The sequence below is a fragment of the Triticum urartu genome, chromosome 6 (assembly GCF_003073215.2).
Source record: "Triticum urartu cultivar G1812 chromosome 6, Tu2.1, whole genome shotgun sequence".
NCBI lineage: Eukaryota > Viridiplantae > Streptophyta > Magnoliopsida > Poales > Poaceae > Triticum > Triticum urartu.
The window spans coordinates 437,468,525-437,540,613 of NC_053027.1; the positions used below are offsets into that span (position 1 = coordinate 437,468,525).

Genomic DNA, 72,089 nt, shown 5'->3' on the forward strand with positions numbered 1-72,089 from the left:
GCGTGTTGGCAACTTGGATGGCGGCCAGCTTCTCCTCCCGCGCCTCCTTGCAATGGACGCGGACCAGAGACAGAGCCACGTCGGCACCACACCGAGCTGAAGACTTCTTCCACTCTTGCACTCGGTCAGGGATTCCGTTGAGTCGAGTCATCAGAGACTCGAGATCGTTCTGGAGCGTGGACTCTGGCCAAAGCGTCGGGTCGATCCACGTCATGGCGACCTTCAGTCGAGCCAAATAATCCACGACGCCGTCAACGCGGGATTCCAGTCGGAGCAGGTTCATGGCAGCTTCGTCTTGCACCGGAGAGTTGATTGGATCCAAACCTGTCTCGATCCGCCCGGTCTCCTCTTCGAAGTTCTGGCAAAGTTCTGCATGCACGGCCCAAGGATAAGTCAAATTTCATAAAACTGAGTCGACACAAAAAGAACCAGTCGGAACTGATTGTGCACCTTCGAGCTTGATGTACAGCTTCTTGGCAAAGCTCCTCAAGTAGCTCTCCAGGTCGTCTCTCCTGCGAGCGACGCTTTCCATCTTCTCGCTCAGGGTGAAGTGCTCCTTCTTCCAACGCGAACACTCCCTGTTGGCTTCCTTCAGAGCGGTCTTCAACTTGGTGTTCTCCCCTTCTAATTGGTCGACCGAAGCCAGCTTCTGCGCGGCCAGAGCGGTCTTGTCATCAGCCTCCTTACGGGCAGCAGCCAAGTCCTGATCCTTCTTCGCCAGAGCTTCTTTCAGTTTTTCTGCAAAAAATGACGATTGAGTCGGAGAAAGCGAAAAGATACTCAAGCCTAAAAACCAACCAGTCGACAAAGGTGTCTTACCTGCGGCGCCGTCTCTGACATTCTGCAGCTCTGTCCTGGCCAGTTCCAGATCAAGGTTCATTTGAATTTGCTGCTTCTCCAAGTCAGCCAAGCGGGTTCCAAGATCACAAGATTTCTGAAGTCAAAGAGGAGGAGTTACAATTTCAGTAAAAAGGAAAAAGCAACAAAGGCAGTAAATACTAAGACTACGGTCGACTGCCAGCAGTCCACCATAGTCTCGGGGACTACACCCAGTGGGTGCACTTAGCGTGCCCCCACCGGTTCCTATCCCACTCGACCGTTCCCTGAAGTCGAGTCCAAGACAAGCTGCTTCCGAGCAGTTAAGAGACAATAACAGAGTTTCTAAGACTACAACCGAAGCAAAACATTCGACAGTAGCCTCGGGGGCTACACCCAGTGGGTGCGCTCAGCGTGCCCCCACAGTAAAAAAAAGAAGAAGAGAAAAGACGTCGACTGCCCGCAGTCGACGAGGTTCCATTCGGCACGACCCGATCAGACAGAGCGAAGAAACTCAACTACGACTCAATTTAAAAAGACTACAGTCGACTGCCAGCAGTCGACCGCAGTCTCGGGGACTACACCCAGTGGGTGCACTTAGCGTGCCCCCACTCGTCCAAGAATTGGCAAAAACACCCAGTGGGTGTACAAACTTAAAGATCTTCGGAAAAGAGATTCTTCAAAGAACATACCAAAACAGACCAAGTGTTGAAGTCGACTGACCTAGACATTGCTCTGAAGAGCCGAGCTTGCGTCGTAAGCCGCCTGGCAAGCCTCCCGAGCCACTTTTACCTGCTCCATCATGACTCCAGCCTGGCGTACAGCCTCCTTCGCAGCAGCCGCTTGGTCCTCAGGGACGGGGTACGCAGCAAAAAGCGAAGACGGATCTGCAGTCGACGCTGAAGGCTGCACACTCGTCAAAGGAACAGCGAAAGTCACGGAAGCCCGAGTGGGTTCGCCATCATCCCGAACTGCAGCCTCAGGCGCGGGAGTGGATTGCGGAGCCTTGCCAGCCAACACCTTCTTCTTCCTCTTCACCCTCAGTGGTGTGTCGTCGTCGTCGTCCGGGAGATCGATAACATGAGGAGGAGCTGCAAGGAAAACATTCAATCGACCAACGCTTCAGTCGACTCGTAAGCAGGACGGCAGTGATCGTACCAGGGTTGGAGGTGACAGCGTCCTCCATATCTTGGTCGTCGTTCCTGGCAGAGACCTCAGAAGTTGCACCACTGCAAATCTCAAAAGTTAGTCAGTTGGCCCAGTGAATCGACCAAGGTTCCGTCCACAGTCGACAAAGGAAAGCAAGTGTTGTTGTTACCCCGAAATGGTGGGAACAACTATCTTCATTTTGGGCAAAGCCTTGGGCGGCTTAGATGGCGCCGTTCGTGGGTGCTTGGGAGCCTTCCCGGTCGGCGGAGGAGAAGAAGTCCGAGGGCGTTTTGACGACTGCCCAACAGGAGCGGCCGCCTTGCCACGTTCCTGCGCTGGATCGTGGGCGAGTTTGGACCGTCCCTCCGGGCGGGAGGGTTCAGCCTCCTCCTCCTCCTCACTGGAGAAGATGTCGTCTCCCTCCTCTCCCTCACCGTCGGACTCCCACTCGACCTGGTCGTCCCCGCTCTCGCCTCCGCTCCCCTCACCTTCCTCGGTCGGCCCTTGTGCCTCGTTGGGCGTCGAGTACATCTCAGTGGTAGCCTGGAGGACAACAGACAGGACAAAAGTCAGTCGACTCACACAAAGAAGACTAATACAGAAGGCCAGATATCCGACACAAAAACATACCTGATCCACTTCATATGAGTTGTCGAGTGGAATCACCCTTCTGGCTCCTCGGGGGTTGTCTTTGTTCCCCGTGATGCTTGACAGCCACCCCTCCAGCATCTCATCGGTGACCTCCTCCGGGTGGATCCGAGTGGTGTCGTCAAGGCCAGAATACAGCCACATCGGATGGTCTCGCGCCTGGAGCGGTTGGATGCGCCTCTGGAGAAAGACCTCTAACAGGTCCATCCCAGTCACCCCCTCACGGACAAGTTCAACCACTCGACCCGCCAATACCTTGACTTGGGCACTTTCCTCCGGCGTGACCTTCAGAGAGATAGCCTTCTCGGCTCGGTCGAGTGAAAAAGGAGGAAGACCGGTCGACTGCCCGGGGGTCGCCTGGTCCTGGCAGTAGAACCAGGTCGACTGCCAGCCGCGGACCGACTCCGGAAAGGTGATAGAGGGGAAACAGCTCTTCCCCCTCGTCTGGATCGCCAGACCCCCGCACAACTGGATGACTTGCGTCTTCTCGTCACTCGACTTGGCCTTCTTCACCGACTGGGAGCGGCAAGTAAAGATATGCTTGAAAAGCCCCCAATGCGGACGACAACCCAGGAAGGCCTCGCACATGGAAATGAACGCGGCAAGGTAGACTATGGAATTGGGGGTAAAGTGATGGAGCTGCGCTCCGAAGAAATTCAAGAAGCTCCGGAAGAATGGATGGGGAGGCAGAGAAAACCCTCGGTCGATGTGGGTGGCGAGGAGCACGCACTCACCGTCGCGGGGTTGCGGCTCGATCTCCCTCCCCGGGAGACGCGCGGCCTCGTGGGGAATGGCTCCTCCCTCGACCATGTCGTCGAGATCTTCCTGCCGGAGCACCGATGGCATCCAATCGCCCTGAATCCAACCCTTGGGCAGGGTGGTCCGGGAGGAAGATCCACCTCACGAAGACTTCTTTCCTTTCCCCACCGCCGCCGCCTTCTTCGCGCGCTCCAAAGCAGTGGTCTTGCCCTTCACCATCGTCGCCGGCGAGGTCTCGCACGGGCTAATGGCGCTAGGGTACGGCCGAGGGTCGCAGAGAGAGCTGGCGAAGGGAGAGAGGAAGAAAGAAAGAAGGAAGCAGAAGAGAAGCGCGCGGCTTGGAAACCCCGAGCCGGCAACTTATAAGGGGCTGCTCCCGAGTGACTGACCGGTAGGCCCAGGCAGCCCAGTCAAATCCCGCAACAGACGCGCACGCAGTACGTGGCGAAAAAGGCGATGCGAGGATCGAGGAGTTTCCGCTTTTTCACTTCCGATTACTGCGGCTACTCCCGTCCCGCGCGCTTCCCAAAATCCAAACCCCGCGAGATCCGCGGGCCGCAGAACCGCTTGCCAAAAACAGAGTATCCCGCTCGTACCAACACTCGGCATGTCTCAAGCAAGGATTTTCACTCGACGAAGGGCCTGGAATGGATCAAGGCGACTGAAAGAGGTTGGTGACATCGTCCGCGACAACTGACCCTAAGCAAGGCACTCTTACAACCTCGAAGAACCGGTCGGAAAGGATCCCCAACTCTTCCTCCACTCTAACCTCGATCCATTCGGGGGCTAATGATGAAGCTATGTACCTGGGGTAGGAACACGGACCCGTCCCAAAGAGTCCTACCCAAGGACGTCCCTAGAAGAAATCACCCATCAATCGACTTGAAGGTACTTCACTCGACGGGTTCAAGAAGCTACCACTCGACCAAGAAGCTACCACTCAACCATGAAGCTATTCACTCGACTGCCAGGAGGTCTACAGTCACTCCGTAGGCAAACGGTCAGCTGTTAAGTAGTCTTCATGGTCATTACAGCACTTTATTAGAGGCGTTACCAGTAACGCCCCATCTTAAATATACTTTAAAACCCTGCATTACTGAGGGCAGGAGGGGGCCGGCGAACTCTATATAAGCCACCCCCCTCCTCAGTATGGAGGGTTCGCACCCCTGTAATCCATACACGCATAATCCAGTCGACCGCCTCCGGGCTCCGAGACGTAGGGCTATTACTTCCTCCGAGAAGGGCCTGAACTCGTAAATCTCGCGTGTAACAACTTCCCAATAGCTAGGATCTCGCCTCTCCATACTCACCCCCCTACATCACTGTCAGAGTTAGAACCACGACAACCCCCAAACTTGTCGGGCAACCACACAGTCAAAGAACAAATGTTGTATATTTTCAAGCTCATTGCGGACAACACAGGTCATATCCTCAACATGTTGACGTTTTGACAAATTATCCCTAGTTAAACTTTTGTTGTGCACCATTAACCAAAGAAACACATGGATATTTGGGGGAACTTTGATTTTCCAAATGCAATCCTTCCAAACAAAAGCCACTCCCCCAAAATTAATCATTTTATAAATAGATTTCATAGAGTATAAACCCTTGCTTTATAAGGACCAAACAGGTTTATCAGCAACATTAGAAGGGGGAAAACCTCTAACCAGATCTAGCATTTCTTACCAAATGCATAAGGTACACTCATCCACACATCTGCTAAAAGGCAACTACAAGTTCACCCCCATCCCAGACTTGGGCAACAGAAGCATCTTGTTGCTGACAAATAGTGTATAAATCCCAGAACCTGGTCTTAAGCGAATAGTCACCAATCCAAGTGTCATGCCAAAGTGACACATTCCTACCATTCCCAGGAATCCATTTATAAAAAAAATTGCAGACAAAAAATCCCAGGTGATGCTCTTCCAAAAAGGAGAGCCCACCCCAGTTCTGGACCAAAGAATGTTTGGTTTATCCACATTATATTTAAAACTAAGAAGCTTTTTCCAGTCACTGTCTCTATCATCAAAAAACGTTTACTCCACGCAGCTAGCAGTGACATATTGAATTCCCTAAGATTAGGGACACCCATACCACCCCATTCTTTCTTCTGAGAAATCATCCCCCAATGGGCCAAATGGTATTTATGATTATCACCCACATTACCCCAAAAGAAGTGAGACATTTGAGATGTAATAGCATCAATTGCCAACTTAGGAAATTTCATCATGGACATCAAGTAGGTAGGGATGCTAGCAATGCAAGTAGTAAGAAGAATAAGCTTCCCTCTATAAGATAAGTTTCTCCCCAGCCACCCAGCAATGTTTCAAATGATTCTATAAATAATAGGTTGGATGTCCTCCCTTATGAGTTTCTTATAATGCAAAGGAACACCTAAATACTTAAAGGGGAAATCCCCAATTTGACAGCAAAAAAATTGGGCAAACTCCTTAGAAGTCTCCTCATCTATATGGATAGTATGAAGATCACTTTTGTGGAAGTTAATACACAAACTAGAAAGTTTTTCAAAGCATGCCAGGATCCATTTAAGATTCCTAGCATGTTCAGCAGAGGCTTCTAAGAAAAGCAGGGTATCATCAGCATATTGCAAGCTGACCACACCACTTGGTATTACATGAGGCAAAAGCCCCCTGACCAAATCATGACTAGCAGCTTTCTTAAGCATTTTGGAGAAAACATCAGCCACCAAATTAAAGAGCAAAGGGGATGAAGGGTATCCTTGTTTAATCCCTTTCCCACCCACAAAATGTGTTTAATCCTAACAGAAAAGGTCCCTTGATGTAAGCAACTACACGCCCACCCAATCCATTTATTACCAAAACCTCTAGATCTAAGCATTTCCACAAGGAAATCTCAATTCACCTTATCATAGGCTCTTTCGTAGTCAAGCTTCAAAACCAACCCACTAGTCCCCATTCTATGGATCTCATGGATCACCTCATGAGCCATAACCACACTTTCTAGGATAAATCTCCCTTTTATGGAAGCAGTTTGGTTTTGAGAAATAATCTTGTCACAAATGGGAGAAGCCCTAGTATTCATGGCTTTGGAAAAGATCTTAACAGAGCAGTTACCAAGACTAATAGGCCTGAAATTCTTCAAATCTTTAGCATTACTGACTTTAGGAATAAGGGTAATAATAGCAAAACTCAATCTAGAAACATCAAGATCACCATTTTCAAAATCTTTAACCATCCACATAAAGTCACATTTAATCAACTATCAGAATTTTTGATAGAAAATAAAGGAGAGGCCATCAGGACCAGGGCCCCCCAGCATAAGCACTCATGATAGCATCTCTAATTTCCTCTTCCGAAAAGGGTCTCTCCAAGATCATTCTATCTTCTTTCGTAATCAAATCACATTCATCTCAGAAATTTGAGTCTAGATGAATGCCAGCTTTAGGTTCAAAAGAAATAACTTCTTATAAAAGGTAGTACCAACAGACAACATGTCTGTAGTAGAGGTGACGGGGCCATCGGAGCCGTTCAACTCCATTAAATGATTTTTGCGATGCCTATGATTAGCCAGAGCCATAAAATAAGCATTATTACGATCCCCTTCTAGGACTTTCCTATCTCTGGATCTCTGCCATAAGGCAGTTTCTTCCTTCTTCCAAATTTCCTCCAGCTCAGTCTTAATCTGATTCATTCTCTCATGATCAGTGGTTGAAAGAGGATTTTTTTCAGAAAGCACATCTAATATATCAAACTCCATAAGGAGGGACCTTTTCTATTTCTTAATAGCAGCCTCAATATTAATGCTCCACCCCTTAATGATTTTTCTAAGGGCCCTGGTTTTGCACATCCAATTTTCAATAGAGGATCTAGGATCCCCATTGCCTAACGACACATCATGGACAAGCTGGGAGAACCCAAGTTGAGATAACCACGATTTTTCAAACCTGAAGTTTTTTGGACTAGTAACTTTCCTAGCCCCAGTATCCAAGACCAAGGGGGTATGATCACTCCCCACCCTAGGAAGAGCAAGCAAGGAAGATAAAGGAAAATGATTGTTCCAATCCATAGAAGTGAAAATTCTATCAAGGACAGCAAATATTGGGTTGCTCTGGTTGTTAGACCAAGTAAAAGACCTGTTGGAGATAGGAATCTCCAGCAGGCCCAATCTATTTACCCAATCATTGAAAAGGAAAGTGATGTGAGGATTAATATTCCCACTGCTTTTCTCAATTTGTTGTCTAACTAGATTAAAATCATCACATACCAAGACAGGGTAGGAGACAACCCCCAAAATGTCATGTAATTCAGCAATGAAATCCAACTTAAACTCAGGGTATGAAGAACCATAAACCACAACTAACTGCCAAACAAGGTTATCAGTTTTGGACCTAATGGTAGAAACCACACCAAACTCTTTGTTAATATTGATCGTTTTGGAATATACATGATGATAATTGGTAAACATGATGTGTTTTCGAAACAATCGTTGTTGTTCATGCATTCACGAGAAGCTTAGGTGCCCAAAACAATCGTGATTCCCTTCCTTTCGGTCTGCAGCGATGCATGCGCACGCATTGATCCCAGCCAGACGGGCCCATACACTCACAATCTCATGGAATCGAGGCCTTTCCATTTTAATTGCGGCACCCAGTAATTTCAGGAGGGATTATAGAAAAACCATCAATTAAGGAAAATCCGAACAAGAAGTGGGCTTGTGTTGGAAAAATCGGTGTTGGGGGCTGGAGACGTGGATTGATCGATGTGGGAGGGAGGCTAACGATATGAACAACAACGGATCCCCTTTAATAATAGTAAAGATTCTTATGCCCGGTGCCTGAATAGTTTGGAGAACAGTATAACATGTTTGGTACTAACTTGTGCCTAGATAATATTTGGCAATCGTATGCTTGGTGCGTTGCTTTTTTTTCCTAGTGGTGAAGTTATTTACACTGTTGGCTTAAGTGTTTTATGTTGGGTGATCTGGACATGTCGCAATTGGGGAACGTTTGAATTTAAACCTTTCAAAACTCCTTTTGGGGTTGTTTCTCTGTTTGTGTTTTTTTGTCACACTGGGCAGGTCTAATGAAGCAAGGTGATGCGGCTAACCTGAGGACGGGGGTCAAGATGCTGAAGGATAACACGTCGAGGATGATGCGCATTTGCGCTGCTGTTTAAGACGAAGGGGCGCTTTAACAGTCTTTACCCGCCTGCTGCTGCTCGCTCTCGAGTTACATTCCCTCTGCGTGGGTGTTCATTCTGGTGCTCTTGCGTGAGCGTGCCTCTCTTGAATTTGGCCGATGCAGTTGTGACTATTTTGTTGGTGTCGTCGGGTTTTCGTTCTACAGTGGGTATCTCGATGGCGAGTACTGGCAGTAGGTTTTACCGATGATGCTTGAACTCGCTCTTCCCTTTTTCGTCTCCTTTTTTGAACTGATGTATTTTCATTATGTCAAAGTAATGGAAAGGGTTTATGCCCGGTTCAAAAATAGTAGAGATTCTTAATCACTGAAACCAAGCCGCTGCACGATTTCGTTAAGAATATTGCCATGAGAGTTGTCATTATGGGTGATGGAGGATCTTTGGTTGCTACAAGATCAAGGCAGTATGATTTGAACCAAAATACTCACCGCCGAAACCTTTGTTTGCCGTGACAAGATCAAGGCAGTATGATTTGAACGCTCATGTCTTCAAGCATATCGTAGTCCAGCCTACGAGGGGTTGTTCTGATTTCTGAATTTGAAATTTTCATGTAAGAAAGAGGTGCAAACAAAGCAACTCATATATGACTGCAAAACCAGTGACCTCTGTCTATCTGGACCTCACCTGGTCCCGTACATGAATCACGGTTGTAATCTTGCAGGTTAATCAATGTAAGCTCGACGACCGAGGAAAAGAACCAATGCCTCATCGGCTACTCTCGACGCGACATCAAATCATATCAGCATTCAGCAATGTTGAGCATATTTGTGCATGTATCTGTTAAAATAATCTCCTACCGGTCCCGTCTCTAATTTTCTTGTATAGATGAGGCTGAGGGCTGGCCCTGTACCTATATATACATGCACCGTGTACTCGATCAATACATTAAGAGTTGCATTGCCTCTAATATGATATCAGTTTTTTTCCGATCCAACTCTAGCTTCCGCTCCTAGCCGCCGCCGCCGCCGCAGCTCCTAGCTGCCGCTGCCGCCATCTCCTGCGTTGCCGCCGCCGCACCCTCAACCCGCCGCCGCGCGCGCATCACCCCTCCTTATCCCTCTCTCCTCCTATGCCGCCTCCCTTCCCCCCACCGGATCGCCCCGAGCCGCCTCCCTCCCACCCGCTCCCACCCGATCGCATCTCCCTGCCAGCCGCGCCGCTCCTCCTCCCCTCGGTCGCCGCTACACCCATGGCGTCTCCCCACTCCGCCGCCTTCCTCCCCTCCAATCCCTTCGACGGTCCGGCCCCTCCCCCGGTGGAGGTCGTTCGCGATCTCGACATCTTCGTCCGCATGCCCGTCGTTCTTGACTACGCCTCCTCCACCTACTATGCCTGGAAAACCTACTTCTCTCTCGTCTTCCGCGAGTACCACCTCATCGATCACGTTGATGGCTCCGTCGACTCCGGCCTCATGTTCGCGGACGACGACTGGCTGACCATCGACGCCACCATCACGCGCTGGCTGTACCAAACCATCTCCAAGGACATCTTCCACACCATTGTTTGCGACACCGATGACGCGCAAACGGTGTGGGTAAAGCTGAACGGGCTCTTCCTCGACAACGTCCTCCGGCGCCGCGTGTTTCTTCAGCAGGAATTTTTTGGCTGCCAGCAGCTTGACTTGTCCATCGACGATTATTGCATGCGCCTTAAGAAACTTGCTGACGACCTTCGCGACCTCGGGGAGCGAGTCTCCGACGACCTCCTCCTCAGCACGCTCACCGCTGATCTGAACGAGGAGTTCGGCAACGCGGCCTCCAACCTCACGTTCCTCCCGGACCCGACCTTTCCTCGGGTCGTGGCCTACCTTCGGTTGGAAGAGAGGAGGATGAAGATGGTGAAGTCTCGGGCCACGCACACGGCTCTTGCGACGGCCACCTCCCGCGCCGCCCCTCCCACGGTGCCGCAGCCGCAGCGGCCTCCGCCGCCGCCGCCGGCGTCATACTTCCAGGCGCCACCGGCGCCCGTCTACCAGCCCCCGCCCCCTGCCCTTGATCGTCGCCGCGGGGGGCGCCGCGGCAAGAAGCAGCAGCCGCACGACGCGGGGGTGGGAGGGGGGCGCCAGCCGCACGACGCGGGGGTGGGAGGGGGGCGCCAGCCGCCGCGGCAGCAGCTGCCCCCGGCCCCCTGGGCCGCCGCGACCTACCCTTGGATGGGGGTGGTCCATGCGTACACGATGCCTGTGCTACGGGGCCCCGTCCCGGCTGGGATTCTCGGCCCCCGCCCCGGCGCGCATCAGGCGCTCGTCGCCACCCCGAGTGGCTACCCCGTCGCGTCCCCTCCGTACGCCGCCCCGGGTGGCTACACCGTGGCCATGCCTGGCTACGCTGCTCCTGGTGGCTACCCCGCCGCCCCTCCAGCCACGGCTGCCGCACTCCCGCTGGCCCCTTGGATCCGGCTCTCCTTGCGGCGCTTCACTCCACCCCTACACCCAACACGTACACCGGAGGCGGCGACTGGTATATGGATTCCGGGGCTACCACCCATATGACTTCCAACCCTGGGAACCTCAACTCCGTATTTCCAGTTTCTACCGCATGTCGTATCACTGTTGGGGACGGGTCTTCCCTTCCCATTACTCATGTCGGTCATGGTTCCTTTCCGTCTAAGTCTACCCCTATTCACATGTCTAATGTCTTAGTTTCACCTGAGTTAGTCACTAATCTTGTTTCCGTTCGTTCTCTTACACGTGAAAATCCTATAACTGTTGAATTTGACGAAGTGGGTTTTTCTGTCAAGGACGCTCGTACCCGGATGGTGCTCCACCGATGTGACAGCCCGGACGGCCTCTACCCGGTGACCTCCACCGCCACTTCCACATCCGCACCGGTCGCTCTCTCCGCCATAGTGGACATTTGGCATGCTCGGCTGGGACATCCAAACCCGGCCACCCTTCGTCATATTCTTAGGACTTTTTCTTTCACGTGTAATAAAACCAATGATCACACTTGTCATGCTTGTCGTCTCGGCAAGCATGTCCGTCTTCCGTTTAGTGCATCCTCATCGGTGGCCTCGTATCCATTTGAGTTTCTTCATAGTGATTTGTGGACATCTCCTGTTGCCAGTAATACGGGTTTTTATACTATCTTGTCCTACTTGATGATTTTTCGCACTATGTGTGGACCTTCCCGTTGCGGAGAAAATCTGATGCACTCTCCGTTCTTACTACCTTTTACTCCTATGTCGCTACACAGTTTGGGCGTCCCATCCATGCCTTGTAGACCGACAACGGGAAGGAGTTCGACAACGTCGGAGTTCGCACCCTCCTTGCCACACACGGCATGATTTTTGTCTCACCTGTCCGTATACCTCGCAACAAAATGGTCGCGCCCAACGGATCCTTCGCACCCTCAATGATTGTGTCCGCACTCTTCTTTTCCATGCCAATCTCCCTCCCCGGTTTTGGCCGGACGCTCTCTCCACCGCCTCTCTCCTCATCAATGTTCGTCCGACTCGTGCTCATGGGAACTTTGCACCACATCATCTCATCTTCGGTAGCCCACCCTCATATGATGATCTTCGTGTTTTTGGGTGTCTCTGTTATCCTAGCATCGCCTCCACTACTCCTCATAAACTCGCACCTCGCTCCGTGGCATGCATCTTTCTCGGATACCCACCAAACACCAAAGGCTATCGTTGCTATGATCTGGTTTCTCACCGAGTTTTCACTTCTCGGCACATTTACTTTGACGAGAGGTCTTTTCCTTTTCACCAGGTACCGTCGCCGGCCGACTCGCCATCGTCATCCACGCCTCCCGGTGCCCCTAGCGGAGGCCGCTCACTCGCGCTCAGGCCCCCTCCCGGCTTCGGCCCCCCTGCAGCGCGTGGCCCTCCCCTGGCTTCGGCACCCCCACCGCGCCTGGGCCCCGCTTTGGGTCCACGGCGCCGGACCCGGACCCCGCTGGCTCGCCGGCCCGCTCCCCGGTGGCCATGTCACCTCCGACTCCCATTGAGTCCGTAGCCCGGTCAGCGAGTGCATCCCATGCGCCTGACCCGGGCTCCTCGACGGCTTCTGCCGGCCCGGCTGCATCCTCGCCGGAGGCCATGGCGCCCCCGACTCCCGTTGAGTCCGCAGCCCGGGCAGTGAGCGGGTCTCCCGCTCCTGACCCCGGCTCCTCGACGGCTTCTTCGCCTGCCTCATCGCCGACCCCGCCGGCCTCGTCGATCCAGCCGGTCCCGCCGGCCGCCCCGAACACCCGCATGGTCACTCGTGCTCGCGCTGGCATTCACTGGCCCAGCAAGCGCTATTCTGCGGATGAGTACCTCCTCGCTGCCACGGCGGCTGCTCCGTCACCTCTCCTGTCATCCGCTCGAGCCGCACTTCGCGATCCACATTGGCTCGCGGCGATGCAGGAGGAGTTCGACGTGTTGGTGCGTAACCGCACCTGGCAGCTTGTCCCGCGGCCACCCAATGCCAACGTTATCTCTGGCAAGTGGGTATTCCGACATAAGACTCGCCCTGACGTGTCTCTCGAGCGCTATAAGGCTCGGTGGGTGGTCCGCGGGTTTCGACAACGCGCTGGAGTCGACTTCACCGACACGTTCGCCCCGGTTGTCAAACCGGGCACGATTCGCGCAGTCCTTCAGCTCGCGGTCTCTCGCGCCTGGCCGGTGCATCAGATGGATGTGTCGAATGCGTTCTTGCATGGCCATCTCTCGGAGCAGGTTTTCTGTCAGCAGTCAACCGGCTTCGTCGACGCGCCTGTTGGGGAACGTAGTAATTTTAAAAAATTTCCTACGCACACGCAAGATCATGATGATGCACAGCAACGAGAGGGGAGAGTGTTGTCTACGTACCCACGCAGACCGACTGCGGAAGCATTGACGCAACGTAGAGGAAGTAGTCGTACGTCTTCCCGATCCGACCGATCCAAGCACCGTTACTCCGGCACCTCCGAGTTCTTAGCACACGTACAGCTCGATGACGATCCCCGAGCTCCGATCCAGCAAAGCGTCGGGGAGGAGTTCCGTCAGCACGACGGCGTGGTGACGATCTTGATGTTCTACCGTCGCAGGGCTTCGCCTAAGCACCGCTACAATATGATCGAGGTGGAATATGGTGGCAGGGGCACCGCACACGGCTAAGGAACGATCTCAAGAATCAACTTGTGTGTTCTAGGGTGCCCCCTGCCTCCGTATATAAAGGAGCCAAGGGGGAGGAGGCGGCCGGCCAAGGAGGGCGCGCCAAGGGAGTCCTACTCCCTCTGGGAGTAGGATTCCCCCCCAATCCTAGTTGGAATAGGATTCCTCGAGGGGGGGAAAGAGAGGGAGGGGGCCGGCCACCTCTCCTTGTCCTAATAGGACTAGGGGAGGGGGGAGGCGCGCGGCCCACCTTGGGCTGCCCCTTTCTCCTTTCCACTAAAGCCCACTAAGGCCCATATAGCTCCCGGGGGGTTCCGATAACCTCCCGGTACTCTGGTAAAAACCCGATTTCACCCGGAACACTTCCGATATCCAAACATAGGCTTCCAATATATCAATATTTATGTCTCGACCATTTCGAGACTCCTCGTCATGTCCATGATCACATCCGGGACTCCGAACAATCTTCGGTACATCAAAATGCATAAACTCATAATAACTGTCATCGTAACGTTAAGCGTGCGGACCCTACGGTTCGAGAACAATGTAGACATGACCAAGACACGTCTCCGGCCAATAACCAATAGCGGGACCTGGATGCCCATATTGGCTCCTACATATTCTACGAAGATCTTTATCGGTCAGACCGCATAACAACATACGTTGTTCCCTTTGTCATCGGTATGTTACTTGCCCGAGATTCGATCGTCGGTATCCAATACCTAGTTCAATCTCGTTACTGGCAAGTCTCTTTACTCGTTCCGTAATACATCATCCCGTAACTAACTCATTAGTTGCAATGCTTGCAAGGCTTATGTGATGTGCATTACCGAGAGGGCCCAGAGATACCTCTCCGACAATCGGAGTGACAAATCCTATTCTCGAAATACGCCAACCCAACATCTACCATTGGAGACACCTGTAGAGCTCCTTTATAATCACCCAGTTACGTTGTTACGTTTGGTAGCACACAAAGTGTTCCTCCGGCAAACGGGAGTTGCATAATCTCATAGTCATAGGAACATGTATAAGTCATGAAGAAAGCAATAGCAACATACTAAACGATCGGGTGCTAAACTAATGGAATGGGTCATGTCAATCAGATCATTCAACTAATGATGTGACCTCGTTAATCAAATAACAACACTTTGTTCATGGTTAGGAAACATAACCATCTTTGATTAATGAGCTAGTCAAGTAGAGGCATACTAGTGACACTAAGTTTGTCTATGTATTCACACATGTATTATGTTTCCGGTTAATACAATTCTAGCATGAATAATAAACATTTATCATGACTTAAGGAAATAAATAATAACTTTATTATTGCCTCTAGGGCATATTTCCTTCAGCGCCTCAGCCTGACCATGTGTGCTTGCTATCCCGCTCTTTACACGGGTTGAAGCAAGCCCCTCGCGCTTGGTACCAGCGGATCGTCGGTTTTCTACAGCAGCTCGGGTTCCGGGCTACTCGCTCCGACGCCTCACTGTTTGTCTACCACCAGGCTCCGGCGACCGCTTACCTCCTGCTCTACGTCGACAACATCATCCTGACGGCTTCCTCGCCCGAGCTCCTTCGCCAGCATACCGCTCGCCTCAGCGCTGAGTTCGCCATTAAGGACCTCGGCCCGTTGCATTACTTCCTCGGCATTGAGGTGGTACGACGCGCCGATGGGTTCTTTCTTCATCAGCAGTAGTATGCCCAGGACCTTCTCGAGCGGGCAGGCATGCTTAACTGCAAGCCTGTCCCCACGCCTATCGACACGAAGGCCAAGGTCTCTGCGCTCGACGGCTCGCCCGCGCCAGATGCAGCGTTCTACCGCTCCATCGTCGGCGCCCTCCAGTACTTGACACTCACTCGGCCGGACCTACAGTACGCCGTCCAGCAGGTGTGTCTCCACATGCACGACCCTCGCGACACCCACTGGAACCTGGTGAAGCGGATTCTTCGGTACATCCGCGGCACCACGGCTTTGGGTCTTACGTTGACGGCCTCGTCCTCGACTGACATGGTGGCCTACAGTGACGCTGATTGGGTTGGCTGCCCGGACACACGACGCTCGACTTCAGGCTACTGCGTCTACTTGGGGCCTTCGCTCATATCGTGGTCGTCTAAACGACAACCCACGGTATCCCGCTCCAGTGCCGAGGCTGAGTATCATGCTATGGCCAATGCCGTTGCCGAATGCTCGTGGCTTCGCCAGCTTCTCCAGGAGTTGCTTCTCGATGTTCAGAAGGCCACCATTATTGTCTACTGTGACAATGTCTCTGCGGTCTACCTCTCCGCCAACCCTGTTCATCATCGTCGCACGAAGCACATTGAGCTCGACATCCACTTCGTGTGAGAGCAGGTGGCCCTTGGGCGCATCCGCGTTCTTCATGTTCCCACCGCTCAGCAGTTTGTCGATGTCATCACGAAGGGGTTACCGACGCCTACATTTGAGGAGTTCCGGTCCAGTCTATGCGTCACTGGTGACGTATCGATTGTGGGGGGTGTTGAACATATTTGTGCATGTATCTGTTAGGATAATCTTCTACCAGCTAGTTTCCTTGTATAGATGAGGCTGAGGGCTGCCCCTATACCCAGATACACGTGCACCGTGCACCCGATCAATACATCGAGAATTGCATTGCCTCCAATAAGCAACACACCATGGGTGTGGGGGGGGGGGGGGGGGGGGGGCATCCCCCACCGGCGAAGCAAACATCCTAGTACCACATGACCCGCCGTACGTGTGCAACCGAGCATAACCACACAAGAAGCCAAGTGCGGCCCATGATCAGAGCACATCGATAAGCAGCTTTTGACAGAGGATGCGAGACCCGCAACACCAACAGGGCACAATCAGTTCAGACCCTTCCGAGAGTTCCAACCCCGCAAGCCACACCCAAGATCCCAATCAGCCGCTCGAAAGTAGGGTGGAGTGCACTCCAAAGCACGCACTGCTCCGCCCGACGACGCTGCCCAGGCGTACAAGCAAGCCACCGGAGCACCACGGTTATTTTTCCTCCCTCTCCTCTCGCTGTCGCCCTGTCGCCGTCGCGGCAGCACCACTAGCCGGCCCGGTGGCATGGCGCACTCGGCAGATCGTACACTAAGCCGTAACAGCCGGAGGCACGGTTGCAGGACTGTCCCGTCCGTTTGGGCACGCAGGGCGCCACCTTGGCGAAAATGGGAGCGTCGCCGTTAGTGATGGGATCGGCCAGGCGGCCTACCGCCCTAAGCAAGAAAGAGCCACGGCACGACGCATCGGGCCCGGTAGCTCTTACTTGAAGCATTGCATTTGCTTTGTCGTTGCGCGCCATGAGTGGGGTTTATAAGTCACTCCCTCCCCGCTCCCCGGAACGGCATGATCGCAGGCCGCTGCCGGGGTATATACAGGTCTTGAGGTGGTAGGAGACGGCGGCGGCGGCGTAGGAGATGAAGGACTTGGCGGGGCTGGGGCACTTGTTCGTGGTGGCATTCCTCTTCCACTTCTCCTCCTTCATGGTGCTCCCGGCGATCACCGACGTGACCATGGAGGCCGTCTGCCCCGGCCGCGACGAGTGCTCCGTCGCCATTTACCTCAGCGGCTTCCAGAACGCCGTGAGCAATCTCACCGCTGCATTTGCATGGACCTTCTTCTGCCTCTGTTTTTTGACATTGGCACGTACGTATGCATGTGCAGATCACGGGGCTGGGGGCTCTGGTGGTGACTCCGATCGTCGGGAATTTGTCGGACAAGTACGGCCGGAAGGCGCTGATGACGCTGCCGGTGACCGTCGCCATTTTGCCTCTCTGTACGTATGCGCCGAGTCTGCTCTGCACCGTGATAATTCGTTGGCGAGGTTAATGTGTGGCGGGTGTGTGATCATGATCATTCGTTGCTTTGTTTTGGCAGTTATATTGGCGTGCAACCGATCGGAGGTGTACTTCTACGCGTACTACGTGATGAAGATCCTCGCCGGGATCTTCTGCGAGGGCAGCATCCACTGCCTCTCGCTTGCTTACGTGGTAAAAAAACATCAGATATATCAGTCTAATTACTGCACGAAATTCAAATGAGGGGTTTGAAGAAAAAAAATCAAATATACATTTGCATTTATACCTCCCGTACAAAAAAGAACGCACGACAATTACCCGTACAGAAGAACGTGATTGGTACAAACAAATAGTAAAACATGTGAAAAAAACAAATAGTAAAACGGGAAAGAAGCTGGCTGGGCCCACGTGTCATGCAACACAAGCATGGGGCTCAGCCGCTAGTTCGTGACCGCTGACTGACGAGGCGAATTTTGTGGCGCAGGCGGACCACGTAGGGACCAAGAGGCGGGCGGCGGCGTTCGGGCTCCTCTCAGGCGTGTCGGCGGCCGGCTTCCTCTCGGGGACCCTCACCGCGCGGTTCCTCACCACCTCCTCCACCTTCCAGGTCGCCGCGGCCGTCGGTGCAGCGGGAGCCATCTACCTCAGGGCGTTCGTCCCGGATTCCGGCGCCGCTGTCTCCTTCCATGACGATGCCTGCGATCCCCTGCTCCAAGGCTCGTCCTGCTCCTCTGCGGCTTCGTCTTCCGCTTCCTCCGACGAAGAGCTGTCGCCGAGGCTTCCGCCCTACAAGGGCGTGCTGCCGTCGCCGTCCGACATGGTCGCGCTTCTCACTGGCAGGTGAGGTTTCTGCTGCCCAAGTGGCTGTGCCCTTTTTACTCCCTTCTGAAAGTTGATTTTGAGAGGAATTTTGGCCTTCCAAATCCATCTGTAATGACAGCCACTAAGAGGGTTTTCCAACCATTTATACATGGATTTGGTAGAGAATCTACCATTCCCATTGAGCCCCCAATACACCCGATCCCCCTCGGGACTAGGTTGCAAATTGTTAATACAGTTCCTCATTTCCTCCCATTGTTTCTGGAGGTCAGGAGTGAGCCTTCTCCTGAAGAAGGTGTTGGTTTCCACGTTGTTCAGATGTTACTACTCCCTCCGATCTATATTAATTGTAGACTTGGTACAAAGTTGAAGTACAATTTTGTCCACGTCAAATCCTCAATCAGAGTAACTTGCAAGATAGCACGCTGCCACTTCTCAGTTCTCACTGAAGAATTATGAGTAGTGTTTACTGATGTGCGGTTACTGTTCCTTGCAGTTTGACCTTGTCAACGGCGGCAATGATTACTTTCTTTTACAGTCTCGGTGAACACGGACTTCAGACTGCATTACTGGTACGTATTTCTTACTGTCTCATGTCCAAGTTGACCATTATTTGGAATTTGAATTAGCAATGATCAAAATTTACAAGTCCTAGTGTTTCAACAAATATTTCAAAGGAGAGAAAAACTGATAGGAGCTGGGATCCTACCAGGTCTAGCTCGTAGGTTGTAGGGGTGGAAGGGGGCTTGGCGTGGAGGAAGACGAGGTTGCCGGCGCTGGGGCGCCGTCGCGCGTGAGAGAGAGGGCGCAGGAGGCGGCAGCTAGGGTTACGTCTCCCGGCTCCCTTCAGGAAGCCGAGCAAATATGATTGCTTCTGCTTAACTTCAAACGAGTCCTTACATGAGTTTATATAATCTCCAAATACGATAACTGGGCTAAGCCCCTAATAACGATAAGATAACTGGGCCAGGCCCCTAACTACCTGGGCTGTAGTATATGCCGGCCATAACATCTCTCCTCACCTGCACAAACAGCTCGTCCTCAAGCTGGAAGGTGGGGAAGCGCTTGCGGAACTCCTTGAGGTGATCAACGGGCGCCAAACACCTCCGCGTCAGCTGGGGCGGGCAGGTCGCCGAGCCCGGCGGCGGTGGTGTCCTCCTCAATGTAGTCTGTAGCCTCCAGGTAGAAGAGTCGCGGGCAGGCGTGGCCGGGAACGTAGGGCTCGTCGTAGTTGAAGCACAACCCTTGGCGGCGACGCTCGAGTTGCTCGGCCGGGGTGAGCCAGCGGAACGGGCGCGCCGCGGTCGTGGCGAGGGGCGCCCTAGAAGCCTGAGCAGGCCGACCCTACGCGGGAACTTCCGGCCAGGGTGGCGGCCCAGCAGCCCGGAGCGGTGGCGCCTGCTGGATGGCCACCGTGTGGCGCTCGAACGTGCGGGCGTAGTACATGGTCGTCTGGAGGTCCTGTGGCCCACGCATCTTCACGTCCACGCGGATGTGATCCGGTAGGCCGCCGACGAAGAGCTCAGCCCGCTAACGAGCCGAAACACCGGGGGCGTGGCATGCCTGGAAGCGGTCAGCGAAGTCTTGCACTGTGGTGAGGAACGGAAGGCGCCCAAGCTCCACCAGATCCCGCGTATAGGCGGACCGAAGCGCAAGAGGCACAGATCGCGGAAACGCTTCCATGGTGGCATGCTGCCCTTGTCCTGCTCGAGGGCGTAATACCACGTCTGGGCGGTGCCTCGTAGATGATAGGAGGCGATCCAGGTGCGGTCGGACGCGAGCTTGCGCTGCCCCCTAAAAAATTGGTCGCATTGGTTGAGCCAATTCAGGGGGTCGACGGCGCCGTCGTAGGTCGCGAACTCCAGTTTGGAGAATCTCGGCGGTGGCTGGGCGTGGACGATTGGCGGGTATGTGTCATCCGCGCGGAACAGCTTGGGCGACGGCGCCGAGTGTGCGGGGTGCAGAGTACCGACATGGAAAAGTGGGCCGTCCACACCATCATAGGGACCCGCGGCACCCAAGGACCCGCCGAACTGCATGGTCGAGGGCGGCGCCAGCGGTGACATCACGTGCAGCTGTCCTGAGGCCATCGTATAGACCGGCTCGATGGACCCGGCTAGCCAGGCCGGTAGCGGAGATGGCGACGGGGGGGGGGGGGGGGGGACCGACCTGGTGGATGGGCACCCCGGGCGCCGTCGACGGAAGGCCTGGCCCCGAGATCGCCGGTGGCGGCGGCGGCATGATGGATGCGACGAAGGTCGCTGGTGGTGGCGGCTGCCACGGGAGCTGCTACGGCCCCGTGATGGTGGTGACGGGGGCGGGTGGTTGCAGCCCATAGTGCCCCGCGAGGAAGGTGCGGATGCCCTGGACCGCCTGAGTCAGGTCCTGAAGCGCCGCCGTTATCTGCTCCGGGGTGAGCACGGCAGGGCGGGCGCGGGTGGCATCCAGGTGACGGACGAGACCGGCCCGGTCAAGGATGGCGTGCTGGTCGCGGTGGTCATCGGCGACGAGGATGCGATCGGCAACGGGAGGGAGAGGGTGGGCGGTGGCGCGGACATGATCGAGCCTGAGACACCTGATACTAGGTTGATAGGAGCTGGGATCCTACCAGGTCTAGCTCGTAGGTTATAGGGGTAGAAGGGGGCTTGGCGTGGAGGAAGACGAGGTCACCGGCGCTGGGGCGCCGTCGCGCCACAGAGAGAGGGCGCAGGAGGCGGCGGCTAGGGTTAGGTCTCCCGGCTCCCTTCAGAAAGCCGAGCAAATATGATTGCTTCTGCTTAACTTCAAACGAGTCCTTACATAAGTTTATATAATCTTCAAATACGATAACTGGGCTAAGTCCCTAATAACGATAAGATAACTGGGCCAGGCCCCTAACTGCCTGGGCTGTAGTATATGTTGGTCATAACAAAAACAAATATTAGCAGTGCCCACTATTGCACTGTTATAATTCAGTCGTCTAATCATTAGTACACTTTTTTGGCAATAATTTTCACTAAACGGACACCAGAATTGTTTACTTCTTGATCAAATAATTGCAATAGAGTATCTGTTTTTCCTCTTATCTGTGTTACACTAGTGCCACCTGAAAGCACCCTTTCCCCGCAAAAAAAAAGAACACGGTTTAATTTTTGATTTATTTGCAGTACTACCTCAAAGCGCAGTTTGGTTACAGCAAAGACGAGTTTGCTAATCTAATGCTGATTGCCGGTGCTGCGGGAATGATCTCACAGGTACCAATACCATTGTAACTGCAGACCAGCTTGATGCCTTGAGTTTCTACCCATGTGGCCATGTCAACGCTCCGTAGCTGTTTTTCCTATAAAAAAGATCAAGGCTGAAAGAGTACTTATTCATATTCTTGTATGCATTCTACCTTTTATTTGACTTCCTGTAACACCTTTGCAGTTAACAGTAATGCCAATATTTGCTCCAATCGTTGGTGAGGAGATGCTACTTATTGTTGGGCTGTTAGGAGGATGCACTCATGTAAAAGCCCTTTGTTAAATCTTTTCTCTTACTTGCTGAAGTTTTTAGGATACCACGGTTTTGATCGTTGAATAATTTTCATATATTTGCAGGTTTTCCTATATGGCATCGCATGGTCGTACTGGGTACTTCCTATGGCCTTTGCAATTGCTTCCATACTTTGGTGCATTTGTCAGTTGCTGTGTCGACACAGCAGCAACAATAACATACGTAGATCTGCCGCAGTGCAGTACTGTATTTCTACTTTATGTTCTCTAACGTTGCCGTAATTATCTCACAGGTACCATATTTTGCTGCAGCGTTTATAATTTTGAGTGCTTTTGTTCACCCATCTGTAAGCCATGTTTTGCTCAGCTTTTCGTTTTCACTTCCGAGAAATTCAAAAGAAACTTGATGATCTTTTCAACTTCTGTAGATAAGGACCAATGTGTCAAAAAGTGTTGGATCAAATGAGCAGGTAACTTGACTAGTTGCTGATGTTTGTCTTTTATTACCCAACAGTTTACACTTGTGAGTTTGCTCATCAAAACTATTGGTTGGTGTCCCCTTCCAGGGAATTGCTCAAGGTTGTATATCTGGAATTAGTTCTTTTGCCAGCATATTAGCTCCACTTGTCTTTACTCCCTTGACAGGTAAGGGAACATAAATTAACGGATGCAAGTTTTTCAGTCTTGGTTTCCCAAATGGTATAGAATTGAAATTAATTATCTTGTTTCCTTGTATCAGCATGGTTCCTTTCAGAAACAACGCCATTCAACTTCAAAGGCTTCAGCATTATGGTTGCTGGTTTTTGTACGGTAGGCCTACAGTGGAACACCTTTCTGAATTCTGTTCAATTCGAAATTTATTTACCACATGTTACTAAAGATTTGATGAGCTTTTGTGCAGCTCATTGCCTTTGTCATCAGCATTAGGATGCGCGCAGCGAGATGTGGAGTTAGCGAGAAAGTGAGCCTTGTGCAGCATGAGCAAGCATGACATACACTACACAACACCCTGGTTAAGAGTGGCTTGCTCCATGCTTCCAGGAGAATGAATGACCCTCGACATGCAAAAGCACCTTTCTCTATTACATGAACGCTGCAAGCGTTGAATTGGCAGTGTCATGAGTTTAGCCTCGTGTAAACCTCCTACTGTCTTACCAGTACATAGCTGACCGGAATAGTTAACTGTATGTAGCTTGCTTCAGAAAGGGGGTCAGTGGGTAAGCACTTAGCATTCAGAGTTGGCGCAGTTCTGTTTCTGAATGCGGAATGTATGGTGGATGAATTACAAAGTACGTACTAGTACATCCATTCCTAAATATAAGATGTTTTGGCAGTTAATTTAAACTGCCAAAACGCTCGTATTTAGGAACAAAGGTAGCAATATGTAAATACAACGATTTCTGGTGATAAATTGGACTCGTTTGAATACACAGGAAGCACTCGATAGAGGAAGTGTAGCTTGTTAAAAACCATGGAGAATGCTGGAGAAACACGCCGGACTTGCGTGGTTGTGCCGTGCTTCCGGGAGATTGAATCGCCCTCTGCATGCAAACGCGCCTTTCTTTGCGACATTAACACTTGCAGATGACAAGGCCGCATTTGGTAGCCTGCATTAGGTACAACTAAGCCCGTGCGATGCAAAATTGGCTCATTTGATAGTCTGTTCATTGTTTGGCCTGCATAGCGTGAACCTTAAAGCACCCCAACGAGATCTGCTAGGAACGGCTGAATCGACCGTTTTCTCTAAGCCAGACTCGGGCAATGCAGGGGAGGGGAACGCGGCATCGAGCTCATGTGAGCAGGAGATGGCGTGAGTTCACGTGCCTAAAAATGCAGTAGGAGAAATTGGGTCACCTCCCACTGAATCGGCCGCCTTATATAGCCACCCGGGCTCACCGCCCAAACTTCCCCCTCCCCCCCCCCCCCCCCCCCCGTAAATGACGCGTCTCCTCTGGCCGCCGGTAGACGGCGGCGACGATTGGTCTTCCTCCTCTTCTCCGACATGTTGAACGCCTCCATCTAGCTTCACCTATGGTTGTAAGTTCGATCAATCTCTCCTTCCTACCCCTTCCAGCTTAGATTTGTGAAGCATGTGATAGCATTGTAGATTATTGATCTGTGAGAATGTGATGTTGTGGTAGCTACTGGTGATGGATTGGTAGCATGCTAGGTGTTGCTTGTAGGCTTTGAGAAGTTGATGTTGTTTTCCATGTCAAAAAGAATGATACTATGGTAGATATGATACTAGCTTGTGAATCAGAGCATGTGTACTATGATAGTTTGCAAGTATGTACGTGTGGTAGTGTGTTGAACTACATGGCATCACCGGCGAAGTTTCAGCAAGGCTCAATGGGCCGTGGCCCGCCCATGGCTAGAGCATTTTTTATAGAACCTAGCCCACAAAGCTGACCTACATGCAGAGCAGGAAAGCAATAGCCTCACTGAAGGATTCGTTCGATCATTCCTCAATAGAGGCACTCAGAGGAGGAGCACAGGGCCCGGCAGCGCACATCAGCCGTCGGCTGCCATGGCGCTCGCCACCGTTGTCGAATGTCATGGCTTATTTTGTGCTCTCTGGCCCGCCCAACTTTTCTTTTGTAGCTCCACCACTGCATGGTATTGTATGAGCGCGAAGACCAGTCATAAGGTGGTGTGTTGAACTTCATGATCCATGTGCACTATGCTCACTGTTCATGTGCGGTGGTCTTTCTTACTGCCCATGCGTAGTGTGTTCCACTAGTCCTAATGCTAACGCTAGCTTTTAGGGCATGAGTGCGCAAGTGTTTAGTCAGGCCATTGTCTTGTCCGAGAGTCAATTTCCGCCGTCCTATGCTAAGGACTCCTAGTCTATGACCGAGAAGCAGATGCCTCTAGATTCAAATGTCTTGAGGGGGTCTGCTACTCCTCCAAGATATGTGTTGGTTAAGCCCAATGCTGCTGCTGCTACACATAAGGAAGACATGAAGGTCGGGAAAGCAAAGATGACTGCGAGGGGAACTCAAATGAATGGCAATCGTTCATGTCCCATCATGCTTAAGTTTTTCTGTTCCATGTGTAGTGTGTTCCTTTTCTTGCTACTTGAATTGTTGTTATTTTGCCATGCTAGTAGTGTGTGGTGTATATAGGAATGGTTTCAGAGATTTACAGTTCATGGAGAACAAGTGACCCGTTACAGAGATGCTTACTTCAAATTTGTGCTCAAGCAGACGAGCAATGGTAAAAATAGGCAAGCCTCATGATCAATTTGGCCTGTGTGGGATGCGATTTTTCATCATCATTAATAGGCAAGCCACCAAACCATACACACAAATACAAGGGGTAAAAAACCATGTAAAGTTACCCCAAACGAGTACGGTCGAACATATATAGCTGACGGAACTACCGAGGTGTAGCTTTGCTTCAGAAAAGAAAGGGCATGACGGGCGAGCAGTTTTGCCTAATGCGATTTCTGAATTCGGATGCGTGGTTCAGAGTTAAAATTAGCCTTTAGCCCCGTTGTCCCAAGAACCAAAATCACACAACACAATTGGTTCGTTACATCAGGAAATCTTTTGACACGAACACTATCACACGCCTACAAACAGCTAAATCAGTCATCAGTTCAGTTCACCACGCACGCCTGAATTCAGACGTTGCAATCCACGTCACCCAACCAAACACAACCATATCGACAACACCAACGCTCTACCGTCACCTCCCGTCGTGGTACTCGCAGCGGGCGGCGACGCCGGGCACGGGCTTGCCGAGGTGAGCCTCACGGACGTCGAGGCGGCAGACGCCCCGGCGGTAGAACTTGGAGCGGAGGAGGAGGCCGAGGATGTGCGCGCGCGCCCGGAGCACGAAGGCCAGCCTGACGGGCACCACCGCGGGGCCGAGGCGGCCGTTGTTGGGCTTGCTGTGCAGGTTGGCGCCCGCGCCGTAGAGCGGGACCTGCTTCCCCGCCACGGACACCGTCACCACCCGCCCGCTCTTCCGCGCCTGGTAGAACTCCTTCATCTGCATGCAAAGCCCAAACACAGCGCGGACGCTCGTCAGTTATGCATGTTAGACTGTATATATACGTAGTCTGTGTATTAATATAGTAACATTGTATAGTACTCCTTGGTATCTCTATATAATAAAAGAGCAAGTTCCCAACATATTGTGTTTTACATGATATCAGACTAGGATTTCGATGTCTTCCGCTGCTCCCGCCGCCGCAGTTGCCGATGCGCCGACCTTCGTCACTGCCACCGCCACCGGGCCGGCCCTCGCCCCTATGTCACTGTTCCTCGCTTCTCGGCCCCTTGCATCGGCCTACGGGGCCCTGCCGCCGACCGAGTCCCCGATCGGATCAAATCCATCGGCCGACTCATCTGCTAAGTTCACTGCGCCGCCATCTCATAGCGTTGTTGTGCAGCCGCCCTACGGCGCCGTCGCGCAGACGCCCGGTGGCGTCACTCCTGCCGTGTATGGTGCGCCGCCGGCGGCCCAGGGCTCCCTTTAGCCGCCGCCGTCCTCCTGGCCCGTGGCGTCCTACACGGCGCCGCATCATCACCAACCCTATGCGGCTCTCCCGTCGCATCACCACCAGCCACCGTCGGCGCAGATCTACTCCGCGCCGCCACCGCAGCAGCACTTCCTGGCACAGCCGCCGCAGCCCTACGCGCCGTCGCCGCACCAACCCTACTCCGCGCCGTCCGGGTTCGTGGCTGCACCGCCGCAGCCATCCTACGGGGCCGCGGTGAACTATGGAGCCGACGCCCTCGTTCTCGGTGCTCCTGGCGTCTACTCGGCGGGTGCTCCTAATCTCGAGATAGCCCCGTCGACGGGTCTCTACGCGCCATCGATGCATGCTCACGCCGCTCAGGTCACGGCGCCGTCACCGTTTTACTTCTCGCATCTGCTGCCGGTGAAGCTCACGCCGGACAACTACCTGTCCTGGCATGCCCAGGTGTTGCCTCTTCTGCGCAATCGCTATCTGGAGGGCTATGTTGACGGATCCATCCCGTGTCCGCCCACTCATCACCCAGCGTATCATACATAGGTGGCCCAGGATCAGGCCATTCTCTCTGCCATCCAGTCCTCGCTCACTCCGAGCGTCTCGTCGCTGGTCATCTTCGCTACTACATCCCGGGAGGCGTGGGCGGCGCTTCACACCAGCTTCTCCTCACAGTCTCAGGCGCGTGCTCACTCCATACGCACCGAGCTTGGTGAGACCAAGCTTGGTGACCTCAGCATCACGGACTACTTCAACAAGATGCGGGGTCTCGCCGACACATTGGCCTCGGTTGGCCAGTCTCTGCAGGATGAGGAGTTCACCACTTTCGTTCTTAACGGGCTCGGCGATGATTATGACAATCTCGTTGAGAACGTTCATGGCCGTGACAATCCACTTCCACCTCGTGAGCTGTATGCCCGCCTCCTTGGCCGTGAACAGCGCATCAAGGCCCGCCGTGTCTCACCGGGTTTCGCCTCCGCCAACGCCGCCACTCGCGGCAAACCTCAACGGCTTTCATCTTCAGGGGGCAAGCCGGCACCATCTTCGCATCCGGCCCCGCGTGGCAATGCGCCATCCATCACGGGTGGCAACCGGCCGGTTGCTTGCTGCTCCTCCTGTGGTGCCCCGCAGGCTTGCCAGTTGTGTGGTCTGGAGCGCCACATTGCATCTCGCTGTCATCGTCGCTACAAGCAAGATTTTCTGGGCCTTGGCAACAATGGCAAAGGAAACGACAACCAGGCTGCCGCTGCCGTGACTACTCATGATCATGGTCGCACTCCGTCCTACTCCATTGATCCATCATGGTATATGGACACCGGCGCTACTAACCACCTCACCGCGCGCGATGGGCAAGCTCTCTACTCAGGAGCCATACCGTGGTCATGATCAGGTGCACACCGCCAGCGGAGCAGGTATGCGCATCTCTCATGTTGGTCAGGCTTCTCTCCTTGCACACAATTTTCGCAAACTACATCTTTCCAATGTCCTTCGTGTTCCCTCTGCTACGCGTAGTTTGTTGTCTATTCCTCAACTTACACGTGATAATAATGTCCTTGCTGAGTTTCATCCTTTTCGTTTCTTTATCAAGGATCGGGACACGAGGGCCGTTCTGCTTAGCGGTCGTCTTCACCATGGCTTGTACGCACTTGATGTACCGAGCACACCATCCATGCAGTCTTCTCCTCAGGCGTTCAGTGGTGTTCGTGTGTCTCCTACGCACTGGCATGCGCGCCTTGGTCATCCTGCGGCCCCTATAGTTCATCATGTGTTGCATCGTCATGAACTACCAGTTGTGTCCAATAAATCTGCTGACACCGTCTGTGATGCCTGTCAGCAAGGCAAGAGTCACCAACTTCCGTTTTCAGAGTCTAGTCGTGTTGTGAAACATCCTCTTGAGCTTGTGTTTTCTGATGTATGGGGTCATGCCGAGACATCTGTTAGTGGTCACAATTATTATGTCAGTTTTATTGATGCTTATAGTCGGTTTACTTGGTTGTATCTTATTAAGCGCAAGTCTGATGTGTTCGATATTTTTATCCAGTTTCAAGCACATGTTGAGCGTCTCCTTAAGCAGAAAATCATCCATGTTCAATCTGACTGGGGGGGGGGGGGTGAATACCACAACCTCAACTCTTTTTTTAACAAACTTGAGATTTCGCATCGTGTGTCTTGTCCTCATACTCATCAGCAAAATGAAACTACCGAACGTAAGCATCGTCATCTTGTTGAAACTGGCCTAACCTTGCTCGCTCATGCATCCATTCCGTTTCGGTTTTGGAGTGATGCTTTCTCCACAGCTTGTTTTCTCATAAATAGGCTTCCCTCACGACTCCTGAAAATGCAAACTCCGCTTGAACTCTTGCTCAACGAGACTCCAGACTACACCTTTTTTAAGGTGTTCGGGTGTGCATGTTGGCCTCACCTTCGCCCATATAACAAGCGTAAGTTAGAGTTTCGGTCTAAGAAGTGTGTCTTCCTGGGGTACAGTTCTCTTCACAAAGGGTACAAATGCCTCCATGTTCCTACAAATCGCGTTTACATCTCTCGTGATGTGGTGTTTGATGAAAACGTGTTTCCTTTTCATGCACTTCCGACAAACTCTACCATTTCCTCACAACCGGTGCACATGTCCACACCTTTGCCTGATCAATTTGTGGATGTTGCATATGCCCCTGCGTTGTTGCCTAATCATGCTGCAGGTATTGGACGTGGCGCCTGACCTGCCACGGGTGGCCTCGCCTGACCTGCCACTGGCCTCGCCCAGTCCTTCGGCTGGCGCCCCGCCTGGCCCTCGGCTGGCCTCGCCTGGCGTGCCGCTGGCCTCACCCAATCTTCCGGCTGGCGCTCCGCCTGACCCAGGAGGGGTCACGCCCGACCTGGAGGCATCTTCGCCTCGGTCGACGATTGCTTCGACCGGCCTGGAGCTGGACCCGGCCAGTCCTGCCTCGGCTGCTAGTGGGCTGGCCTCGCCTGGCTCGTCGTCGTCAGGGAGCCCTAGTGCCAACTCTCCCGATGCTGCAGCTTCGTCTCCATCACCGGTTGCGCCGGTCTCGCCGGCACGGCCTGTGGTCCCTCTTCGTCCTCGTACGCGGAGTCAGTCGGGCATTTTCTGTCCGAAGGAACGCAAGGACGGGACTGTGGCATGGCTAGCCGCGTGCATGGCTCACATTGCTGTTGATCCCACTACTGAGCCTCGACACTTCCAGGCTGCACTGAGTATTCCTTACTGGCACGCTGCTATGAAACAGGAGATTCAGGCTCTCCAGAAAAATGACACTTGGCAGCTTGTTCCTCCAGTATCTGGTGTCAATGTTATTGATTCCAAGTGGGTTTTTAAAGTCAAGAGACATGCTGATGGTTCCAACGCTACAAGGCACGGCTTGTTGCCAAGGGCTTCAAACAGAGGTATGGTCTTGATTATGAAGACACGTTCAGTCCAGTCATCAAGCCTACTACCATTCGCTTGCTGTTGTCTCTTGTTGTCACTCGTGGATGGTCTCTTCGTCAGCTTGATGTGCAGAACACTTTCCTCCATGAAATTCTGGAGGAGGAGGTTTATATGCGTCAGCCACCTGGATTTGTTGATCCTGCACGCCCTCGTCATCTCTGTCGTCTGACTAAGGCGCTATATGGACTGAAACAGGCTCCTCGTGCATGGCATGCTCGTCTTGGCTCTGTTCTTCGAGCACTTGGGTTTACTCCCTCCACTGCAGACACATCGCTATTCCTTCTTCAGCGTCCTGAGGTTACGATGTATCTTCTGGTTTATGTTGATGATATCATTCTCATCAGTTCATCCCATGCTGCTGCTGATCGTCTTGTGGTTGCACTCAGTGGTGCCTTTGCTGTCAAGGATTTGGGTGCCTTGCATTTTTCCTTGGTCTGGAGGTTTCACGTTCTTCTGCTGGTTTGACTCTTACACAGAAGAAGTACTCCCTGGATCTGCTGCATCGTGCTGGTATGCTGAAGTGCAAACATGCTATTACTCCGATGTCTGTCACTGATCGGTTATCTGCCCTTGATGGAGATGCTCTTTCACCTGAGGATGCTACTGAGTATCACAGTCTCGTTGGTGGTCTGCAATACCTTACTATTACCAGGCCTGATATCTCCTATGCAGTCAACCGTGTCTGTCAGTTTCTTCATGCACCCAGGACATCTCATTGCTCAACTATGAAACGTATTCTGCGTTACATCTGTCTTACTGTCTCCTATGGTTTGCTTCTTCAGCCTGCGCCCTCGTGTGAGCTCTCAGCTTTCTCAGATGCAGATTGGGCTGGCAGTCCTGATGACAGGCGATCCACGGGGGGATATGCGGTATTTCTGGGTTCTAACCTGATCGCCTGGAATGCTCGAAAGCAGACCACAGTGTCTCGCAGTAGTACTGAAGCTGAGTACAAAGCAGTTGCTGATGCCACTGCTGAGATCATATGGGTACAGTCTCTGTTGAGAGAGTTGAGAGTTGCTTCAGCACATCCTCCGGTTCTGTGGTGTGATAACATTGGTGCTACATATCTTTCATCTAATCCAGTGTTTCACGCTAGGACGAAGCACATTGAGGTTGACTATCATTTTGTTTGGGAACGTGTTGCACAGAAACTACTTTATATCAAGTTCATTCCATCAAAGGATCAACTTGCTGACATCTTCACGAAGCCTCTTTCACAACCACAGTTGTAGGCTGTAGGCGCAATCTTAACTTGCTTTGTACTTCAGGCCACAGTTAAGATTGAGAGAGGGTGTTAGACTGTATATATACGTAGTCTGTGTATTAATATTGTAACATTGTATTGTACCCCTTGGTACCTCTATATAATGAAAGAGCCACACCCTATTTAGGGTGTCAAGCAAGTTTCCAACATATTGTGTTTTACAATGCAAAGTTGCAAGAGTGCAAACCCGACGAAAATTGTACTATGGAGATTGCAGGTAATTTCTGCTGCCGGGTAAAACCGGCTCTACTCTGCGACGCTTTTTACCGTCTTATCCAGAAAGCAGTAGCCGGGTAAAACCGGCTCTACTCTGCGACGCTTTTTACCGTCTTATCCAGAAAGCAGTAGCAAGAATGCAGGGAGTACTTGCCATGGATAACACCGTGCTGATTACACGGAGCAAAAGTCCATGATGGGGGCCGGCTTTGCCTGCGCACTGGGGGCCATCATCTTGTTGCGCAGCACAGGATTCCCTCCTCGCGAGCAGCAGGAGCAGAAAAGTGCACTGCCAAATTAACTACTGGGCTAGAAAAGCAGTAAAGGCGCAGCGTCCTTTGAAGGCGTCGTGAAAAAGATTGAACAGTCTCGCGTTCGCATTGGCCCTTTGCCAACGGCAGCAGCGGTAGCAGGCCGTGCTCTCCTCTCCTCTCCAGTAGCCTGTGTGCAGCGGCGTGGCGTGGAGCATGCTGCAGCAGGCAGGCACACCAGTCGTCCTCCGTACCAGTGCTCGCTCGCTGCAGAGGAGGCCGGCCTTTTGGTCACGAGAGGAGGAGAGAGGAGTACTACGTTCGTATCGGCCTCCCTCCCTGACTTTGGTCACGTGAACGCCATGCCATTCCCACCTAGACGCAGAGGAACACGCTCCGGTCTCACCTCGCGGCTGGTTATTCACATTGTTGGGTACTGGTAGTACCTCAACTTAATCACGTGTACTTCCCTATCGGTTTCAAGAAAACATATTGCTACAGTGGTTCAGTCCCCTGCTGGTAATTGACGGATGATCCTTTGTTGGTTGTGAAGTGTGGATCACAACCACAAGGTCTTTCACTGGGTGTTCATTCTAGTGGATTTCTATAGTATAAGCCCTGGATCAGCATGGCCCAATGCATGGCTAGCGAGTTCAGAAATCGTCTCTGGGGGAAGCAGACGATAGTAGTATTGTTTAGTCACGTCGGTTTTTTCTTTTCTTTTCTTTTCCCAAAGCCGGAATTTGTTTTGGGCGTGTACTGCCACGGAAACGAATCTGGACAGCGACAAATAGGAAGGGAACAGTGCTGCCATGGTTTCCCGTTTGCTTTCTCCAGTACCTAGGCCATGGATGGGGTGTACGTATACTAGTGGCACACTTGTACTGCTCACCTCATGGGTTTCCTTTTCAATGAAAAAGAATCTCTGCTCGGGCATTGGAATGCTGAAAAGCAGAGACGCTATCTCTGCGAAAAAATCCACGGCCCATTTGAGGAAAATGATTATTAATCATGGCCAGGACAGCTTGCCAGTGACCAATCTCATTGACTCTATGCACAATGCAGCCGAAACCTCGCACTCACATGGAACTAAACTTTGCTACATTCCTAGTATGCTCCAAATAGACCATAACTACACACCTTGTCGCTTCAACGGATATATCTAGACGAACTTCAGTGCTAGATACATCTGTTTTAAGTGACAAGTAATATGGGTTGAAGGGTATATAATACATCTGGTTCAAGCGCGCCAGCTATCAACCTCCCCGATCATCTGGAAACAGCGGCATGTGGTCACCTTTTTGTTCTTTGCGCGTAAACAGCAATAACTAGGGTCAGATTCATGGCCTAATTAAGCCGAGGTGGCGTCGCCAGACGTAACGCTCACATCGCCTTCCGGATTCCAAATTTCCAATCCAGGCGAGGAGCAATTAGGGGCAGCTGGTGATGGTAATGACGCTGCGGGCAGGAGGGTGGGGTGGGTGCATGCAAATGGAAATGGAAATATGCAATGGTGGATGCGATGCGACGACGATTGACAAGTAGAAGAAGAAGGGTGATGTACACGTACGTTCCCGGAGGCGACGGTGAGGTCGTCGAAGAAGAGGTGGAATGGCGCGGCGGTGACGTGGAGGCCGAAGAAGGTGCCCCGGTTGCGGAAGCGCAGCCTGACCGTCGCGTTGACCGACATCATCCTGGTGGGCACGCCCGTCCGGTCCGTCCCGCCCTGGATGTGGTACGACTCGAACACCACGCTCTGCAAAGCACTTTCACTCGTGAGAGACATTAAAATTCACCCGCTCGATCCATTCGATGTGCATGTTGTCCTCGAAGTGCTACTGGCATGCTGTGTGCATGTGTTCGCCGTGGTTTTGGACTTTGGTTCTTGCCCAAATTCGCGGTTTGAAATTCGGAGCTTTTGTGGTCGTTGGGAGGAATCACGCTGTAGTTATTGCATGCCTACAACAATTGGGGCTAGAAACAGAGAACACAGCTTCTTCCTTGTCCGCAAAGCAGAAGAGGACGATTTCTACGCAAATGGCACGTATGGTTGGTAACAGTTCAGGCCACTGAGGCCAAGATGGTGGTATGATCCATGCTAGCAGTAAATCCAAACAACAGGGCAGATTGTGTGAATAAAGAGTGCGCATCTTGGCAATGGAAGCTGAGTGAAACGTGTGAAATCTGCGGAGTGCTGGCGGTGAGTTTCTTGAGGAGATGGGCAATGGTGGGAACTTGATACGAGTGAGGAAGCGGTTGCGGGGAAGAGGGGGCGGCGGACCTTGACATCGACGTGGGGCTTGTATGACTTGCTCGCGCCCCACAGCACCAGCAGGAAGAAGGCGAAGACGGCGACGAACGCGGACGCCGCCAGCGCGTAGCACCTCCACGGCGACTGCGACCCGGGCCGGCCTCCGTCCTCGTCGTCGTCGTCGTCCCCGAGGCTCCCGGCGCCGCTGCCGTGCCCGAGGCGGCGCCAGGGCACGGCCCCCGCGGGGCCGCCCGAGCGGAGCTGGTCGGAGAAGAGGAGGCGGCCGGTGGAGGACTCGCGGGAGTGGTGCGTCGCGGCGCCGGAGTGGTGGAAGTGGTAGTGGAGCGGGGACTCGGCCGGGGTGGAGCCGGCGAGCGACATCTTGTCGGCCGCGGCGCCGCCGCCGCCGCAGCAGCCGCCGCCGGAGGCCACGACGTCCGGGTGGGAGGCGGCGGGGCTGTGGACGTAGTACGCCGGGCGGCGCGGGGAGCGCGGGGGCGACGACGGCGCCAGGCTCGTTACGTCCGAGTCCGTCTTGGCGTGCCGTGCCATCTCGGGAGCGGGAGCGGCGCGGCGCGGCGTGATGGGCGTGTCTTCTGGGATACACTACTTGTGGAGTTGTGGGAGAAGCGCAACGGGTTTGGGGCCTTCCGCTTCAAGACGAAGGTTTTAAGTGGGTTTTGAAACCGGTCCGTCAGTGGCGATAGACTGATGGAGCGCGAACCTAAGCGAGTCTGTATAGACTGTGACCGTCTCCTAGTCCTGGGGCCACTGCGCCAGTGAGACATGGGTCGCTGCTACAGGCGTCTGATGGCTACTAAACCATAGTCTAAATTTTTACCGCAGGATGGTGGCTTGAGCATCTCCATTCTCCAATGGGTGATGTAAAATAGCAGCTCGAAAACTGCTTCATGTAAATTATACATCATCAAAAATGTGATTTTTACATGGTACAAGGTCCACAGTAGATGATTTATTTTAGGGCACAAGGTCCTCATGAGATGATTTATTTTAGGCACTCAAACTTCTTCTTATTCGTTAATCTCGGTATCGACGAGTCCTCTTCCAGGCCGGCGACGGGAAGGGTGCGCCGGCAAAGGGAAGCGGCGGCGGCGATGCGCGGGCGTGATGTGAAGGACCTGAAAGTTGGCGGGCACACTCGCGTGCGTGGCTGCATACATTTTACATCACCTAAGTGATGTATATTTACATCACGAGAGGCAAAATATATATCATGATGTAAAAAAAATGGCTAAAATTTACATCACGGGCAGCTTTTTTTGCCTCCAGGTGATGTAAAAAACGGTTACAAGCTATTTTACATCACCTATTGAAGATGCTCTTAGTCGGCCCGGTCCAACAACGATAACATTTAGTCTATACAATTTTGTTCTTGCTGAAAATAAAATTATGCTATGTTTCTTTTTTGCGGGGTAAAAACTTGCATTACTCGAATAGACTCAAGTCTGTCTTACAAAGGTCAACTACTTCGGGGGGGGGGGGGGGGGGCTGAACCCAACTAGACCACAATTCTCTTTTCTTTAGCTAAGAAATCACTAACCACATTCTGGTTGCGATCGACATGGGTGATATAAGTTGTACAAAGCGTTCTCAAGTGTTTTATTTCGGCAACAAGAGAAGCAAAGACTGATCTGTGAATTGTTGGGTCTTTCAACAAATTGACCGCTGATATGGAATCCATCTCAATTTGGATAGGTACTTCTGTTCTCTGAATGGCTAAGGATAGCCCCTCCATACACGCAGATAATTCAGCTTCAAGTGCACTTCTACTAGAGAACAACTCCCTGCATGAAGAGAATATTATGTTTCCCTGGTGATCTCTAAGTACCATACCAGAACCTGCCCGACCATCCTCTGCTAAGATCCGTCAGTGTTTAGCTTAGTCCAACCTAACAGATGGGGGGCACAACTTGGTAGAAATTTGCACTGGCAATGCATTTGAATGTCGTACTTGAAAGTGCGTTATATCGACTAGAGGGGGGTGAATAGGCGATTTTTATGAATTCTTCACTGAGGAATTTCAGGGTGAGGAAATTCCTGAGTGAAGAACTACTTGCAACGGAATAAGTACTCAGAAGTAAACATAACAGAGCATGAGCATGGTCTCCATGAAGAAATGAAAACAAGCACAGAGTACAGAAAGCGTAAAGACAGGATAACACAGGATAAGACAAACAGACTGAAGAAATTAAACTGAGGAAATAGAGAAAGTCTTCAGTCAAAATCTTCAAACAGATATGAGCAAGCACACAACGCAGAAATGAGGAAATGGAAGGGTTGAGGAAATGAAACCAGGTAGCTTGGTGAAAACAATGATTTGGTAGACCAGTTCCAACTGCTGTGACAGTTGTATGTCTGGTTAGGGCGACTAGGTATTTAAACCTGAGACACACAGTCCCGGACACCCAGTCCTGAACATGCAGCTCAGGACACTCAGTCCTCACCGTATTCCCCTTGAGCTAAGGTCACACAGACCTCGCCCAATCACTCATGGTAAGTCTTCGGGTGACTTCCAAACCTTCACAGACTCGGTCACTCGACGATCCACAATTTCCTCTTAGATGCTCTAGACCATGATGCCTAACCGTATGGAAGATGCACAGTCTTCAAAGGTAACAAGCGTCGGATCCACGCAAGATCAATCTCTTCAGTGATGCTCAATCACTTGGGGTTTGTAGGTGTTTGGATTTGGGTTTTCCTCGCTTGATGATTTTCACTCAAAGTCCTCGGAGGATGGGATGCTCTCAAATGACAAGTGTCAGTTTCTCTCGGAGCAGCCAACCAGCTAGTGGTTGTAGGGGGCGGCTATTTATAGCCTAGGGAACAACCCGACATGATAAGACATTAATGCCCTTCAATGATATGACCGTTAGGTGGATAGATATTTTGGGACAGCTGGCGCATAGCACAGCAACGGTCCGAATTTTGAGTATCAAATTCCTCAGGGCTATCATGTTCCTCACTGTGTAGGCAATCCGCACTGGCGAATTCCTAACTCCTCAGCTAGATCAAATTCCTCAGAGACCAAAAGAACTTCGTCTCTGTCACCGAAGAGATTGACTGAACTGTATGAGATTTTTAATGGCTTCACTCGAAGGGATTGGTAGGTGTAAGATTTTGAGTTGAGCATCACTTGGAATTTTTCCTTAGTATTTCCTCGACCCCCTTTAACAGTACGGTGTTTCCTACGACTCAAGAAAGAGAAAATGAAACTACAAAAACAAAAGTCTTCATGCTTCATGTTCCTCGAATGAATACCAAGTCTTCAGGATTACACCAATTTCTTTACTTTCAAAGTCTTCAGAAAGTCTTCAGAAATCCACAGTCTTCAGTCGAAGAACTTCATTTTTAGGGGTCGACTTTCTCTGTAAATATCAAACTCCTCATATACTTATAGACCCGTGTACGCTCACAAACGCATCCCTTAACCTATAAGTCTCCAATGCACCAAAATCACTAAGGGGCACTAGATGCACTTACAATCTCCCCATTTTTGGTAATTGATGACAATATAGGTTAAGTTTTCAACGGGGATAAACATATGAAGTGTAAATACTGATATTGAGGAATTTCATTGCAAGATAAAGAAGAACTCCCCCTAAGATGTGCATAGTGAGGATTTTGCTTTAGAAGCAGTGCACACTTGAAGAGTAGAATCATGGAGATCTCCCCCTATATCTTGTAATTCATACACGTATTTAACATATAATATGAAGAATTTGAAATGCATGATGAAATATGGTGACTGATGTAATTCAGTATGCGTGTATTAACATTAATGAGGAATAAGCGTGCAGAAGAAATCAGCACAAGTATCAGACCACCATAGAGTTTAAGATTACAACTCGATCCGGCAAAGTCTTCAAAAGAACGAAGTTGTGACTTAGAAAAAACGCCCATATAGGTAGACCCGCTTGAAGACTAACTCAAATTTCTCCCCCTTTGTCATCGAATGACCAAAATGATCGAAAATGAGGACTAACGCCCCTGTAGAATATCAAGTTGATGGAGGAGCGCCCGCGTTGTTGGGGTCGTTTGTCGTTGTAGGGCCTGCCACAGTGTCGTCCAAGTCTTCATACTCGTCGGTGTCGCGGGATGAAGAATATGAGCTGGCCACCAAGGAAGAAACTTTGACCTTCTTGAATTTCTTTGGTGGAGGTGCAGACCAGTCAAAGTTCTTCTTGAGACCCATTTGCTTCAGATCTTCTTCACCATACAGATGTGATAAGACAGCCCAGGTGCGACCTAAAACTTCATGGAGGTGCTACCTCTTGAGCACTGCGTTGGTTTTCCCTTAAAGAGGAAAGGGTGATGCAACAGAGCAGCGTAAGTATTTCCCTCCGTTTTTGAGAACCAAGGTATCAATCCAGTAGGAGGCCACGCACGAGTCCCTCTCACCTACACAAACAAATAAACTCCTCGCAACCAACGCGATAAAGGGTGAGGGAGTCCTGGATTAGGGGGTCTCTGGACAGCCGGACTATATCCTTTGGCCGGACTGTTGGACTATGAAGATACAAGATTGAAGACTTTGTCCCGTGTCCGGATAGGACTCTACTTGGCGTGGAAGGCAAGCTAGGCAGTACAGATATGGATATCTCCTCCTTTGTAACCGACCTTGTGTAACCCTAGCCCCCTCCAGTGTCTATATAAATCGGAGGGTTTTAGTCCGTAGGACAACATACAATCATACCATAGGCTAGCTTATAGGGTTTAGCCTCTCCGATCTCGTGGTAGATCAACTCTTGTAATACTCATATCATCAAGAATAAATCAAGCAGGACGTAGGGTTTTACCTCCATCAAGAGGGCCCGAACATGGGTAAAACATCGTGTCCCCTGCCTCATGTTACCATCTGCCTTAGACGCACAGTTCGGGACCCCCTACCCGAGATCCGCCGGTTTTGACACCGACATTGGTGCTTTCATTGAGAGTTCCTCTGTGTCGTCGCCGTTAGGCTTGATGGCTCCTACGATCATCGATAGCGATGCAGCCCAGGGGGAGACTTTTCTCCCCGGACAGATCTTTGTGTTCGGCGGCTTCGCACTGCAGGCCAACTCGCTTGGCCATCTGGAGCAGATCGAAAGTTATGCCCCTGGCCACCAGGTCAGGTTTGGAAGCTTAAACTACACGGCCGATATCCACGGAGACTTGATCTTCGACGGATTCGAGCCCCTGCCTTGTGCGCCATGCGGTCACGATGAGTACGATTTAGCTCTACCATCGGACAGTGTTCAAGAAATCGCACCGGCAGCCGCTCCGACCCTCAATTCGGAGCCAGTTGCGCCATCCATAGACGGGTGGATAGACCCCACCACAGAGGCCGTATCCTCTGCAGCGATCGAGCCAAATATCGACCTTACCCTTCACGAGAGTCGTGTTGCCAAACTGTCGGATCATTCTCCGGCCACGGACTCCGAACCGCCTGCGCCCGTTCCTGCCGAATCCGATTGGGCGCCGATCATGAAGTTTACCTCTGCGGATATTTTTCAGCACTCGCCCTTCGGCGACATACTAAACTCATTAAGGTCTCTCTCCTTGTCAGGAGAGTCCTGGACGAACTACGTCCGGCAGGACTGGGATGCGGATGACAAAATTTGCCACCCACCCACCACCCACTTAGTAGCCACTGTCGATGACTTAACCGACATGCTCGACTTCGAATCCGAAGACATCGACAGTATGGACGACGATGCGGGAGGCGAAGAGGAACCACTGCCCATAGGGCACTGGACAGCCACCTCATCATATGACATATACATGGTGGACACACCCAAAGAAGGCAATGACGACGGGACAGTGGAGGATGACCCTTCCAAGAAGCATCCCAAGCGCCGGCGTCAGCGGCGCCGCTCTAAGTCCCGCCAAGGCAAAAGCGGTGATACCGGCACCGGAGATAATAGCACTCCGGATAGTGCCGAGGACAACAACAATCCCCTCCAGCAAGATTTAGAGCAGGAGGATGGAGAAGCCAGCCCCCCTAAGGGAGCGGCAGATGGAGAGGCGGAGGATGACAATTACATGCCTCCCTCCGAAGACGAGGCAAGCCTCGACGATGACGAATTCATCGTGCCAGAGGATCCCGTCGAACAAGAGCACTTCAAGTGCCGGCTTATAGCCACGGCAAATAGCCTTAAGAAAAAGCAGCAGCAGCTTCAAGCTAATCAAGATTTGCTAGCTGACAGGTGGACTGAAGTCCTGGCGGCCGAGGAATATAAACTCGAACGCCCCTCCAAGAGTTACCCAAAGCGCGTGTTGCTACCCCGACTGGAGGAGGAAGCACCGAAACCTACATCCCCGGCGTATGACGCAGCTGATCGGCCACCTCGTGGCCGCAACAGAGAGGCATTCCAGCCAAAAGCTCAGCCCGCACCCCGACGCCACTCAAATAACAAGGCATGGGGAAATACGCCAGACCTGCGAGACGTATTGGAGGACAAAGCAAAACACGCAAGACCGATCTACGGATCACAAGGGCGCGCCACTATGCGAGACGATAATCGTCACGCCGGATACAGTAAAAGTAAGTCCGTCCGGGCCGAACACAGCGGGTAAGACTCATTTGAGCTGCGTCGTGATATAGCCCAGTACAGAGGCGCCGCACACCCCTTATGCTTCACAGATGAAGTAATGGATTATCAAATCCCAGAGGGTTTCAAACCCATAAATATAGAATCATACGACGGCACAATAGATCCTGCGGTATGGATCGAGGATTTCCTCCTGCACATACACATGGCCCGCGGTGATGACCTACACGCCATCAAATACCTCCCACTCAAACTCAAAGGACCAGCTCGACATTGGCTCAACAGCTTGCCAGCAGAGTCCATTGGTTGTTGGGAATATCTGGAAGCCGCATTCCTCGACAAGTTTCAGGGCACTTATGTGCGACCACCAGATGCCGATGACTTAAGCCACATAATTCAGCAGCCAGAGGAATCGGCCAGGCAATTCTGGACACAGTTTCTAACAAAGAAAAATCAAATCGTCGACTGTCCGGATGCAGAGGCCCTAGCAGCTTTCAAGCACAACATCCGCGATGAATCGCTAGCCCGGCACCTTGGCCAGGAAAAGCCGAAATCTATGGCAGCCCTCACGACACTCATGACCCGCTTCTGTGCGGGAGAGGACAGTTGGTTGGCTCGCAGAAATAACATATCAAAGAACCATGGTACTTCGTATACCAAGGACGGCAACGGCAGGTCACGTCGCAACAAACATAAGCGCCATATTAATAGCGACAATACCGAGGATACGACAGTCAATGCCGGATTCAAAGGCTCTAAACCCGGTCAGCTGAAAAAGCCATTCAAAAGAAGCACTCCGGGCCCGTCCAGTTTGGAACGTATACTCGATCGCTCGTGTCAAATACATGGCACCCCCGACAAGCCAGCCAACCACACCAACAGGGATTGTTGGGTGTTCAAGCAGGCCGGCAAGTTAAATGCCGAAAACAAAGATAATGGATCACATAGCGATGACGAGGAGGAGCCCCGGCAGCCGAACAGCGGAGGACAGAAGAGTTCCCCCCCACAAGTGCGGACGGTGAACATGATATACGCAACCCACATCCCCAAGAGGGAGCGGAAGCGTGCGCTCAGGGACGTATATGCGTTGGAGCCAGTCGCCCCAAAGTTCAACCCGTGGTCCTCCTGTCCGATCACCTTCGATCGCAGGGACCACCCCACTAGTATCCGTCATGGCGGATTCGTCGCACTGGTCCTAGACCCAATCATTGACGGATTTCACCTCACTCGAGTCCTTATGGATGGCGGCAGCAGCCTGAACCTGTTTTATCAGGACACAGTGCACAAAATGGGTTAGCCCCCTCAAGGATCAAAACCACAAAAACAACCTTTAAAGGCGTCATACCAGGTGTAGAGGCCCATTGCACAGGCTCAGTCACACTGGAAGTGGTCTTCGGATCCCCGGATAACTTCCGAAGCGAAGAGTTAATCTTTGACATAGTCCCGTTCCGCAGTGGCTACCATGCACTGCTCGGGCGAACCACATTTGCAAGATTCAATGCGGTACCGCATTATGCATATCTCAAGCTCAAGATGCCAGGACCTCGGGGGGGGGGGGGGGGGTCATCACAGTCAATGGAAACACAGAGCGCTCTCTCCGCACGGAGGAGCACACTGCGGCCCTCGCAGCAGAAGCGTAAAGCAACCTCTTAAGGCAATCCACTAGTTCGGCGATTAAGGACCCGGACACCTTCAAGCGCGCCCGAAGTAATCGGCAACTAGACCGCCTGGCACGTTCCGAGCTCGCATAGCAATGCGCCCCCCCGGTCCCAGCCAAACGGTGAAATCCGTGCCACGCGTACATAATTACACATTACAAATACCATGGGCACAGGTGGGGAGGGGGGCACGACTACGGCACGCTCCAAGACGCGGCTTAAACCGCAGTAGGGGCTTCCTGCTCTGTTATTTCTCTCTTTCAGGACTTTAATCTCGAAAACCCCGTCCGACAGCATGATTGCCGAACACATGATGCAGCAACCAAGGAGGCAGAAGGCTACGTCACACCACAGAACTCCCAGGTGGATTACGATAACGAGTGAAATATTTGCTTTAATACTATTCATCAGCTTGCCCTTGGAAGGGACATGTCAAACAGTCCTACTTTTTGCTTATCGCACTACTTGTATCATTCTGCTTTAACGCACCTTTTTGAATAAACAAGGCATAGCATTAAGACTATTATTGCATTCTTCCTTATATATATATGTTCATTCATGACATCTAGCACCCGTACATTCTGGTACGGCCAATACGCTAGGGGCTTAGGCATACCCCATAATACGACATGAGAAGTCCGAACACTTTAGACAGTGCGGCACCCCGAACTTATAGCATTATATGCATCAGCTCTGAATCATGTCTTGGGTCAATAGTTGGGTTTGCCCGGCTCACATGTTTTGGTACCTTACGTTCCGCTATATCGGCTAAGGTAGCACTGGGAGAACTACTGCGATTGTGCCCCGATTCTGTTGGGCTAAGCACCTCAGTAGAGAAAGCTAAAACTGACTATCATGATAAGGCGAGAGACTGGTCGCTGTTCGAGAGGTCTAAATGTTGGGGAACGTAGTAATTTCAAAAAAATTCCTACGCACACACAAGATCATAGTGATGCATAGCAACAAGAGGGGAGAGTGTGATCTACGTACCCTTGTAGACCGACAGCGGAAGCGTTATGACAACGCGGTTGATGTAGTCGTACGTCTTCACGGCCCGATCGATCAAGCACCGAAACTACGGCACCTCCGAGTTCTAGCACACGTTCAGCTCGATGACGATCCCCGGACTCCGATCCAGCAAAGTGTCGGGGAAGAGTTCTGTCAGCACGACGGCGTGGTGACGATCTTGATGTTCAACTGTCGCAGGGCTTCGCCTAAGCACCACTACAATATTATCGAGGTATATGGTGGAAGGGGGCACCGCACACGGCTAAGAAAACGATCACGAGGATCAACTTGTGTCTAGGGGTGCCCCCTACCCCCGTATATAAAGGAGCAAGGGGAGGAGGCCGGCCAGCCCTATTGGCGCGCCAAGGAGGAGTCCTCCTCCTAGTAGGAGTAGGACTCCTACTAGGAGGGGGAAAGGAAGTGGGGAGGGAGAAGGAAAGTGGGGCGCCCCCCCCTCTCCTAGTCCAATTCGGACCAGGGGGGAGGAGGCGCGCGGCCCACCCTGGCTGCCCTTCTCTCTCTCCACTAAGGCCCATATGGCCCATTACTTCTCCCGGGGGGTTCCGGTAACCCTCCGGCACTCCGGTTTTCTCCAAAATCACCCAGAACACTTCCGGTGTCCGAATATAGCCATCCAATATATCAATCTTTATGTCTCGACCATTTCGAGACTCCTCATTATGTCCGTGATCACATCCGGGACTCCGAACTAACTTTGGTACATCAAAAACTCATAAACTCATATAACTATCATCGAAACCTTAAGCGTGCGGACCCTACGTGTTCGAGAACAATGTAGACATGACCGAGACATGTCTCCGGTCAATAACCAATAGCGGAACCTGGATGCTCATATTGGCTCCCACATATTCTACGAAGATCTTTATCGGTCAGACCGCATGACAACATACGTTGTTCCCTTTGTCATCGGTATGTTACTTGCCCGAGATTCGATCGTCGGTATCTCAATACCTAGTTCAATCTCGTTACCGGCAAGTCTCTTTACTTGTTACGTAATACATCATCTCGCAACTACCTCATTAGTTGCAATGCTTGCAAGGCTTGTGTGATGTGCATTACCGAGAGGGCCCAGAGATACCTCTCCGACAATCGGAGTGACAAATCCTAATCTCGAAATACGCCAACCCAACATTTACCTTTGGAGACACCTGTAGAGCTCCTTTATAATCACCCAGTTACGTTGTGACGTTTGGTAGCACACAAAGTGTTCCTCCGGCAAACGGGAGTTGCATAATCTCATAGTCATAGGAACATGTATAAGTCATGAAGAAAGCAATAGCAACATACTAAATGATCGGGTGCTAAGCTAATGGAATGGGTCATGTCAATCACATCATTCTCCTAATAATGTGATCCCGTTAATCAAATGACAACACATGTCTATGGTTAGGAAACATAACCATCTTTGATTAACGAGCTAGTTAAGTAGAGGCATACTAGTGACGTTTAGTTTGTCTATGTATTCACACAAGTATTATGTTTCCGGATAATACAATTCTAGCATGAATAATAAACATTTATCATGATATAAGGAAATAAAATAATAACATTATTATTGCCTCTAGGGCATATTTCCTTGAGTCTCCCACTTGCACTAGAGTCAATAATCTAGATTACACGGTAATGATTCTAACACCCATGGAGCTTTGGTGCTGATCATGTTTTGCTCATGGAAGAGGCTTAGTCAATGGGTCTGCAACATTCAGATCCGTATGTATCTTGCAAATCTCTGTGTCTCCCACCTGGACTAGATCCCGGATGGAATTGAAGCGTCTCTTGATGTGCTTGGTTCTCTTGTGAAATCTAGATTCCTTTGCCAAGGCAATTGCACCAGTATTGTCACAAAAGATTTTCATTGGACCCGATGCACTAGGTATGACACCTAGATCGGATATGAACTCCTTCATCCAGACTCCTTCGTGTGCTGCTTCCGAAGCAGCTATGTACTCCGCTTCACATGTAGATCCCGCCACAACGCTTTGTTTAGAACTGCACCAACTGACAGCTCCACCGTTTAATGTAAACACATATCCGGTTTGCGATTTAGAATCGTCCGGATCAGTGTCAAAGCTTGCATCAACGTAACCATTTACGATGAGCTCTTTGTCACCTCCATATATGAGAAACATATCCTTAGTCCTTTTCAGGTATTTCAGGATGTTCTTGACCGCTGTCCAGTGATCCACTCCTGGATTACTTTGGTACCTCCCTGCTAGACTTATAGCAAGACACACATCAGGTCTGGTACACAGCATTGCATACATGATAGAGCATATGGCTGAAGCATAGGGAACATCTTTCATTTTCTCTCTATCTTCTGCATTGGTCGGGCATTGAGTCTTACTCAATTTCGCACCTTGTAACACAGGCAAGAATCCTTTCTTTGCTTGATCCATTTTGAACTTTTTCAAAACTTTGTCAAGGTATGTGCTTTGTGAAAGTCCAATTAAGCGTCTTGATCTGTCTCTATAGATCTTAATGCCCAATATGTAAGCAGCTTCACCGAGGTCTTTCATTGAAAAACTCTTATTCAAGTATCCCTTTATGCTATCCAGAAATTCTATATCATTTCCGATTAGTAATATGTCATCTACATATAATATCAGAAATGCTACAGAGCTCCCACTCACTTTCTTGTAAATACAGGTTTCTCCAAAAGTCTGTACAAAACCAAATGCTTTGATCACACTATCAAAGCGTTTATTCCAACTCCAAGAGGCTTGCACCAGTCCATAAATGGATCGTTGGAGCTTGCACACTTTGTTAGCTCCCTTTGGATCGACAAAACCTTCCGGCTGCATCATATACAACTCTTCTTCCAGAAATACATTCAGGAATGCAGTTTTGACATCCATTTGCCAAATTTCATAATCATAAAATGCGGCAATTGCTAACATGATTCGGACAGACTTAAGCATCGCTACGGGTGAGAAGGTCTCATCGTAGTCAATCCCTTGAACTTTGTCAAAAACCTTTTGCAACAAGTCAAGCTTTGTAGACAGTAACATTACCGTCAGCGTCAGTCTTCTTCTTGAAGATCCATTTATTCTCAATTGCTTGCCGATCATTGGGCAAGTCAACCAAAGTCCATACTTTGTTCTCATACATGGATCCCATCTCAGATTTCATGGCTTCAAGCCATTTTGTGGAATCTGGGCTCACCATCGCTTCTCCATAGTTTGTAGGTTCATCATGATCTAGTAGCATGACTTCCAGAATAGGATTACCGTACCACTCTGGTGCGGATCTTACTCTGGTTGATCTACGAGGTTCAGTAGTATCTTGTTCTGAAGTTTCATGATCATCATCATTAGCTTCCTCACTAATTGGTGTAGGTGTCACAGAAACTGGTTTTTGTGATGTACTACTTTCCAATAAGGGAGCAGGTACAGTTACCTCATCAAGTTCTACTTTCCTCCCACTCAGTTCTGTCGAGAGAAACTCCTTCTGTAGAAAGTTTTCGAATTTAGCAACAAAAGTCTTGCCTTCGGATCTGTGATAGAAGGTGTATCCAATAGTTTCCTTTGGATATCCTATGAAGACACATTTCTCCGATTTGGGTTCGAGCTTATCAGGTTGAAGATTTTTCACATAAGCGTCGCAACCCCAAACTTTCAGAAATGACAACTTTGGTTTCTTGCCAAACCACAGTTCATAAGGCGTCGTCTCAACGGATTTTGATGGTGCCCTATTTAACGTGAATGTGGCCGTCTCTAGAGCATAACCCCAAAACGATAGCGGTAAATCAGTAAGAGACATCATAGATCGCACCATATCAAGTAAAGTACGATTACGACGTTCGGACACACCATTACGCTGTGGTGTTCCGGGTGGCGTGAGTTGCGAAACTATTCCGCATTGTTTCAAATGTACACCAAACTCGTAACTCAAATATTCTCCTCCACGATCAGATCGTAGGAATTTTATTTTCTTGTTACGATGATTTTCAACTTCACTCTGAAATTCTTTGAACTTTTCAAATGTTTCAGACTTATGTTTCATTAAGTAGATATACCCATATCTGCTTAAGTCGTCTGTGAAGGTGAGAAAATAACGATATCCGCCACGAGCCTCAACATTCACCGGACCACATACATCTGTATGTATGATTTCCAACAAATCTGTTGCTCTCTCCATAGTACCGGAGAACGGTGTTTTTGTCATCTTACCCATAAGGCACGGTTCGCAAGTACCAAGCGATTCATAATCAAGTGGTTCCAAAAGTCCATCAGTATGGAGTTTCTTCATGCGCTTTACACCGATATGACCCAAACGGCAGTGCCACAAATAAGTTGCACTATCATTATCAACTCTGCATCTTTTGGCTTCAACATTATGAATATGTGTGTCACTACTATCGAGATTTAATAAGAATAGACCACTCTTTAAGGGTGCATGACCATAAAAGATATTACTCATATAAATAGAACAACCATTATTCTCTGATTTAAATGAATAACCGTCTCGCATCAAACAAGATCCAGATATAATGTTCATGCTTAACGCTGGCACCAAATAACAATTATTTAGGTCTAATACTAATCCCGAAGGTAGATGTAGAGGTAGCGTGCCGACCGCGATCACATCGACTTTGGAACCATTTCCCACGCGCATCGTCACCTCGTCCTTAGCCAATCTTCGCTTAATCCGTAGTCCCTGTTTCGAGTTGCAAATGTTAGCAACAGAACCAGTATCAAATACCCAGGTACTACTGCGAGCATTAGTAAGGTACATATCAATAACATGTATATCACATATACCTTTGTTCACCTTGCCATCCTTCTTATCCGCCAAATACTTGGGGCAGTTCCGCTTCCAGTGACCAGTCTGCTTGCAGTAGAAGCACTCAGTTTCAGGCTTAGGTCCAGGTTTGGGTTTCTTCTCTTGAGTAGCAACTTGCTTGCTGTTCTTTTTGAAGTTCCCCTTCTTCTTCCCTTTGCCCTTTTTCTTGAAACTAGTGGTCTTGTTGACCATCAACACTTGATGCTCCTTCTTGATTTCTACCTCCGCAGCTTTCAGCATTGCGAAGAGCTCGGGAATAAACTTGTTCATCCCTTGCATATTATAGTTCATCACGAAGCTCTTGTAGGTAGGTGGCAGTGATTGGAGAATTCTGTCAATGACGCAATCATCTGGAAGATTAACTCCCAATTGAATCAAGTGATTATTATACCCAGACATTTTGAGTATATGCTCACTGACAGAACTGTTCTCGTCCATCTTGCAGCTATAGAACTTATTGGAGACTTCATATCTCTCAATCCGGGCATTTTCTTGAAATATTAACTTCAACTCCTGGAACATCTCATATGCTCCATGACGTTCAAAACATCGTTGAAGTCCCGATTCTAAGCCGTAAAGCATGGCACACTGAACTATTGAGTAGTCATCAGCTTTGCTCTGCCAGACGTTCATAACATCTGGTGTTGCTCCAGCAGCAGGCCTGGCACCCAGCGGTGCTTCCAAGATATAATTCTTCTGTGCAGCAATGAGGATAATCCTCAAGTTACGGACCCAGTCCGTGTAATTGCTACCATCATCTTTCAACTTTGCTTTCTCAAGGAACGCATTAAAATTCAATGGAACAACAGCACGGGCCATCTATCTACAATCAAACATAAACAAGCAAGATATTATCAGGTACTAAGTTCATGATAAATTTAGGTTCAATTAATCATATTACTAAAGAACTCCCACTTAGATAGACATCCCTCTAATCCTCTAAGTGATTACGTGATCCAAATCAACTAAACCATGTCCGATCATCACGTGAGATGGAGTAGTTTCATTGGTGAACATCACTATGTTGATCATATCTACTATATGATTCACGCTCGACCTTTCGGTCTCCGTGTTCCGAGGCCATATCTGTATATGCTTGGCTCGTCAAGTATAACCTGAGTATTCCGCGTGTGCAACTGTTTTGCACCCGTTGTATTTGAACGTAGAGCCTATCACACCCGATCATCACGTGGTGTCTCAGCACGAAGAACTTTCGCAATGGTGCATACTTAGGGAGAACACTTCTTGATAATTAGTGAGAGATCATCTTAAAATGCTACCGTCAAACAAAGCAAGATAAGATGCATAAAAGATAAACATCACATGCAATCAATATAAGTGATATGATATGGCCATCATCATCTTGTGCTTGTGATCTCCATCTTCGAAGCACCGTCATGATCACCATTGTCACCGGCGCGACACCTTGATCACCATTGTAGCATCGTTGTCGTCTCGCTAATCTTATGCTTCCACGACTATCGCTACCGCTTAGTGATAAAGTCAAGCATTACAGCGCAATTGCATTGCATACAATAAAGCGACAACCATATGGCACCTGCCAGTTGCTGATAACTTGGTTACAAAACATGATCATCTCATACAATAAAATTTAGCATCATGTCTTGACCATATCACATCACAACATGCCCTACAAAAACAAGTTAGACGTCCTCTAATTTGTTGTTGCAAGTTTTACATGGCTGCTACGGGCTTAAGCAAGAACCAATTTTACCTACGCATAAAAACCACAACGATAGTTTGTCAAGTTGGTGTTGTTTTAACCTTCGCAAGGACCGGGCGTAGCCACACTCGGTTCAACTAAAGTTGGAGAAACTGACACCCGATAGCCACCTTTGTGCAAAGCACGCCGGGAGAACCGGTCTCGCGTAAGCGTACGCGTAATGTCGGTCCGGGCCGCTTCATCCAACAATACCGCCGAACCAAAGTATGACATGCTGGTAAGCAGTATGACTTATATCGCCCACAACTCACTTGTGTTCTACTCGTGCATATAACATCAACACATAAAACCTAGGCTCTGATACCACTGTTGGGGAACGTAGTAATTTCAAAAAATTTCCTATGCACACACAAGATCATGGTGATGCATAGCAACGAGAGGTGAGAGTGTGATCTACGTACCCTTGTAGACCGACAGCGGAAGCGTTATGACAACGCGGTTGATGTAGTCGTACGTCTTCACGGCCCGATCGATGAAGCACCGAAACTACGGCACCTCCGAGTTCTAGCACACGTTCAGCTCGATGACGATCCCCGGACTCTGATCCAGCAAAGTGTCGGGGAAGAGTTCCGTCAGCACGACGGCGTGGTGACGATCTTGATGTTCAACTGTCGCAGGGCTTCGCCTAAGCACCACTACAATATTATCGAGGTATATGGTGGAAGGGGGCACCGCACACGGCTAAGAAAACGATCACGAGGATCAACTTGTGTCTAGGGGTGCCCCCTGCCCCCGTATATAAAGGAGCAAGGGGAGGAGGCCGGCCGACCCTATTGGCGCGCCAAGGAGGAGTCCTCCTCCTAGTAGGAGTAGGACTCCTACTAGGAGGGGGAAAGGAAGTGGGGAGGGAGAAGGAAAGGGGGCCCCCCCCCCTCTCCTAGTCCAATCGGACCAGGGGGGAGGAGGCGCGCGGCCCACCCTGGCTGCCCTTCTCTCTCTCCACTAAGGCCCATATGGCCCATTACTTCTCCCGGGGGGTTCCGGTAACCCTCCGGCACTCCGGTTTTCTCCGAAATCACCCGGAACACTTCCGGTGTCCGAATATAGCCGTCCAATATATCAATCTTTATGTCTCGACCATTTATAGACTCCTCGTTATGTCCGTGATCACATCCGGGACTCCGAACTAACTTCGGTACATCAAAAACTCATAAACTCATATAATTGTCATCGAAACCTTAAGCGTGCGGACCCTACGGGTTCGAGAACAATGTAGACATGACCGAGACATGTCTCCGGTCAATAACCAATAGCGGAACCTGGATGCTCATATTGGCTCCCACATATTCTACGAAGATCTTTATCGGTCAGATCGCATAACAACATACGTTGTTCCCTTTGTCATTGGTATGTTACGTGCCCGAGATTCGGTCATCAGTATCTCAATACCTAGTTCAATCTCATTACCGGCAAGTCTCTTTACTCGTTACGTAATACATCATCTCGCAACTAACTCATTAGTTGCAATGCTTGCAAGGCTTGTGTGATGTGCATTACCGAGAGGGCCCAGAGATACCTCTCCGACAATCGGAGTGACAAATCCTAATCTCGAAATACGCCAACCCAACATTTACCTTTGGAGACACCTGTAGAGCTCCTTTATAATCACCTAGTTACGTTGTGACATTTGGTAGCACACAAAGTGTTCCTCCGGCAAACGGGAGTTGCATAATCTCATAGTCATAGGAACATGTATAAGTCATGAAGAAAGCAATAGCAACATACTAAATGATCGGGTGCTAAGCTAATGGAATGGGTCATGTCAATCACATCATTCTCCTAATAATGTGATCCCGTTAATCAAATGACAACACATGTCTATGGTTAGGAAACATAACCATCTTTGATTAACAAGCTAGTTAAGTAGAGGCATACTAGTGACGTTTAGTTTGTCTATGTATTCACACAAGTATTATGTTTCCGGATAATACAATTCTAGCATGAATAATAAATATTTATCATGATATAAGGAAATAAAATAATAACATTATTATTGCCTCTAGGGCATATTTCCTTCACTAAAGTCCCTAAAGACTTATGCCGCTTAGAGCAAGGAGTCGGCCCTGTCCGGCTTAAGGCATGTATAGCGCCCCGAAATCGGCCTTCCGAATACTAGGGGCTTCGCCGAAATTTAAAATTATAGAATTCTATGGCCAAGTGAGAGTGATAATGCAGTATAGTCCGATTGCCTTGTTCGTTGTGCTGAGCACCTCCCTCGAAGGACCCAAAAATGGGAAAAAGATTGCTCAGGTTTATCCCGAACACCCCAGCACTCGTGGCGTGGGTGCAGAAGCCGACGACTAGCCATCTCTCAGATTTGATAAACAGCCAAACAGAAGGCAATATTTTAAATTCAAACAAGCGTTGCATAGCGCATATGAGCAAGTTTTCATATTACAGGATTATACGAGCAAGTTTATTCCAATATTACATCTTTCGCACACTCGTCCGCTACAAGACGGGCACCCTTCAGGACACCCTCATAGTACATCTCGGGGTGGCGATGCTCCTTGCCCTGCGGCGGCCCTTCCTTCACCAGCTTCACGGCGTCCATCTTGGCACAGTGCACCTTCGCACGGGCGAAAGCCCGGCGTGCACCTTCGATGCAGACGGACCGCTTGATGACTTCCAGCCGTGGGCAGGCATCCACAAGCCGCCTCACCAGGCCGAAGTAGCTGTTGGGAAGGGCGCCGCCAGGACACATCCGAACTATAAGGCCCTTCATGGCCTGTTTGGCCGCCTTGTGCAGCTCGACCAGTTGCTTCAGCTGGTCGCTCAGAGGCATCGGGTGTTCGGTCCCAGTATACTGAGACCAGAACAGCTTCTCCGTTGAGCTTCCCTCCTCGGCCTAGTAAAACTGTGTGGCATCCGACATGCTGCGGGGCAAATCTGCGAATGCTCCTGGAGAGCTCCGGATTCGGGTAAGTAACAAGTAATTTACTTTCACATGCTTTCTTTGCATATAGAATGCCTTACCCGCCGCTATCTTCTTCATCGCATCAATCTCCTGAAGGGCCTTTTGGGCTTCGGCCTTGGCACTCTTTGCACTCTCAAGGGCCGCGGCAAGCTCGGACTCTCGTGTCTTCAAGTCAAGCTCCAACGCCTCGTGCTTCATCACGAGAGCGTGGAGCTCTTGCTGCACCTCGCGCACCCGTGCCTCTTGTTTTTCCCGCTTGGTGCGCTCCTGGGCCGCTTTGTTTTCGGCCTCGGCTAGCACTTGCTTCAAGGTTGCCACTTCGGTCGTGGCCCCTGGCAAATCACAGATGATCCTGTCATTTTGCAATCGCATCCCTTTTATATATATACATATCTACATACTAGGTATTACTTACCTTTTTCTCCTCGAGCTGCCTCTTAGCAAGGCCGAGCTCTTTCTTGGACCCTTCGAGGTCCTGCTTCAGTACGGCGACCTCCGCAGTCAGTGCGGCAGATGTCAGCAGTGAAGCCTGCATACGCATATAGACATATTTATATTAGACTCCTGCAGATATTAGTTGATCCTCTATTCGGCTTTTCTTTTTGAACACCAAATAGAGCATCAGGGGCTACTATCTATGCGGTAATATTTTTCCTATATTTCAAATACTTACCTCAAAGCCTGTTAGAAGGCTGGCATAGGCTTCAGTCAGTCCGCTCTTGGCGGACTAAACCTTCTGGATCACCGCACTCATAATAGTGCGGTGCTCCTCGTCGATGGAAGCGCTGCGAAGCGCTCCCAGCAGATTGTCCAGTGCCTCTGGATGGACAGAGGTCATCGGCACGTGCGTCTTGCCCCTTTTGGAAGGAGGCCGCCTGCCCGAGTCTGGAACCACTGGAGGTTCCGGCGTAGTGTTCGGCTGAAGGCCGAACTCGGAGCCCTCAGGGGCCTTACCCCCTCTGCTCCGGGAGTTCGGAAGGTCGCCTTGAGGCGCCTCCAGGACTGTCTCCCCTCGACCCGGTGCCTCTTGAGACACCACCTCGGCATTGTCCGTGGGGCAAGGGGAGGTGGCGGTTGGAAGTGGATCACTATCCATATCCGACGAGTCCAAGGAGCCGCCCGACGAAGATACGTCGATACGAGCTTGGGGCGGTCTGCATAATCATATTCGGCGTTAGGAGAAGCAATGCGACAAGGGTATGCTATGAGTTACTCTGGTATCCAAATACTTACAACTTCGCTAGGGGCTTGGCCCTGAGCAGCCACTCGTCTTCGTCTTCGGCGGCAGTGGTGGAGCAGTCTGGAAGGAGAGTCCTTCCCTTCTTGGACCCTTTGCCCCCCCCAAGTTGGGGCGGCCTTCCTTTTCTTATCTCCCCCGGCTGAAGGGGGAGCATCTTCATCTTCCTCCTCGTCTTTGTGGGAGGAGTGTGTCACAGAGTCATCGGACGAGGAGTCCGATACCACCTGGCGTCGGGAACTCTTTCGGGTTCCCTTGGCCTTCTTCTTGGTCTTCTCCGGCACCTTGTAAGGTGCCGGAGTCAGCATCTCCGTCAGGAGAGCGTCCGCAATGTCTTCGGGAAGAGGGGCCAGACAGTTGATCTCCTTCGATGCCCCCACCCAGTCCTCTCAAAGGCATGGGAGCTCAGACCCCGCACATGGTTAAGCTATGAGAAGTAAAAATCCTACCAGATGTACAAAACTTACCGGATTCGCAGGGCGCTTCGCGCTTAGCCCGCGGTCCTCGGTGAGAGAGGGAGGGACCTCGACACCCTCCAGACGTCCTTGTGCGTCGTGTCGAAGAGCTCGCTCAGAGTCTGGTGCTGGGCTGGGTCGAACTCCCACAAGTTGAAATCCCGTTGTTGACACGGGAGGATCCGGAAGAAGAGCATGACCTGGACTATGTTGACGAGCTTGAGCTTCTTGCTTGCCATATTCCGGATACATTTCTGGAGTTCGTCCAGCTCCACCGATGAACCCCAGGATAGGCCCTTCTCTTTCCAGGAGGTGAGCCGCGTGGGGATTCTGGATCGAAACTCAGGGGCCGCCACCCAGTTGGTGTCTCGTGGCTCGGTGATGTAGGACCATGCCGATTGCCACCCCTTTATGGTCTCCACGAAGGAGCCTTCAATCCATATAACATTGGGCATCTTGCCCACCATGGCTCAGCCGCATTCTGCTTGTTGGCCTCCCACCACCTTCGGCTTGATATTGAAGGTCTTCAGCCATAGGCCGAAGTGGGGCCGGATGCGGAGGAAAGCCTCACACACGACGATGAACGCCGAAATGTTGAGGATGAAGCTCGGGGCTAGATCATGAAAGTCCAGCCCGTAGTAGAACATAAGACCACAGACGAATGGATGGAGGGGGAACCCCAGTCCGCGGAGGTAGTGGTGGAGGAAGACTACCCTCTCGTGAGGTTCCGGGGTGGGGACGATCTGCCCCACAGCGGGCAGCCGATGCGCGATATTCGCGGATAAGTATCCGGCTCCGCACAGCTTTTTGATGTGTCCCTCCGTGACGGAGGAAGCCATCCACTTGCCTCCCGCTCCGGACATGTTTGGAGAAGGTTGAGTAGAAGGATGTGGACTTGGGCGTTGGAGCTCGAGTGCGCAAGGATGGATGAGCAAGGAGGAAGAAGGCATGGGTAGGAAAAGGTTACACCTTATCCCTTTATAAGGGCGGCCGAAACTATGTGCCCCCACTAGCCTGGTAAAACTCGCTTATCGCTCAAGCGCCGTAATTGATGGCACGGTTGGGTTACCCACGCCTGTATTGATGAGAATCCCATAATAAGGGGGACACGATCTCTGCTTTGACAAGACGTGTCAGGAAACTGCCTCGCGTTATGTGAGGGGATAGTTAAAGAAAAACGGTTCGAATAATCACCGAGCCATGGCATGATGTCATGTTGCCAAAACGTGTCAGCAGATTAGATTTGTGGAAATATTATTTGTCTCTACGGTGGTATGTGGAACATATTTTGCAGGGTCGGACACTATCCTTTTATCCAAACTCTTCTGTGATGTATCCGGAGGAGGAACCCGCCTTGCAATGCCGAAGACAACACTGCGCGACGGACTCATCGTCATTGAAGCCTGGTTCAGGGGCTACTGAGGGAGTCCTGGATTAGGGGGTCTCCGGACAGCCGGACTATATCCTTGGGCCGGACTGTTGGACTATGAAGATACAAGATTGAAGACTTCATCCCGTGTCCGGATAGGACTCTACTTGGCGTGGAAGGCAAGCTAGGCAGTACGGATATGGATATCTCCTCCTTTGTAACCGACCTTGTGTAACCCTAGCCCCCTCCGGTGTCTATATAAACTGGAGGGTTTTAGTCTGTAGGACAACATACAATCATACCATAGGCTAGCTTCTAGGGTTTAGCCTCTCCGATCTCGTGGTAGATCAACTCTTGTAATACTCATATCATCAAGAATAAATCAAGCAGGACATAGGGTTTTACCTCCATCAAGAGGGCCCGAACCTGGGTAAAACATCATGTCCCCTGCCTCCTATTATCATCCGCCTTAGACGCACAGTTCGGGACCCCCTACCCGAGATCCGCTAGTTTTGACACCGACAAAGGGGTTGTCAATCCCTTCACGGTCACTTACGAAAGTGAGATCTGATAGATATGATAAGATAATTTTTTCGGTATTTTTATGATAAAGAGAAATAAAGACGCAAGTAAAATAAATGGCCAAGGAAATAACTAAGTATTGGAAGATTAATATGATGGAAAATAGACCCAGGGGCCATAGGTTTCACTAATCGCTTCTCTCAAGAGTATAAGTATTACAGTGGGTGAACAAATTACTGTTGAGCAATTGACAGAATTGAGCATAGTTATGAGAATATCTAGGTATGATCATGTATATAGGCATCACGTCCAAGACAAGTAGACCAACTCCTCCTGCATCTACTACTATTACTCCACACATCGACCGCTATCCAGCATGCATCTAGAGTATTAAGTTCAAGAGAACAGAGTAATGCTTTAAGCAAGATGACATGATGAAACTCATGCAATATGATATAAACCCCATCTTGTTATCCTCGATGGCAACAATACAATACGTGCCTTGCTGCCCCTACTGTCACTGGGAAAGGACACTGCAAGATTGAACCCCAAGCTAAGCACTTCTCCCATTGCAAGAAAGATCAATCTAGTAGGCCAAACCAAACTGATAATTCTAAGAGACTTGTAAAGATAATCAATCATACATAAAAGAATTCAGAGAATATTCAAATATTGTTCATAGATAAACTTGATCATAAACCCACAATTCATCGATCTCAACAAACACACCGCAAAAGAAGATTACATCGAATTGATCTCCACAAGAGAGAGGGAGAACTTTGTATTGAGATCCAAAAAGAGAGAAGAAGCCATCTAGCTAATAACTATGGACCTGAAGGTCTGAAGTAAACTACTCACACTTCATCGAAGAGGCTATGGTGTTGATGTAGAAGCCCTCCGTGATCGATACCCCCTCCGTCGGAGCTCCGGAAAAGGCCCCAAGATGGGATCTCGTGGATACAGAAAGTTACGGTGGTGGAATTAGGGTTTTGGCTCCGTATCTGGTAGTTTGGGGGTACGTAGGTATATATAGGAGGAACAAGTACGTCGGTGGAGCAACATGGGCCCCACGAGGGTGGAGGGCGCACCGGGGGGGGGGGGTAGGCGCGCCCCCCTACCTCGTGCCTTCCTGGTTGATGTCTTGACGTAGGGTCCAAGTCCTCTAGATCACGTTTGTTCCGAAAATCACGTTCCCGAAGGTTTCATTCTGTTTGGACTCCATTTGATATTCTTTTTCTGCGAAACTCTGAAATAGGCAAAAAGTAGCAATTCTGGGCTGGGCCTCCGGTTAATAGGTTAGTCCCCAAAATAATATAAAAGTGTATAATAAAGCCCAATAATGTCCAAAACAGGATATAATATAGCATGGAATAATAAAAAATTATAGATACGTTGGAGACGTATCAAGCATCCCCAAGCTTAATTCCTGCTCGTCCTCGAGTAGGTAAATGATAAAAACGGAATTTTTGATGTGGAATGCTACCTGGCATAATTTCAATGTAATTCTTCTTAATTGTGGTATGAATATTCAGATCTGAAAGATTCAAGACAAAAGTCCAATATTGACATAGAAATAATAATACTTCAAGCATACTAACTTAAGCAATTATGTCTCTTCAAAATATCATGGCCAAAGAAAGTTATCCCTACAAAATCATATAGTCTGGCTATGCTCCATCTTCACCACACAAACTATTTAAATCATGCACAACCCTGACAAGCCAAGCAATTGTTTCATACTTTTGGTGTCCTCAAACTTTTTCAATCTTCACGCAATACATGAGCATGAGCCATGGACATAGCACTATAGGTGGAATAGAATGGTGGTTGTGGAGAAGACAAAAAGGGGGAAGATAGTCTCACATCAACTAGGTATATCAACGAGCTATGGAGATGCCCATTATCAATGTGAGTGAGTAGGGATTGCCATGCAACAGATGCACTAGAGCTATAAGTATATGAAAGCTCAACAAAAAGAACTAAGTGGGTGTGCATCCAACTCGCTTTCTCACGAAGACCTAGGGCATTTTAAGGAAGCCCATCATTGGAATATACAAGCCAAGTTCTATAATGAAAAATTCCCACTAGTATATATGAAAGTGATAACATAGGAGACTCTCTATGAAGATCTTGGTGCTACTTTGAAGCACAAGTGTGGTAAAAGGATAGTAGCATTGTCCCTTCTCTCTTTTTCTCTCATTTTTTTATTTGGACCTGTTCTCTCTTTTTATGGCCTCTTTTTTTTAGTCTGGAGTCTCATCCTGACTTGTGGGGGAATCATAGTCTCCATCATCCTTTCCTCACTTGGGACAATGCTCTAAAAATGATGATCATCACACTTTTTTATTTACTTACAACTCAACAATTACAACTCAGTACTTAGAACAAAATATGACTCTATGTGAATGCCTCCGGCGGTGTACCAGGATATGCAATGAATCAAGAGTGACATGTATGAAAGAATTATGAACGGTGGCTTTGCCACGAATACAATGTCAACTACATGATCACGCAAAGCAATATGACAATGATGGAGCGTGTCATAGTAAACGGAACGGTGGTAAGTTGCATGGTAATATATCTCGGAATGTCTATGGAAATGCCATGATAGGTAGGTATGGTGGCTGTTTTGAGGAAGGTATATGGTGGGTGTATGATACCAGCGAAAGATGCGCGGTATTAGAGAGGCTAGCAATGGTGGAAGGGTGAGAGTGCATATGATCCATGGAATCAACATTAGTCATAAAGAACTCATATACTTATTGCAAAAATCTACAAGTTATCAAAGCAAAGTATTAGCGCATGCTCCTAGGGGTATAGATTGGTAGGAAAAGACCGTTGCTCGTCCCCGACCGCCACTCATAAGGAAGACAATCAATAAATAAATCATGCTCCGACTTCATCACATAACGGTTCACCATACATGCATGCTACGGGAATCACAAACTTTAACACAAGTATTTCTCAAATTCACAACTACTCAACTAGCATGACTCTAATATCACCATCTCCATATCTCAAAACAATTATCAAGTATCAAACTTCTCATAGTATTCAACACACTCATAAGAAAATTGTATTATTAATCTTGAATGCCTAACATAATTAAAGCAATTTACCACGCTGTTTTGTAGGACTCTCAAAATAATCTAAGTGAAGAATGAGATAACAATGGTTTCTATAAAACAAATCCACCAACATGCTCTAAAAGATATAAGTGAAGCACTAGAACAAAACTATATAACTCAAAAGATATAAGTGAAGCACATAGAGTATTCTAACAATTTCTGAATCATGTGTGTCTCTCTCAAAAGGTGTGTACATCAAGGATGATTGTGGAAAACTAACAAATAAAGACTCAAATAATACAAGACGCTCCAAGCAAAACACATATCATGTGGTAAATAAAAATATAGCTCCAAGTAAAGTTACCGATGGAAGTAGACGAAAGAGGGGATGCCTTCCAGGGCATCCCCAAGCTTTGGTTATCTTGGGGGTGCCATGGGCATCCCCAAGCTTAGGCTCTTGCCACTCCTTGTTCCATAATCCATCAAATCTTTACCCAAAACTTGAAAACTTCACAACACAAAACTTAAAGTAGAAAATCTCGTGAGCTCCGTTAGCAAAAGAAAACAAAATACCACTTCAAGGTACTGTAATGAACTCACTCTTTATTTATATTGGTGTTAAAACTACTGTATTCCAACTTCTCTGTGGTTTATAAACTATTTTACTAGCCATAGATTCATTAAAATAAGCAAACAACACACGAAAAACAGAATCTGTCAAAAACAGAACAGTCTGTAGTAATCTGTGACTAACGCAAGATCTGGAACCCCAAAAATTCTAAAATAAATTTCTGAACGTGAGGAATTTATCTATTAATCATCTGAAAAAATAATTAACTAAATATCACTTTCCGAATAAAAATGACAGCAATTCTTGTGAGCGCTAAAGTTTCTGTTTTTTACAGCAAGATTAAAAAGACTTTCCCCAAATCTTCCCAACGGTTCTACTTGGCACAAACACTAATTAAACACAAAAAACACAACCAGAACAGAGGCTAGATATATTATTTATTACTAAATAGGATCAAAAAGCAAGGAATAAAAATAAAATTGGGTTGCCTCCCAACAAGCGCAATCGTTTAACGCCCGTAGCTAGGCATAAAAGCGAAGATAGATCTAGGTATCTTTAGTTGGTAATTCTTTAATGAGACATCTATCACCTTTAGGAGTTTCTTTACTTTTATCAATAATCAAACTTCTAGGCACAAAATCGAAAAAAATCATTAGTAGAAAATGGTTCCTTAATGATAGCAAAAAGATTAGGATGAATACTTATAGATTTGAGATCCGCAGTTTCTTTGCTAGAGGATTCACCCTTATTTTTAGGAACATACATAAGCTTGGAAATTTTAGTTGGGGGACTTGGAGTATTCTTTACGGAGGAAAAAGCGGTTCCCAAGTTGGTAATGGTACCCTCAAGTTTATCGATTCTGGTGGAATCATGATTTATTCTTTCATTAACTATGGGTTCCTTCTCCTTAATATTTTTCAAAGTGACTCCTACTTTAGATCCATATTGAGTAATTTGGTTGTGGATCTTTTTATCGAAATTTTCAATTAACTCTACGGTAGCAACTTTATTTTCAATAATTTCAAGTTTTTGCATTACATGCTCCAAAGTTAACATAGTTCCATTAACCAAAAGAGGGGGTGAGCCAAACAAATCTATCATAGCATTATAGGAATCAAAAGTGTGGCTACCCAAGAAATTCCCTCCGGTAATGGTATCAAGGACATATCTGTGCCAAGGAATGACACCTACATAAAAATTGCGAAGAAGAATAGAAGTAGATTGCTTCCTGGTAGATCTATTTTGAGCATTGCAAATTCTATACCAAGCATCTTTTAGGGTTTCTCCTCCCCTTTGCTTAAAATTAAGAACTTCATTTTCGGGAGACAACGAAGAAGATAGGGGACTAGCCATAACGACAAGCAAGCAATCCAACACACAAGAAAACAAGAGACGGGCAAAAAGAGGCGAATAGAGAAATAGGAGGAGGACGGAGAGAGAGAGGGCGAATAAAACGACAAGGGTGAAGTGGGGGGAGAGGAAAACGAGAGGCAAATGGCAAATAATGTAATGCGGGAGACAAGGATTTGTAATGGGTACTTGGTATGTTGACTTTTGCGTAGACTCCCTGATACGTCCATTTTGCATCATGCTTTTATATCGATATTTATTGCATTATGGGCTATTATTTCACATTATGTCACAACACTTATGGCTATTCTCTCTTATTTTACAAGGTTTACATCAGGAGGGAGAATGCCGGCAGCTGGAATTCTGGGCTGGGAAAGGAGCAAATATTAGAGACCTATTCTGCACAACTCCAAAAGTCCTGAAACTCCACGGAATACCTTATAATAAATAATGAAAAATCCTCGCCAAAGATGAAGACCAGGGGGCCCACACCCTTTCCACGAGGGTGGGGGGCGCGCCCCCCTAGGGCGCGCTCCCTACCTCGTGGGCCCCCTGGTGGCTCTCCAATGACAATCTTCTGCTATATGAAGTCTTTCATTGAGAAAAAACGAGAAGCGACATTTCGGGACGAAACTCCGCCGCCACGAGGCGGAACCAATATAGGGCTCCGGCAGAGCTGTTCTGCCGGGGAAACTTCCCTCCCAGAGGGGGAAATCATCGCCATTGTCATCACCAACGCTCCTCTCATCGGGAGAGGGCAATCTCCATCAACATCTTCATCAGCACCATCTCATATCAAAACCCTAGTTCATCTCTTGTATCCAATTCTTGTCTCCAAGTCTGGGATTGGTGCTAGTAGGTTGCTAGTAGTGTTAATTACTCCTTGTAGTTGATGCTAGTTGGTTTAATTGGTGGAAGATCATATGTTCAGATCCTTTATGCATATTATTACCCCTCTGATTATGAACATGAATATGCTTTGTGAGTAGTTACGTTTGTTCCTAAGGACAAGGGAGAAGTCTTGCTATTAGTAGTCATGTGAATTTGGTATTCGTTCAATATTTTGATGAGATGTATGTTGTCTAGCCTCTAGTGGTGTTATGTGAATGTCGACTACATAACACTTCACCATTATTTGGACCTAGAGGAAGGCATTGGGAAGTAATAAGTAGATGATGGGTTGCTAGAGTGACAGAAGCTTAAACCCTAGTTTATGCGTTGCTTCGTAAGGGGCCGATTTGGATCCATATGTTTCATGTTATGGTTAGGTTTACCTTAATACTTTTGTTGTAGTTGCGGATGCTTGCAATAGAGATTAATCATAAGTGGGATGCTTGTTCAAGTAAGAACAGCACCCAAGCACCGGTCCACCCACATGTCAAATTATCAAAGTACCAAACGCGAATCATATGAACATGATGAAAACTAGCTTGACGATATTCCCATGTGTCCTCGGGAGCGCTTTTCCTTATATAAGAGTTTGTCCAGGCTTGTCCTTTGCTACAAAAAGGATTGGGCCACCTTGCTGCACTTTATTTACTTTTGTTACTTGTTGCTCGTTACAAATTATCTTATCACAAAACTATTTGTTACCACTTATTTCAGTACTTGCAGAGAATACCTTGCTGAAAACCGCTTATCATTTCCTGATGCTCCTCGTTGAGTTCGACACTCTTACTTATCGAAAGGGCTACGATAGATCCCCTATACTTGTGGGTCATCAAGACTCTTTTCTGGCGCCGTTGCCGGGGAGTGAAGCGCCTTTGGTAGGTGGAATTTGGCAAGGAAAATTTATATAGTGTGCTGAAATTTACTATCACTTGTTACTATGGAAAGTAATCCTCTGAGGGGCTTGTTCGGGGTATCTTCACCCCGACCAGTAGAGCAAAGAGTTGCTCCTCAACCTACTGAACCTATTGAAAATGAAATTCCTTATGAGTATCCTTCGGGTATGATAGAAAAACTGCTAGCTAATCCTTTTACAGGAGATGGAACAAAGCATCCTGATGAACACCTAATATATGTGGATGAATTTTGTGGATTATTTAAGCTTGCAGGTATACCCGATGATGTTGCTAAGAAGAAGGTCTTCCCTTTATCTTTGAAGGGAGACGCGTTGACATGGTATGGGCTATGTGATGATACGAGATCATGGAACTATAGAAGATTGAAATTGGAATTTCATCAAAAGTATTACCCTATGCATCTTGTTCATCGTGACCGCAATTATATATATAATTTTTGGCCTCATGAAGGAGAAAGCATCACTCAAGATTGGGGGAGGCTTAAATCAATGTTATATTCATGCCCCAATCATGAGCTCCCAAGAGAAACAATTCTTCAAAAATTTTATGCTCGGCTTTCTGAAAATAATCGCACCATGCTCGATACTTCTTGTGCTGGCTCTTATATGATGAAGACTATTGGATTTAGATGGGATTTATTGGATAGAATTAAACGCAACTCCAAAGATTGGGATATCGACAAAGGTAAGGAGTCAGGTATGACACCTAATTTTGATTGTGTTAAATCTTTTATGGATACCGATATTTTCCATAAGTTTAGCACTAAATATGGACTTGATTCTGAGGATAGTAGCTTCTTTCTGTGAATCTTTTGCTACTTATGTTGATCTCCCTAAGGAGAAGTGGTTTAAATATCATCCTCCCATTGAAGTAAAAGTAGCTGCACCTATTAAAGTTGAAGAAAAGACTATCACTTATAATGATCCTATTGTTCCTACTTGTTATGTTGAGAAACCACCTTTCCCTGTTAGGATAAAGGATCATGCTAAAGCTTCAACTGTGGTTCGTAAAGCAATATTAAAACATATACACCTCCCGAGCAAGTTCAAATAGAACCTAATATTGCTATTGTTAAAGATCTCTTGTCTAATAATATTGTTGGGCATGTTATTCAGTTCTGTGATGAAACTGCTAGAATTGCTAAACCTTGTGCTAAAGATAAAAATAGACCTATGGGAGGCGTGCCTGTTATTTCTGCTAAAATAGGAGATCATTGTTATCATGGCTTTTGTGATATGGGTGCTAGTGCTAGTGCAATACCTATTGACTTATACAAAGAAATTATGCATGGCATTGCACCTGTTGAGTTAGAAGAAATTGATGTTACTATTAAACTTGCTAATAGAGATACTATTTCACCAATGGGAATTGTTAGAGATGTTGAAGTCTTGTGTGGGAAAACTAAATATCCTGCTGATTTTCTTGTTCTTGGTTCCCCACAAGATAGCTTTTGTCCCATTATATTTGGTAGACCCTTCTTAAATACTGTTAATGCTACCATAGACTGCACAAGGGATGTTGTTACTGTCAGCTTAGATGATATGACTCATGAGTTTAATTTCTCTAAATTTAGTAAACAACGCCGTGAAGAAGAATTGCCTAGTAAGGATGAAATTATTGGTCTTGCTTCTATTGCCGTACCTCCTAGCGGTCCTTTAGGACAATATTTGCTAGACCATGAGAATGATATGTTTATGAATGAAAGAAGGGAAATAGATGAAGTATTCTTTAAACAGGAACCTATTCCGAAACACAATTTGCCTGTTGAAATCCTAGGGGATCCCCCTCCACCTAAGGGTGATCCCGTGTTTGAGCTTAAACCGTTGCCTGATAATCTTAAATATACTTATCTTGATGAAAAGAACATATATCCTGTTATTATTAGTGCTAACCTTTCAAAGCATGAAGAAGAAAGATTATTGAAAACTCTGAAGAAGCATCGTGCTGCTATTGGATATACTCTTGATGATCTTAAGGGCATTAGTCCCACTCTATGTCAACATAAAAAAAATTGGAAGCAGATGCCAAACCAGTTCATGATCCTCAACGGCGTCTGAATCCTAAAATGAAAGAAGTGGTAAGAAAAGAAATACTAAAGCTTCTGGAGTTAGGTATAATTTACCCCATGGCTGATAGTCAGTGGGTAAGTCCTGTTCATTGTGTCCCTAAGAAGAGAGGTATTACTATCGTTCCTAATGATAAATATGAATTGATTCCACAAAGAATTATTACAGGTTATAGGATGGTAATTGATTTCCGCAAATTAAATAAGGCTACTAAGAAAGATCATTACCCCTTACCTTTTATCGATCAAATGCTAGATAGATTATGCAAGCATACACATTACTGCTTTCTAGATGGTTATTCTGGTTTCTCTCAAATACCTGTGTCGGCTAAAGATCAATCAAAGACTACTTTTACATGCCCTTTTGGTACTTTTGCTTATAGACGTATGCCTTTTGGTTTATGTAATGCACCTGCTACCTTTCAAAGATGCATGATGGCTATATTCTTTGACTTTTGTGAAAAGATTTGTGAGGTTTTCATGGACGACTTTTCCGTCTATGGATCTTCTTTTGATGATTGCTTGAGCAATCTTGATCGAGTTTTGCAGAGATGTGAATAAACTAATCTTGTCTTGAATTGGGAAAAGTGCCACTTTATGGTTAATGAGGGTATTGTCTTGGGGCATAAAGTTTCTGAAAGAGGTATTGAAGTTGATAAAGCCAAGGTTGATGATATTGAAAAGATGCCATGTCCCAAGGACATCAAAGGTATAAGAAGTTTCCTTGGTCACGCCAGATTTTATAGGAGGTTCATTAAGGACTTCTCAAAAATTTCTCGGCCTCTGACTAATTTATTACAAAAAGATATACCATTTGTCTTTGATGATGATTGTGTAGAAGCATTTGAAATACTTAAGAAAGCATTAGTCTCTGCACCTATTGTTCAGCCACCTGATTTGAATATACCCTTTGAAATTATGTGTGATGCTAGTGATTATGTTGTAGGTGCTGTTCTAGGGCAAAGAGTTGATAAGAAATTAAATGTTATCCATTATGCTAGTAAGACTCTAGACAATGCTCAAAGAAATTATGCTACTAATGAAAAAGAACTTTTAGCAGTTGTATTTGCTTGTGATAAGTTCAGACCTTATATTGTTGATTCCAAAGTAACTATCCACACTGATCATGCTTCTATTAAATATCTTATGGAGAAGAAAGATGCTAAACCTAGACTTATTAGATGAGTTCTCTTGCTACAAGAATTTGATTTGCATATTGTTGATAGAAGAGGAGCTGAGAACCCTGTTGTAGACAACTTATCTAGGTTAGAGAATGCTCTTGATGACCCACTACCTATTGATGATAGCTTTCTTGATGAACAATTAAATGTCATAAGTACTTATCGTAGTACTCATTGGTATGCTGATTATGCTAATTACATTGTTACTAAATTCATACCACCTAGCTTCACATACCAACAAAAGAAAAAGTTCTTCTATGATTTGAGACATTACTTTTGGGATGACCCACATCTTTATAAAGAAGGAGTAGATGGTGTTATTAGACGTTGTGTACCTGAGCATGAACAGGAACAGATCCTACACAAGTGCCATTCCAAAACTTATGGAGGACACCACGCGGGAGATAGAACTGCACATAAGGTATTGCAATCCGGTTTTTATTGGCCTACTCTCTTCAAGGATGCCCGTAAGTTTGTCCTATCTTGTGATGAATGTCAAAGAATTGGTAATATTAGTAGACGTCAAGAAATGCCTATGAATTATTCACTTGTTATTGAACCGTTTGATGTTTGGGGCTTTGATTATATGGGACCTTTTCCTGCCTCTAATGGATATACACATATTTTAGTTGCTGTTGATTACGTTACTAAGTGGGTAGAAGCTATTCCAACTAGTAGTGCTGATCATAACACTTCTATTAAAATGCTTAAAGAAGTTATTTTTCTGAGGTTTGGAGTCCCTAGATATTTAATGACTCATGGTGGTTCACATTTTATTCATGGTGCTTTCCGTAAAATGCTTGCTAAATATGACGTCAATCATAGAATTGCATTTCCGTATCACCCACAGTCTAGTGGTCAAGTAGAATTGAGTAATAGAGAACTCAAATTAATTTTGCAAAAGACTGTCAATAGGTCTAGAAAGAATTGGTCCAAGAAACTTGATGATGCATTATGGGCCTATAGAACTGCATATAAAAATCCTATGGGTATGTCTCCGTATAAAATGGTATATGGAAAAGCATGTCACTTACCTCTCGAACTAGAACATAAGGCGTATTGGGCTATTAAAGAACTCAACTATGATTTCAAACTTGCCGGTGTAAAGAGGTTATTTGATATTAGCTCACTTGATGAATGGAGAACCCAAGCTTATGAAAATGCCAAGTTGTTTAAAGAAAAGGTTAAAAGATGGCATGACAAAAGGATACAAAAGCGTGAGTTTAATGTAGGTGATTATGTATTGCTATACAACTCTCGTTTAAGATTTTTTGCAGGAAAACTTCTCTCTAAATGGGAAGGCCCCTATGTTATCGAGGAGGTCTATTGTTCCGGTGCCATAAAAATCAACAACTTCGAAGGCACAAATCCGAAGGTGGTAAACGGTAAGAGAATTAAACATTATATCTCAGGTAATCCCATAAATATTGAAACCAATATTATTGAAACCGTAACCCTGGAGGAATACATAAGGGACACTTTCCAGAACGTTTCAGACTCCGAAAAGGGATAGGTATGTGGTACGGTAAGTAAACCGACTCCAAAACAATTTTTAAGGCAATATTTCTCCGTTTTGGAATATTTAGAAAAATAGAAAATTAAGTAGCAGTCCGGGAAGGACACGAGGGCCCCACGAGGGTGGAGGGTGTGCCCTACCCCCCTGGGCGCGCCCCCCTACCTCATGAGCACCTCGTGTGCCTTCCGGACTCTGTTTTCTTGCACGATACATATTTTGGTCGGTAAAAGTTCACTATATATTCTCCCGAAGGTTTTGACTCCCGTATCACGCAAATATCCTTTGTTTTTGTTTCGAGCTGTTGCTGCTATAGATTAGAGCAAGATGTCTTCTCAAGAGTCAGTCGGGGAGAGCCGGGTATCTAATCCGGCACCGGAACCAAGGGCAAACAGTGACCCTGACCACTTTGGGCCAGCAACGGAGGAAGAGATGGAGGCTGACTTAATGAGGGTAGATGCCATGGAGGATCAAGAAGTCACCTCTGGCTTCCGAGCTGGGTTCACGATGGGGGAACTACAGAGCTCAACTATTCCAAACTCGGTTATCCCTTCCAATGTTATATTTCTTTCTTATGAAAATATGAAGAGGAGTGTCACTTGTTCTCCCGTAGCTATGAAAGACCCTTGGGTGCAAGGAGCTTTAGCTGTCACAGGAAAGCTTCGTAAGGAAACAATGGACCTCAAGCAGCAAGTCAACAAGCTCGAGGAGGAGAATCATATCTTGAGAGGAATCATCACCAAGAATATTTCACCAACAACAAAGAAGGAGATATATTAACATGGGTATGGGCACTCCCCTTGGCAACAGCCAAGCTTGGGGCAGGTGCCCTGGTATCGTATCACAATCACAACTCCTATCTTTACCGTTTTCCTTAGTTCGATCCTATTAGTAGTAATTTGATCTAGTAGAATAAAGTTTATGGCATGATCTAGTTTTGAGTTTTGCCTTATGATCTCTCTATGTAATCGAGTCTGTGAGCTATATAATAAAATTAGTGTTGAGTCAAGGGCTTAATTTTCTTGCTATGATCTTGGGCGAATAAAAGAAAAGAGAAAAAGAATAAGAAGAAACAAAAGTTCATACCGATCTTATTGATAGTAATGACTTCACATAGAAAGAGTGTGATGATTAAAAGTTGTTGGGAGTTGGCAGACATAGCTTTGGTCATCGTTGCAATTAATAGGAAGTAATAAGGAAAGAGAGGTTTCACATATAAATATACTATTATTGACATCTTTTATGATTGGGAGCACTCATCAAAATATGACATGCTAAAGAGTTGATGTTGGCCAGGGAAGACAACGTAATGGGTTATGTTTTCTTATATCTGAGATAAAGTATGTTGTCATGGATCATCCAACATGTTGAGCTTTCCTTTCCCCCTCATGCTAGCCAAATTCTCAGCACCAAGTAGAGATACTAATTGTGCTTCCGAATACCCTTAAACCAGTTTTGCCATGAGAGTCCACCATATCTACCTATGGATTGAGTAAGATCCTTCAAGTAAGTTGTCATCGGTACAAAGCAATAATAATTGCTCTAAATATGTATGATTAGTGTGGAAGAAATAAGCTTTATACGATCTTGTGATGTGTAAGTAATAAAAGCGACGGAGTGCATAATAAAGGTTCATATCACAAGGGGCAATATAAAGTGACGTTCTTTCGCATTAAGATTTTGTGCATCCAACCATAAAAGCGCATGGCAACCTCTGCTTCCCTCTGCGAAGGGCCTATCTTTTATTATTATCTTCTACCTTATGCAAGTGTCATGGTGATCTTCACCTCTCCCTTTTTCATTTTATCCTTTGGCAAGCCCAGCATGTTGAAAAGAACCTGATATATATATACATACATATATATATATACATATATATATATATATATATATCTAATTGGATGTAGGGGGCATGAGTTATTATTGTTGACATTACCCTCGAGGTAAAAGGTTGTGGGGTGAAACTATAAGCCCCTATCTTTCTCTGTGTCCGATTAAAACTCTGTAACCACAAGTATTGCGTGAGTGTTAGCAACTATGAAGGACTAGATGATAGTTGAGTATGTGGACTTGCTTTTTAGCTCTGACATAGACTCTTTCTGATGTTATGATAAATTGCAATTGCTTCAATGACTGAGGTTATAGTTTGTTGGTTCTCAATAAGGTTTCTGATTCATACTTTTGCATTGTGAATAGATCATCACTTGAACATAAGTAATCATATGCCAATATCTATATATGTTGCTGTTATGAGAATAATCATGATGCCCTCATGTCCGTATTTTATTTTTATCGACGCCTCTACCTCTAAACATGGGGACATATTTATTGTTATCGGCTTTCGCTTGAGGACAAGCGAGGTCTAAGCTTGGGGGAGTTGATACGTCCATTTTGCATCATGCTTTTATATCGATATTTATTGCATTATGGGCTATTATTTCACATTATGTCACAATACTTATGGCTATTCTCTCTTATTTTACAAGGTTTACATAAGGAGGGAGAATGCCGGCAGCTGGAATTCTGGGCTGGAAAAGGAGCAAATATTAGAGACCTATTCTGCACAACTCCAAAAGTCCTGAAACTCCACGGAATATCTTATAATAAATAATGAAAAATCCTCGCCAAAGATGAAGACCAGGTGTTGAGGATATAACCACTGAGGGTAAACCGCCCAGGAGGGGCCGGTTCACCTTCAGTTATACTGAAGCCCAAGGAAACCCCGAAGATGGCGCTTTACGGATGAAGCTTAGAGGCCCAGAGCCCACATGCGGTTTAGGGCCCATGATAGTAAACCACCATGATTGTATAAACTTGCATTGTAAGATAAGAAAGAAGAGACCGAGGCGGACACTTGTATGAGCCAGCCTCGGGACTCTGTAGACCGGCCGGGATCCTCCTGAATATATAAAGGGGTGACTCGGCGGCGGTTCAGGGACAGAAAAAACAACAACTCGAAGCCAGACAAAGCGGATTCGCTCCCTGGTATTCGAAACCCCAGCAATACCAATCACAACTAGACGTAGGCTTTTGCCTTCATCGAAGGGGCCGAACTAGTATAAACTCTCGTGTCCCTTTGTCTGGTTTAACCCCTTCAAGCTAACCCGTAGTGATGGCTCCACGACTAAGTCCTTCCATGAGGACATCTGCCATGACAATTCCACGACAGTTGGCGCCCACCGTGGGGCCATCGCACGATGGTTTCGAGTTCTTGAAGGGTAACTTCGATGGACTGAGGGGATACGCTGTGTGCCGGATGACGAAAAGTCACCGCGGCAAGCTCATCGACAATGCAAGATGGGGTCCCGAGGCTAATTCAATCAAATACGGGTACCGGGTCCCCTTTGGTGGGATTCACGTCTTCATCGGCAAGATCGGCGAACCGGCCCCCGAGCCGGACACCTGCACCGACATCATCGAGACGGCTCGGCATGCAAGTTCTTCACCGGTTCAGCCTGAGGCCAGGCATGTTTTCGTGGGTGTCGTCCACGGTTCGGGTTATGAGGAGGAACCGATATCCAATGGAGAAACCATAGTCCGCAGTGATGACGAGTCTTCTGGAGAAACCGAATCGCTTTACCAGTTGTACGACGGCCGGATTGAGGAAGGATCCGAGGGCAACAGTATTCCGGATTCCCCCGGTCTGCCAAACCGGTCCGCTGTCTTCATGGCCGGCACACGACCGGCGCCTCATTCATCTACCGCCGCAGCGGTACTCTCCGGTTCAACGACGGCCACGCCAGCAGTTGCAGGAAGCTCGGTGCCGCCTCCGGCCCAAGTCTTGTCTGATTTGTTCGACGCTCTAGCGGCACTGATGTCCGCGGAGGTAGACGCAGCAGCCAAGGATCAGCACGATGTGGAGATTCTAAAAGTGAAAGATCAGATAGCCCAGGCTAAAGCGGACCTAGCAGCAGAGAACGCCAGGATGGCCATAGAGCGGGCCGAGTTGGAAGCACAGGCTTACCGGATTAGACTAGATCAGAATGCTTCAGAAGAGGTCATGAGAAGAAGGTACCGATCACGTCTCCCGTCGGTTTATGAGCCGCAAAATCTTTTCAACACACCAGGTGCAGGAGCTGGTAACCAACCCGCGCCAAACCGGGCGGGGGCACCGGAAGCAGGAGCGCTGGTTCAGCCACGCGCAACAAACCTGCCTTGCTAGAACAACGTTGTATTATCAACGCCGCCCGGGCATTATTCCAACCCGTTGGATAATATTGTGGCCGCCGTTTCACGCCTGGCGGCTCTCCCAACCGACGGCGAATCACCCGTTGTAGTGGAAGCGCGTCGGGCCAGGGATCTCCTTCAGACAGCACTGAATCAACAGCAAGCGTATTCACACAGCCGTGAGAGGATTCATTCCACTCCCTGTCCAAGCTAGAGTTATAGCAGACACGTGGAGGACGAACCGGCCGTATCCAGTAGCGCATGCCACCGAAATTCGCCGCAGGAGAACAACCCGGCCGGGGGAGGTGCTAATGCGCAAGATGTTGTGGACCACGGCCACGCACGACGGGGGGCCGAGTTGACAGCTCGACACGAAGCACGACATCATACTCCGGTTCACCCCACCGCCTCCGTGGAGCCAGGGGTAATGTTCAGTTCCCTAGGAGTACCATGTTTAACTCCCGC

General features: G+C 48.5%; 2 protein-coding genes across 2 annotated transcripts; one reads left to right on the forward strand and one right to left on the reverse strand.

Moving 5' to 3' along the window:
• The first annotated feature begins 16,967 nt into the window (after positions 1 to 16,967).
• On the forward strand, positions 16,968 to 23,158 carry LOC125514039 (hippocampus abundant transcript 1 protein-like). Its single transcript, XM_048679285.1, has 13 exons — positions 16,968 to 17,219; positions 17,302 to 17,413; positions 17,515 to 17,627; positions 17,920 to 18,275; positions 18,751 to 18,826; positions 21,401 to 21,487; positions 21,663 to 21,743; positions 21,836 to 21,868; positions 22,024 to 22,077; positions 22,159 to 22,200; positions 22,297 to 22,375; positions 22,470 to 22,540; positions 22,632 to 23,158. The coding sequence occupies exons 1-13, from the start codon at positions 17,055 to 17,057 to the stop codon at positions 22,719 to 22,721; spliced, it is 1,359 nt and encodes a 452-aa protein (XP_048535242.1). The 5' UTR covers positions 16,968 to 17,054; the 3' UTR covers positions 22,722 to 23,158.
• Positions 23,159 to 25,193: 2,035 nt separating this feature from the next.
• Positions 25,194 to 34,328, reverse strand: LOC125514040. The gene is made up of 3 exons (XM_048679286.1): positions 33,671 to 34,328; positions 32,960 to 33,145; positions 25,194 to 25,726 (listed from the first exon to the last, which is right to left on the reverse strand). Exons 1-3 carry the CDS (start codon positions 34,190 to 34,192, stop codon positions 25,421 to 25,423), a joined length of 1,014 nt encoding a protein of 337 aa, XP_048535243.1. The 5' UTR covers positions 34,193 to 34,328; the 3' UTR covers positions 25,194 to 25,420.
• Between the last annotated feature and the right edge of the window lie 37,761 nt (positions 34,329 to 72,089).

What these genes read in the sequence shown, in the direction of transcription:
- LOC125514039 (XM_048679285.1), top strand. Translation starts at nt 17,055, where the DNA reads ATGAAGGACTTGGCGGGGCTGGGGCACTTGTTCGTGGTGGCATTCCTC. An exon ending in TCAGCGGCTTCCAGAACGCC is followed by an intron (nt 17,220 to 17,301) that starts GTGAGCAATCTC and finishes ATGCATGTGCAG; the next exon opens with ATCACGGGGCTGGGGGCTCT. An exon ending in GCATCGCATGGTCGTACTGG is followed by an intron (nt 21,869 to 22,023) that starts GTACTTCCTATG and finishes ATTATCTCACAG; the next exon opens with GTACCATATTTTGCTGCAGC.
- LOC125514040 (XM_048679286.1), bottom strand. Translation starts at nt 34,192, where the DNA reads ATGGCACGGCACGCCAAGACGGACTCGGACGTAACGAGCCTGGCGCCG. An exon ending in AGCCCCACGTCGATGTCAAG is followed by an intron (nt 33,146 to 33,670) that starts GTCCGCCGCCCC and finishes AGTGCTTTGCAG; the next exon opens with AGCGTGGTGTTCGAGTCGTA. An exon ending in TCACCGTCGCCTCCGGGAAC is followed by an intron (nt 25,727 to 32,959) that starts GTACGTGTACAT and finishes CTTTGCATGCAG; the next exon opens with ATGAAGGAGTTCTACCAGGC.